The sequence below is a fragment of the Spea bombifrons genome, chromosome 8 (assembly GCF_027358695.1).
Source record: "Spea bombifrons isolate aSpeBom1 chromosome 8, aSpeBom1.2.pri, whole genome shotgun sequence".
Classification (NCBI taxonomy): domain Eukaryota; kingdom Metazoa; phylum Chordata; class Amphibia; order Anura; family Pelobatidae; genus Spea; species Spea bombifrons.
This window is the reverse complement of record NC_071094.1, coordinates 15,168,198-15,240,286: the sequence shown is the minus strand read 5'-3', so window position 1 is coordinate 15,240,286 and position 72,089 is coordinate 15,168,198. Positions and strand designations below refer to the sequence as shown.

At 42.7% G+C, this 72,089-nt stretch overlaps 1 protein-coding gene across 1 annotated transcript; it reads left to right on the top strand.

The window, feature by feature from the left end:
• Positions 1 to 14,607: 14,607 nt before the first annotated feature.
• TLR4 (toll like receptor 4) lies at positions 14,608 to 67,353 on the top strand. The gene is made up of 3 exons (XM_053473897.1): positions 14,608 to 14,747; positions 43,266 to 43,432; positions 65,049 to 67,353. Exons 1-3 carry the CDS (start codon positions 14,640 to 14,642, stop codon positions 67,318 to 67,320), a joined length of 2,547 nt encoding a protein of 848 aa, XP_053329872.1. The 5' UTR covers positions 14,608 to 14,639; the 3' UTR covers positions 67,321 to 67,353.
• Positions 67,354 to 72,089: the final 4,736 nt, after the last annotated feature.

Here is a 72,089-nt window from a genome sequence, read left to right as displayed (position 1 = left end):
TTAAGTTATTGCTGTTTTTTAAGGAATTGATTCTTAATTTAAAAAATCATTTTATTAATGTGTGCTTCGTTTGGTCTGAAATTATACCACGATTAATGTGGTCAGGCAGACCTGAATTTAAAGCTTTAGAAAGGGTCAGACGCAAGCTGAATAGAGCAATGCAGAAGTTTTATGCAGCTAGAGGGTGGTTTTTAGCTTTAGGCACAGTGATTTGGAAGGTTGTTGTAAAGGTATATATATAGGAAGGATGGAATTCATCTGTCAGATATTGGCAATGATATCTTTAATCTGAATTTGCAGTTGATGGTGGAACAGGCCGTGGTTCTTATGGGGTGGGCCGCGAATGTTTGATTGTCCATTCACGGCTGGTGGGTGAATCAGTGGTTTTGACTGTCCTGGCTTTAGGGCGGATGGTCTTTGAGTTTTTAAGTATGGCTGCACTCTGGGGCTTGGGCCAAGAGTTGGTTTATGGTTATAATGTTTCTGTTGATGTTAGTAATTGATTGATGTTACATTGTAAGCTAAATAAAAGACCACGGCCTGTTTATCCAATACAAAGTTGTCAGTGTCTTTATTTATTATGATTTGTAAGAGTTTATGTTAAAGATGGTTTAATTGTTGTTGGTACATATCTCTTACAATCACATGATACCCAAAAACATTCCCACACTAATATACCTAGAAAGAGGCCCACAATCACACACTTGAAAACACGCTCACATACCCATAAAAACAAATGTACACAATAAGATACCCACAAACATACCAAGAAACACATTCAAACACACATCATTCACTTACCCTGCCTAGATTTAACGCATGGCGCTTTGTATAAGTGATGCACAGGGCCAGCCCTAGACCAAGTAGCACTCTGGCAATATTCTCTTGAGCCCAAATTCTGCATATAGTGACATAAACACTAATTTTAACCAGGAATAGGCCTGGAGATTTTTCATGGATGACAGTTTCACAGCTGCTAGATTCAGCTAAGGACATTATCATTTTTAAAACAATAATACTGCCTCTGGGTTAAACGTGTGTTACAGGGAATCATTCTCTTCCCTTTAAGTACCACAGGCCTGCCCTTACACACATATACACAACCCATACACACACATGCACTGCTCTTACTCATGCTTGCCCACAAACACACACACAAACACACAGCACTTGCCTGCACATATACACATATGCACTACCCTTATACATGCCTGTCCACTGTAAGAAAATATATAGGGCCAATACAAACTTCAAATAATTGGATCACATATAAATGTATGTGCGTCAAAAATAGGCAGAGTCACTTAGATGCAAACAAAGGTAAAACATTTAATACGAACAAAAATAGAAGAAGAATATAAAAAGAAGATAACAAAAATAATATGAAACAAGTCTTACAAAACCTTGGAAAGGAATTTAGTTGATGGCATCTGTCCTATGCATTCCTGAGGATGGAGGGAGGGAGTGTTGGGACAAGAAGAGTCTGTGGATGGCAAGTACATCTCTCCTCTACCTCTCCTCCCTTGCCTCTCGTACACCAAGCTTATATATCATTTGAAAATGATGTCAGTCTATTGGTCTTCACCTAATTAGGTGTTCAAACATGTTCACTTAGGTCTTACACGCCCAAACCCTATTTTAGGTGGTCACTGTACGTATATTGTAATGCCCTTTTAGAGTTACAACTATACCATGCATTAGCAAGCTACTATCCTATCTATAGACTGCCTGTTCAGCAAATCCTTCATTCTATATTTAAGGTCAAGGAAACCTTGAAACCTACCATTGAAACATATAAATATATCTTAATTATCATTTATTTATGCCCAATAATTACATATCTTTGACTATTGCCTATACTAATAATTATATATGGTCCATTTCTTAATTGAGGTTAGAAAATGTATTAGAATATTTTACAATTCCCCCTGATGATAGGATAATATCCTTATCATATCTTTTCAAATATACACATTTACTCACCATTCGTATCACATTCGTATCACATTTATACTACAATCACATCACACTTTACCTGGGACCATATGATAATCATTAGCATGAGACACCCTTTTCTCTACATTTGTTATGGAATGAGAAGATTGCGCTCTTTTTATCAATTCCCTTAATATTCCATCTCCCTTATCTACTTCATACTTAACATGTTTATATATCTTACTTATTCTACACATAAGAAAACTTTGATAAATAATACATAATAAAACAAGTATAGCTATAATAACAATTGGATTCAACAATATATTCCCAGCTGCGGATTTTACCGAAGATTGTGACCACATATTTACTGATTTTTTAAAATTTGACCACCAACTAACTCCAGACATATCATTCCATTGATGTTGAATTTGTTCTAATTCACCTTGTTTATGTTGGAAAACAATTTCGGCATCTTTCAATTGTTGTTTTAATATGGCCAATAATCCCTTATCTTTCTTTATTTCCTCAGTCCATGTTTTCCAAGGAAAATGGTCTATCTGTGTGAGATTAAATTGCAGAGGTAGTGTTTTTAAACGCTCTATGCCCATAGTGGAGACATTAAACTTTTTCCCATCTATCTCCAACTTTTTCAATTCTCCTTCTATGCAATATAATCCTCTGTGAAGAGTTTCATTATGCATACAATTTGAAAAGAATGCTCTGACCAATGACTCTTCCTTCATTACCTGAAAACAAACTTTTCCTATCTTTACTTGAGTCATTAATTCATACATAGATGTAACACTTTCAATCCTGGCCTCACATGATGAATGATTGTGAAAACAAGAATGATAGACAACTTTTTCTTGCCCTGGAAGACATATTACTTTGGAAACAAAATGAAGACAAGCCGAAACATCTAATTGTTCCAGATTTTCCCCATCAAATACAAAATCTGTATATCTTAAATTATAATGAATCAATTGTGTGTCACTGACCGGAATTCCTAAAACCGTTACTGGTACCATTACTTGTTCAACTCCTGCCACTGGGATTAAAGATGTCCCAATACAAAAATCCTGATCACATCCCATCCATTTATTAATCCACAAATCAATATGACCCAGACCAAAACTATATTTATCAGGTAAGCTTTTCAACAAACCCAAAGGTGTAATACCACTCTGCAAAGCCTGTGCAATCATCTTTAGATTAGTGGAATATTCTATCTGTATTTCCAGGCATGCCCTTGACACTTGATTCTCCTCTTGACTCTCTATTAAGTCTAAAGTGGCATCCTGTAAGTGAGATACAGACGACCCAATCACAGTAGCAGAACTTAGAACCATTTGTTCCAATAACTGATTTAACCCTTTTTGTACTTTTGCTCCCTGACTTCCTACATAACTTACGGATCCCAAATCGGATTTAAGAGTATTTATATCCATAGTATTCAGTAAGCTTCCTACCGAACCAACACCCCCCAAGATTCCCTCAATAACACCTCGTCTACTTCTTGTCATTCTCAATGGATTTTGTCCAAACCATTGGGCAAGACCTTTTTCCATATTAGTAAGGTGTGACAAACATTGAGGAAACCAAGTGGATATTCTCCAATCAGTCATGTTAAAAGTCCAAACTAGGGTTACAAACGATCCATTCCTCAATAATGGTTTAGATTGAAAATAATTAACCTGAAAAGGATTGGATGGTTTGAGTCTAGTACCAGTACACAAATTATCTTCAGGGGACCAAACACTGACATTTGCTCTGTCGCAGTGTTTGTAATCTCCTTTCAGTAATACACAACATTCATATATCCCAGAGTCTTTACGAGTTGGACTATCTAATCTAAGCATAAAATGCATACCATTCCAATGTACATCCCCCATTTGACCCTTATGAAGTATACGAGTTGGATTATTCGTAAAACTTCCTAAAGATGTTTTCCCTTTTGACCAAACGAGTGATGCTTCCTGAGGTAATGGTAACCTTGTCCCACATTGTAGTTCTATAGGTTCCAATTCCTCTTGGACTTTCACACTACGGGGATTAACTCTAACTTCAGGTGCTATAGAATTAGTTACTGTAAACACAAAAGATACTTTGACCAAAGCTGTCTCTCTTTCCACCTGAAAGTTCCAAACCCTAGTCCAATCATCATCCCCTGCTGATATAGAAAGCAGTGAAGGATCCAAGATTTTCCCATAAGACTGAGTCTTATACCAAATCTCTGTCTTAGATCTTCCCATTTTCCCTGATGTTAACATCTCATTGGTAACATCACCTGTCCATTGTGCATGTTCTTCTCCCTTAATTGTTATAGACCACCACATGGACTCAGTAGGATGACATTCCCAAACACCTGTCTGATTATTATGGGTATAATTCCCCTGTGACTGTGTGAATTTGGCTTTTGGTCCTACTTTCGCATGAACCGTGATTTCTGAGGTGTGCTCAAAAAATATAGTCAAACAAGGTTGATCTCTGGAGCCATAACCGAATCTAATTTGTCCAACAATGTCTCTTGATGTATCAATGTCTGATGTCAGGAGTCGATCCACCTGAACTTCTCTTATTTTATGTGATAACAATGTCTTCTGTGGTAAATCCTTTATCGGATCATCAATTCCAATTGGCTTCTGGTATAGTTCAAACAACACAGCAACCAAAAAACTCAGCACCAACAACCATGGAAGTAATATGTAGCACGCTATCTTGATGTCATGCTTCTTATATTGCTGTTTCTCTGGAGATTCTTTGTCCAATAGTAAACAGTTTTGTTCCTCCATTTTCTTGCAGAACTTTGTTCCTGCAAGAACAGAATTTAGTTAGAAACATACAATTTACACTGGTCAACATGTACCCACAGCTTCTGCTGCCTACGGGTATTTTTCACAGTCTTTTCTGTTCTTTGAACAAGGATCATAACTTGACCCATCGTATCGATTATTTCAAACGGTCCTTCCCAATTACTTTCCCAAGGTCCCGCCTTCCTAAAAGTCTTAATCATTACTGATGCTCCTCTCACAAATTTAGAAGAGTGAGGCGGTACCATACGCTGCATTCTAGACGCTGCGTGAGGAAGAATTGTTTTTAAATTCTCCTGAAGTATCTGTAACCACTTAGTTCTTGCAATGGCATCTTTCTGTGGAGTAGACAAAAACGGTTCATGAGGAAAGATCAATGGCATTTTCCTTCCTGTCATTAATTCAAAAGGTGTATACTGGGTAGTTGAAGAACTTGTTCCCCTAATACTCATCAATACCAGAGGTACTGCATCAACCCAAGTATTTCCTTTATCGAGTAACATTTTTGCAATTCTAGACTTAATCGTTCTGTTCATTCTTTCTACAATACCTGCGGACTGAGGATGGTATGGAACATGGAATTGTTGACGTACCCCCAGGATTGCGCAAACAGCCTGCATGACTTTGCCAGTAAAATGGCTCCCCCTGTCAGATGAAATCATCCTTGGGATTCCCCAAGTACAAAAAACATGATTCACTAATGCTTTTGCCGTAGACAAAGCATCATCTTTCCTGACAGGCAACAGTTCTACCCACTTAGAAAATACATCTACCACAACCAATGCGTACCTGAGACCTTGTTTACCTGAAGGTAGGGGACCTACGTAGTCAATCTGCAATGTAGACCACGGACCGTCTGCAGGTGCAATTCTTAGAAGTGGAGGCTTTTGTCCTTTAGGCCTGGGGTTTACTTGAGCACAAATGAGACATGACTGAACAACATTTTGTACAGAGTCCTCCATTTTGTCCCAATAAAACTTCTCTTTGAGAATTTCCAGCAACTTTTGCTGACCCACATGACCTAAACTTTCATGATTATAGCGGGTGAATTCCGTCTGCAAGTGTTTAGGCACAACTGGAAGTAAATTACCTTGCATTTCATAACAAATCACTCCATTTTCACAAACAAAAGGAGGTGTTATTTTATTCTTACATTCCACAATGAACGGATCTTTCATCTGTTCATCACTAAATGAAGGTAAATTTGCTTCCTTACTCTTTACTGGTAGTACTTCCAACGGTTCTAGTTCCATCACTATCTCTCCTGTCAAAGCTGCTTCCTTGGCTAGAGAATCTGCTTTCTCATTTCCCAAAGCTAAATCACTAGTCCCTCTGCTATGGCCAGGTACTTTGACAATAGCATATCGGTTAGGATTTTTAGAAGCAAGCTCAAAGATAGTCTGCAATGTATCAACATGACTTAAGATTTTGTTAGATGAATCCACAAAACCTCGTTTTTTCCACACAGGTAAGTAGTCTGTTAGTGAACGTACGACATATGAACTATCGCTATAGATTACCAAAGGATCATTATTTTCTTTCTCATTAATTTCCAATACTGTTTTAACAGCTTCAATTTCTGCTCTCTGTGCAGAAAAATGTCCTGGTAGTCTATGCTGAATAGCTCGGCCTTTCTTTGGAAACCAAATGGCATATCCGGTATAATATTGTCCTTTCAAACAAAATCTAGAACCATCTACAAATACTGGTTCATCAGTTTCCTCTACTTCTTTTCTAAAAAGAGATGGAAAATCCCCCTGAAATGTCTCAACACACTCATGTGATTCACCCTCATATTGCATTAGTTGAGGGAGCACATATTTAGCTTTATGATCCACTTCAATCTGTTTTGGAGATAAAGACAACAACCAATGTGCAAATCTTTGATGTGACACTCCTGGGATACTTTTTTCAAGAAGCAATTTCAAAGTGGAGTGAGGGGTCTGCAAAATTAGTTTGTTAAACCCAACAATATGTTCAGTCGCCTTGACTGCAAAGTGTACACCCACCAGATGTCTTGCACACGTTTCAAACCCTTTTTCCACAGGTGAAAGGAGTTTGGAAAAATAGCCAACTATTCTCCATTCCTTTCCCTGTAGCTGCAGTAAAACTGCCGAGACAGCCATCTCCGAGGTATGAACTTGTAAAGCAAAAGGCTTAGATGGATACACAGTTGTCAAAGCTGGTGCTCTCTGTAAATCAAGTTTAAGTTGTTCAAACGCTTTCTGCTGCTCATCTCCCCATGGACCAAACAAATTGTCATCATCAGTACTTTTTAGTAAGTCATATAAGGGTTTAGCTTTTTCAGCAAAGCCCTCTATGAAGTCTCTAGAAAAATTTACAAGTCCCAGGAATTGTCTTAAAGCTTTGAAAGTTGTAGGTACAGGCAAAGCTGCTACTGTTGCTACTCTTTCATGCAAAGGACGTCTCTGGCCTGGACTTATCAAAACTCCCAAGTACTGAACCTCTTGTTTCAGTAATTGGACCTTCCTTGGATTTAATTTCAATCCTGACTCGTACAACAGATTAAACAATTCTGCTAGCAAGGTGAGGTGTTCCTCTCTACTCTCTGTTGCCAACAAGATATCATCAACATACTGTAGAATACAATCTTGCCTTGAGAATTTTGATAACACTTTTGCCAATGCCTGATGAAACAGACTAGGTGACATGTGCGCCCCTTGTGGTAATCTGCAAAATACATATTGCTCATTCAGAAAAGTAAAAGCAAATTTGTATTGACAACTCCTCTCTATCTGAACACTGAAAAAACCATTACTGATATCCAGTACCGAGAAAAACTTTGCCTTAGCATTCAATCGAGACATGATGTCGGGGGTATCTGCTACAATTGGCGCCACATTTGGGGTACATTTATTAAACATACGCAGATCTAGAAGCATTCTATAAGAATTATCTGGTTTCTTAACTGCCCATAACGGATAATTTGTCACCGAATTTGATTTGCGTATGACGCCTTGTTGAAGTAGTTCTTCAATAATTTTGGACAAAGGCTCAATTGAATCTGGAGGCAATCGGTACTGTTTCTGAGCTATGGGATCTGTTCCTTCCACTTTAACAACAACATCTTTCATTGTCCCTACCTCATTCTTAGATTGAGCCCATAACGAGGGATATTTCTGCACAATTTCTACAAGAGTCAAGTCATTACAATCCATTTGTGGCCAAACATGATTTGGGGATACCTCCTCAATTAAATTGATGACGGCCACTACACTGTAGTCACTTGGATCAATTACTACAGGCCCTTTAAGGTTATTACTTCTCCAAATCACTTGATTCCCTAAGTCAATGACCCAACCTCGTTCTCTCATTACATCAGCCCCTAAGATATTTTCTGAGCTAGGACAATGCCAGATATCAATTTCAGTACACAAATAGCCAGGAATCTCAAACAAAACACCAGTAACCAAAGTTGCTGAAGTATTACCTTTTCCACTAAAACCTACAATCGTGCAAACAGGTGAGTTAGATGTTATAGGTAAAGCTTGATTAGTCACACTTAATTGAGCTCCTGTATCAATTAGGAATGTAATCTCTTTTCCCTGTAATTTTCCCTTGACATATGGTCTGCCGCAGTTGTCAGTTGACACTGGAGCTACATAGGTCAACTTACAGAGTGATTGATTCTTATCTAGTCACTGAGAGGGTGTCAGACCCCTCCTGACATTCTTTCCTGTTACATTAGTAGCAGTACTATTTGTTGTGAGCTCTTGCACCTGTCTAATTAGTGGAGTGTATGGGGACGTTGACTTAAATTGTTCACCAGTAGGTGGGGCTGTTGGCATCAGCCCATTTTCTTTCCCAAAATTTTGTGATCTAGGGACAAATTTTCTATTTTGAAGAAATTGTTTACACTGCCACTTCAAATGTCCTCTTTGACCACAATGATAACAACTAACATTTGGTCTGAATATCTTTCGGTTAGTATTATCAAATCGTTCAAAATTAGTAGGATTAGTTTGTGGCTTGTGACAGTCATTCTGAGTTAATTCTCGCCGTTTGTCAATTAGTTCCTGTACTGTAGATACTTTTACCTTTACAGTTGACATTTTCATTGCTCTTCTAATACGATCAATGAATATGGCTGCTTCTTGCAAACTAGGTTTTTCAGAGGCAAGCTGAACAGATACAGGATCTAAATATTTAAATTTCCTTACAAATGCTATAATCATTGCCTGTGGTTCATCTCCATCATCAACTCCCATTACCATTCTATAGGCTTTCTCAAATTTCAACAAAAATGCAAAGGGATCATCTTGAAGATTTACTTTTAGAGATTCGATTAAGTCAAGAGATGGAGATGAGTCACCAGTTGTAAACAGAATTAATTGTTTCAATCTATCCATGTCATTTGCATGCACTAATTGACCTAATGCATCCTCTGTAGGTGTGTCCTGTAACCTTTTGGACATATGTGAAGGTATCCATAGCTTAAAAATGGCGTTTCTTTGTTTATTACTTAATTGGAATTTGTCTGTATTTGTTTCAAATACATCAATATTATGGAATGCATCCATCTTATCGTCATATTTAGGAATATCTTTGGCAATTTTCATTAATTGATCATTAATTTTTAAAGTCAATTTTGTTGCACTGTCTCTGAGCTTTTGTCTCTCAACTCCTCCTACGTCAAGTTCCTCATCAGAATCTATTGTTGAGGTACCAGCTATTTCAGGGACAAAAGATACGCCCTTCTTACCTTCTTGTCTTGTGATAACTGACACTTTCTTATTTTCTAAACATAGTTTAGACAGTAACTGAGCTTGTCTGTCCCTAGCCCTCTCCAAGTTCTCTAATTGCTGAGCTAAAACAAAACAGTCGGGACAGCTGTTAAAGTCGTCAGTACTGTCATCAGGGTTAGATTCTGGTACGACTTTGTTAATCATGCAAATACTTTGTCTAGGTTGTAAATCCTCCACAATCAAGTCATTAAACGTTTTAAACATGCTTAGGACATTTTGCAGTTTCTTCTTAAGTTTATCAATACATAACAATTTCTTATCTATCTTCATGTTCTCTAGCTCACATTGTTTGTACATACTAGCCCATAACTGTGCATTAGTAGGACAATTATCAAATTGAAAAGTTATTTTACTTTTGTTAGCATATGTTTTTATAAAATCCATAACTTACCCTGTTTAGTGAACTCTCCTTGAGTGGCTGTTGTATCACGCTGTATGGCTTTCTTGCGTCTGCCGTCAATAGCGTCTTTTAGCACTTTTGGTTCCAATAAAATCTGAAAGTCTGTATCCTCAAAGGTTCTTTTCTTAATCTCTCCCGACAGTTTGCAAAAAGTGTACAGATATATCTGCCCTTCCCCCTGAGCAAGCTGGAGGGCAAAGGTCAGGAAAAAATACGCAGGGCTGGCACGCCAGATATGTAAGAAAATATATAGGGCCAATACAAACTTCAAATAATTGGATCACATATAAATGTATGTGCGTCAAAAATAGGCAGAGTCACTTAGATGCAAACAAAGGTAAAACATTTAATACGAACAAAAATAGAAGAAGAATATAAAAAGAAGATAACAAAAATAATATGAAACAAGTCTTACAAAACCTTGGAAAGGAATTTAGTTGATGGCATCTGTCCTATGCATTCCTGAGGATGGAGGGAGGGAGTGTTGGGACAAGAAGAGTCTGTGGATGGCAAGTACATCTCTCCTCTACCTCTCCTCCCTTGCCTCTCGTACACCAAGCTTATATATCATTTGAAAATGATGTCAGTCTATTGGTCTTCACCTAATTAGGTGTTCAAACATGTTCACTTAGGTCTTACACGCCCAAACCCTATTTTAGGTGGTCACTGTACGTATATTGTAATGCCCTTTTAGAGTTACAACTATACCATGCATTAGCAAGCTACTATCCTATCTATAGACTGCCTGTTCAGCAAATCCTTCATTCTATATTTAAGGTCAAGGAAACCTTGAAACCTACCATTGAAACATATAAATATATCTTAATTATCATTTATTTATGCCCAATAATTACATATCTTTGACTATTGCCTATACTAATAATTATATATGGTCCATTTCTTAATTGAGGTTAGAAAATGTATTAGAATATTTTACATCCACACATACCCAAACACACACACATGCCTCCCTATAAACATAAATATATACACCTTATACACAGACACACAAACATTGCCCATATATACACACATATACACAATGCTTTTTAATACACCTACCCTACACACACATATGCCTACCCTCAAACACACATAAACATTGCCCATATACATGCCTCACTATATGTATATGCACACATACTGGTTTAAATGTAGGCTTGAAGCACCCCCTTCCTCCTCATAATCTACCACCCTTCTTTCTCCCCATCAGATACCTATACCACACTTTCTCCCCATCTCTTCTTCCTTGTCACGAGTCAGGTAGCGAAGGTGGATCCAACTATGCAGATATGTGGACGTAGCGCAGTCCAGTAAACAGTCCGATCAAAGGGCAACGGCAAACAGCGAGGTCAAAAACGTATCCGAGGTCGAGGCAGGCAGATCAGAAGCATAAACGGTATAAACAGGTCCGAGGTCAAGGCAGGCAGATCAGAAGCATAAACGGTATAAACAGGTCCAGGTCGTAGGCAGGCAGCGCAGAGTCGTAGTCAAAAAACAGGCAAAGGTCGGTACACAAGGTAATAGAGATATATCAAGGAACAGCACACCCAAAAAGCAGTACACTTTGAACAGGTAAAGAAAAGGAAAACAAATGGCGTTTAAATAGAAGGTACTCACAGTTAGTGTCAGGGTCCATCCAGGCTGCGGAGCTGCATATCTCTGTCTTTCCCTGGCTTGCCTCAGTTCCCATGTTTTGCTGTGATCCATTCCTGGATTTCCGTATGCTCTGTTCTGTACCTCTGATTCCTTGATTCCAGTCTGCTCTTTGCGTCAGCTCCTGTTTCTTTTATAAGGTGTGTCCCACCCCTTTGTTCTGTTTGTCTCAGTCTGCAGTCTAAGGTATGTCCTTCTCGGTTCTGTGTTTGGATTCAATGTTTAGTTTATCAGTACTTTGTATGCAGGGCTTAGCGTTAGGACCCACTGTCATTGGAGTACTTTGGCGTAGTGGTGGGCTAAGCATACTATGGCCATAAGATGTGACAGAATCTCCAATTGTTATCTTATAGTCCTAGGCTAGTTCCTGTATTCATGTTTGTCTGTCTCTTATGTACCTTTACTCTCCTTCCCTGAATAATCTGAGGATTCTGGTTCCTCTGTCCTCTCCCCACGTCCCAGTTAAGATGTCCTATCCTTGCTTAAAGGAGAAGCGTCCGAGGATTCCGGCTCCTCACTCCTTCCCCTGTGTTCCTTGCCTTGTTCCCCGTCCTTTGTTGTGCCCTGTATCATGTATGTCTTGTCTGGTTATGTTCCTTGCTCGGTCTCCCTGTTCCTTGCTCTGTCCTTGCTTGCTACGTTTCTGTTGATGCTCTGCTTAGCTTCCATACTCCCTGCCTGCAGCATCCTGCACATGATTCCAGTGCTACGTTTCATGCCTGCTCCAGGGTGCCTGCAGGATATCTCCAAGTTCTTTTCGTTTTGTCAGATCCAAGTTTTGTTCGAATTTCCACATCCAGCCAAGTTTCGTTCTGCTCTGTTCTGGACTACATCCGCTGCTATGTAAGGGTGCTGGTATGTGGCTGCTCATCCCTAGATGCCCACCTGGGAGAGTGCAGTCGCCCTGTACCAGGCCCTGTCCAACTCCACTCCTGCACAATACCTCCTGAACTCCATCTATGGGCGCGCTGGGTCATTACAGTCGTCTGTATTGACCCAGTTCCTGACAGTTAGGCCGCGGCGTGGCGTGACGTCATCGCGGCCACGGCAAAATCCGACCCGCGGTCCCAGCGGTCAAAGGAGGTGATGTGCCTGCACGTCCTCGGCGTGCAGGCACAAGCCCGAGCGAGGGTGTGGAGGCAGGACTACCCTGCCGACGTCGGGTCGCGGCGGAGGTGGACACCGACGCGACCGTACGGCGCCGGCAGCAGTGACGGGCGTGCCGCCGCGATCCCCTGAGATGCGTGCCGCAGCGGCGAGTGTGACGCTCATCCGACGGCGGGTCGCGGCAGGGGGCGGAGCCGCGACCCCGACGTGTCCGCACGGCGTCAGCGGCAGGAAGGAGTGAGCCCCCACAAGCACCCGAGGTACGTGCCGCCGCCGCGGCGCGCGTGACATTCCTTTCTGCTTTCTCCTCCTTCTTTCCTCTTGTCTTGACGTGCAAGTCTCTTGGTGTAGGACTTGAACGCGAGGTCTGGTTTGCCGCTCTCTGTCACTGCAGTGGGCTGGGATATAAACGTCATATCCCGTTGCCCAGCGTCTATTGCCGGCGCCCAGCACAGGCTGAAGAGGAGCAAGCTTTACGTTAGGCTGATTAGCAAGATCCGTGATCTCCCCAAACAGTGTTGGAGGCTGCAGCTGCTGATCGGGTGGCTGCGCCCCCCCCTCTGAACTTCGCCCGAGGCGAGTGCCTCACTCGCCTCACCCTTCCTACGGCCCTGCCTGCCCTTTCTGGCGACGTTACGTCATCACGTCTTCATGACCCGGTGACGATCCAGGTGTTGACACATTCTAAGTTCTTATGTGAACTTTAGACTGCAGACTGAGACACGGCCCCTTTAATTTCATGAACAGGCTCCACCCGCAGCGGGCCCCACCAGACACCAGGGAGTCAGAAGCAGTGGTAAGGGGGGGAGTGTATATAAGGCATTTCTGGAGGCAGAGTGGCATATAGGGGATATACGGCATTTCTGGAGGCAGAGTGGCATATAGGGGGTTAAAAGGCATATCATGGGGCAGAGTGGCATATAGGAGGGTATAAGGCATATCAGGGAGGCAGAGTGGCATATAGGGGTGTATAAGGAATTTTTGGGGGCAGAGTGGCAAGCCTGGGGGCGGATGTGCATAACTGGGGGGCAGGTTGGCAAATAAAAGGAAATAAAAACAAAAATTTCTCAATCATAGCTTTTATTAAATATGAAAAAATAGTTTATTAGGGCCTTTTAACACTTTTGCTTTCTGGTATTCTAATATGAAAAATGTTATAAAAAGGATGTTTTATAGTTATTTGTATGGCAAATAGTGTGACTCGGGTATCTATTAGGGGTGCGTGTGGGTATAAGAGCTCGTCCCCGGCTTAAACTATATGGGGCTGGTCTCCAAATGTTTCCTGGGCTGCTTTTCATTCCCAGTCCGGCCCTGGCGGTAAAAGGGGATAGGCTGGGGGGGGGGGGTGGAGCCAGGTGCGGCAAAATTATGTTTTGCTTAGGGTGGCAAAAATCCTTGCATCAGCCCTGACACTACAATAGAGTGAAGTAGGATATCAGAACTGCATTGTGCTTGTATTTGACTTCTTGCTTCCAGAATGTTTGTTGTTGAGTGTGGTCTGGAGTCTGTGTGTAACCAGGGTTATTTTCAGGTCTCCCTGGGATGAGCAGCATTGAAACCTTCAGTGATGGAAGAATAAATAGGAGTTAGCGTTCACTGTTTTATGTAAATATCACTTCTATTACGACAAGACTTCCTCTTTCTGGTGACGGAAGTCAGAGAAACTTATGTAAACCTTCATCTTCATATTTATTGTATTCTAACTGCAGTTTTTTTAATTTTCCAGCTGCTCAGTTACTTTTCTGCCTTTATCATGCATATAGTCTGTAAACTGAACTTTTTAGATTGTTAGAACAATGCACTTTAAAACATGTTTCCTTGATATATATAAATATATGTTGCACATCCTGTTTTGAGTTTCAGGAAGTGATTGCTGGTTAGTATTTTTCTAGTTCCTTCTCTGAAAGCTCACCATTCTTGTCTGCCAATGTGCACTTGTGCAGGTTTTATTCTGGGTCATAGATGCCCACACAGAGTCTATTCTTGAAGATCATGGAGTACCACCGTCAGTGGATTTTTCTCATAAATAGCTGTTGTCTATTTTACAGTTGTGGGAATGGCTGCAAAGAGGTAAGCATTAAGTGGGAAGAAAAAACATCATCATAAAACAAAATTGTATCTGATATAAAAACAATTGTCTTTGGATTTTGTATGTGAAGTTCTCTGCAAGCCTTAGGTTTGTGGTATTCAGATATTGTGATATTTTCATAAAGGATCATTTTTGACAGTGTTTGTGAAACAATCTAATGCAGCTAATTCGTTGCTGCATTGTATCTTGCAGTACAGAATATTGTTTTTTCTTGAAGTTGTTTTTTTGACTAAACATTCCATTTGGAAGATCTTTTGTGTACTGGAGAAAGAGAACATCAGTGCTAGGCAGTATATAGTATAAGAATCTTGTGTAATGGGATAGGGAGCCACAATTTTGTGCCACTAATCCTTTTTAATAAAATATGCAGATTGAAATAGAATAAATAATAGAAAACCTTTACTTTCCTCTTAATGATTTCTGGGCCTAGAAAGTTTTGTCCTCTGATGTGACTACAAATTCCAGGGAGCGTTTTCTCTCTAGATAACTAAATTATTTAGTTTAATTTATTCCTACAGTAAAGTTAGCTGCCAGGAAACAGATGACCAAATACACACACCAGGACAGGCTCTGCCACACAGACACACAAACACACACACACACACACACTAGGGCAGCTTACACCGACACACAAACACACACCAGGACAGGCTCTGCCACCTCGACACCCAGACACACACACTAGGCTCTGCCACACTGCCCGCATCCGGACGGGCTAAGCTAACAATATATATTTTTTTATTTTCCATACTGCTTATGTCTTTTTTCCCTCAGCCTGCCCTTCCCTTTGGTATTGATTTATGTGATGGCCCCAGCTACACCCCTTGTGTATTGATGCTGCCAGCTCCACATGTATTTGTGCACTCCAGCGAGACCCCCATTGTGTATTTATGCCCCCAGCCAGCCCACATTGTATATTTATCCCACCAGACAGCCTCACATTTTCTTTTTATCCCACCAGACAGCCCCCCTTTAGTATTGATTTATGTGATGCCCCAGCCAGCACCCCATGAGAATGAATGCCCCCACATCCTTGCATATTGCCCCCAGCCAGCCCCACATTGTGTATTTATGCCACCCAGCCACCCCCCTTTAGTATCAACCCTGGCACCCAGATTGCATAAACAGGACCTGCCTAGCACCCAGATTGGAAGCTTCCTTCTGTGTTGCTCACACTCTGTGCGAAAAACTTCTGTTATACCACCCAGGGGAAGCAGACTCGTCTCAGTGTCAATGTGATGTACGTGACATACATGATATGACTCTGCTGGGTTCCTACTACCCTTGGGCGGTACAAGAGACGTGGCCACGGGGGTTGCCCGTCCCCCTAGAGTGACGGCCTCTACAACCGTGGGTGCTGCGGGGTCAAGGGGCAGCTGCCCGTTTTGCCTTGCGTAAAAGACGTCCCTGGCGGCCGCATCGGCCACGCATAGACCCAGTCAGTCCGGCCCTGACTATTTTCAGGTAGGAACCTGCAGCTCCATCAACCCTACGTTGATCCGGCCCTGCCTTTAGTGAGTAATGAAAGGTAAAAAAAACCCCACAAACTACTTTTGTTTCACTTTCCTTTCCAAGAGTGTTCATAACTGCCATCCTGACAAGTTCAACCAAATAATGTTAATACAAACTACATGGCCATGTATGCTCATCAAACATATCACCCCCAAAACCTAGGGACCAATATGGCATTGGAAATCTCCACCCCCACACACCTGCCTTTTCTGATATAACATAGTTACATAGTTATATATAGGCTGAAAAAAGAAATGCGGCCATCAAGTTTAGCCTTTCCTATATCTGTTAATTTGTTGCTGTTGATCCAAAAGAAGGCAAAAAAAAACAGTTAAATTTCATCTGCCATTTGTGTGCCCAGTCCTCCAGTCTATGTAGATCCCTCTACAGCACTGTAATATCCTGCTTGCACTGTATTTCTTTACCTAGTCATCTGCAAACACAGAAACATGACTTTCAACGCCTATTGCCAGGTCATTTATAAATATGTTGAATAAAATCGGCCCCAGAACAGAACCCTGAGGGACACCACTTACCACTTTTGTCCAGCTTGAAAATTTACCATTTATAACAACTCTCTGTACTCTCTCTACGCCAATGTTCTACCCAAGAACAAGAATTTGCATCTAGACCAATTTCCTTCAGTTTGAATACTAACCTATTGTGTGGAACCATGTCAAACGCCTTGACAAAATCCAAGTAGATTACATCCACTGCCACACCACGATATACACTTTGTGGCAAAGTAATGGACTCTGTGTACATAAGTGGCAGATTGGAACGCTCATTATTCCCAGCATGGGGAGGGTTAATTGCTGGAGGTCAGCAAGGTGGAGCCAATTAACCTGAGTTCAGGTTAATTGGCTCCACCTTGCTGACCTCCAGCAATTAACCCTCCCCATGCTGGGAATAATGAGCGTTCCAATCTGCCACTTATGTACACAGAGTCCATTACTTTGCCACAACTTCTATTTACTTCTTCGTAGAATGCAATTAAATTAGTTTGCCAGGACCTATGTGTCATAAAATCATGCTGATTTATACAGTTCTTCCCAATGAATTCCTGAATATTATCCCTTAATAAGCCTTCAAATACTTTCCCAACCACAGAAGTTAAACTCACAGGTCTATAATTTCTGGGCACAGAGTTTGAACCCTTTTTGAATATAGGAACCACATCTGCCTTCCTCCAACCCTCTCGTACAATGCCGGAAAGAAAAGAATCCCGGAATATTAGAAACAGAGGTTTACTTATTTCCTGACTAAGCTCCTTAAGTACTCGTGGGTGAATACCGTCAGTGACGGCCTCTACAACCGTGGGTGCTGCGGGGTCAAGGGGCAGCTGCCCGTTTTGCCATTAACTTTCTTTAGTTGCTGCAGCACCTTGTCCTGAGCCATCCAATCACAGTTTGATTGCAATTCTTTTTTCAGTAGTCATATGTATATCCATTGCCATAGGCTCCTCCTTAATATATACTGAGGAAAAATAGTTATTTAAAGTTTCTGCTTTTTCTTGGTCCTCCTTAACCAACACTCCTATATCTGTTTTTAGTGAACCTACATTTTCATTTTTTGTTTCTTTAGAATTTATGTACATATGTTTAACCCCCTTAAACATTTAGCTGTCATTTTCTCCTCTCCCATTTAGTGTACTCGCACAAGTTATATATTTTTTTCCAGAACAAGAAGGCATTTCTTCAGATACCATGTTTTTTGATCATATCATCTCATTTCTTATATAAAAAAATAAAAATATCATGAAAATTGCAATAAAAAAGTACCTTTTATCACTTTTATTTGAAAAATATTTTACGCATCTACAAAAGCTAATGAAAAAACCTGCTAAATAGATTTTACTATTTATCCTGAGTTTAGAAATACCCAATGTTTTTATGTTTTTGCTTTTTTGCAAGTTATAGGGCAATAAGTACAAATAGCGTTTTGCGATTTCAAAACCATTTTTTCCAAATCTGGTCATTCTGCCCCATGTACTATTTGGGACATAAGCCGGCCAATGCAATTTGACACATCAAACCATATCTTTTTGTAAACTAGACACCCCAAGGTATTTCAAATGCACTTATTCTACTACCACCCTTTGTCAAACTTTGTGGTAGTAATTTCTTGTGTATTTTTTTCTCATACACATTCTACATTAGGTATAAATTTACAGCTCCTGTCATGTGTCACTGTCAAACAACGCTCCAATATGTCTTCAGCAACATCCCTTGAGTACAGTAATACCACCCATGCATGGTTTTTTTTTGGTTGTTTGGGGGCTAGAAGGCCGCATTTGGGAGGTGCGATTTTATTTTTTTTCATTTTATTATCTGCATCTGTGCCAATGCCTATGCCTTATTTGGGAAAGCTTTGAACACGGCCAGTTCAACCCCATTAAACCATAAATTTTTTCCACTAGACACCCCATTGGTATTTGAAATGCTAGTATTTTAACTGTTTCCATGCCAGGATTTTTTGGAATATACAGCGCTTATTTTAGCAGTTGCTCATAAAAAGAAACTTTTTTTCTTATTTTCATTTTTTTATATTTTTGGAGTTTTTTTTACATTTTGTTGAAACTAGAAGATTCCCCTGATGGTGACATCAATGCATAATTGTTTTTAATGTTACCAAACTAATATATACCGCACGCCGCAGGGGACCTGGTTCCTCCTCTCCAGCAGCCGCGGACGTCTGCACGATGGGCTCAGACAACTGCAGCTGCCAGCATTTCCACCGGGGCTTCTATGGTGGAGCACCAGGGTGACGTAACCTTCCGGTGCTCCACCATAGAAGCCCCGGTGGGAGTGCGGGCAGCAGAGGTTGTCTACGCGTATCGCGTAGACGTTCACCGGCTGCGACGGTGCGCCTAGACAACCTCAGCTGCCAGCACTTTGGGCGGTGTTTCTCCGTCATAGAGGAGGTTGTCTGCGTGCATCCCACAGGCGTCCACCGGCCCTGCTAGACACCAGGCAGTCTGGGGATGCATTGGTAAGTCAGGGGACAGAGTGGCACTTCTAGGGTGCATAAAGGATATCTGGGGGGTCAGGGTGGCATATCTGGGGGCAGAGTGGCATGTCTGGGGGGGTCAGAGTGGCATATCAGGGGTTACAAAGCATATCTGGGACACAGAGTGGCATATCAGGGGGCAAAGGGGCATATCTATAAGTAAGGTGCATTATGAATTAAGGGGGGTACCTTAAAGTGGCTACTGGTTTTCTGTTTATATATAACATATGCTGACAAACTGTATAATAGATGGAACCAAAAATTTAAAAAAACATGTTTGCCTGTTCATTAGATAAAATACTGTTTTACCATTTCATTAATGTGTATTTTTTCTTTAAAAATATTTTTTTCTTTTAAATATCACCAAACTTTAAGAGTGCAGCCTATAATTGGGTGCGGCCTATATTCGGGCCAATACGGTATATATAATGTTTTGAACTATCTTTATTTTTTCCATTTTTTTTTTTAAATATTTTACACTGTTATTAGAAAGCTGGGCTCGTTTGACTTTCATGGTTGAATGCAGTACATGTCTGGAGAGACCCTCTTGAAAACTCTCACAGTGGCCCTTGTGACCGCCTTCATGAGAGACCACAGATCGCACAAGGGTTGGTTTTCGGTGTCACTGTATGCCTTACTATCGAGGCATTTCAGCTACACCATTGAAGCTTAAGAGACGGTCGTTGACAGCCCTTACTGGATGTTGGAGCCCAGAGCGCAGAAGTGTAAGAAAGCACACAGCGATAGAAACACACTTCAAAAATGAGACACAAGCGGAATGTTTGGTTATAGGTATATTAAACAAAGCAAAGCAGACATCTCACTATAAGCAGCGGAGTAGGAGGCATATCATTTATACATGCTGCTGGGGAGTATGAAGGTAGAAAAGTCCAGGTAAGTATCCAAAAGGGTCTGGGACAGGTAGCAAGCAAAAAGGGGAAATCCAGTAGGCAGTTCAGGTCAAGCAGGCAACAGGCTGGCAAAAGGGTAAATCCAAAAGGCAGTCCGGGTCAAAAAGGTAACAGGCAGGCAGGTAAATCCAACAGACACATCCAGAGTCTGACATGAACTGTAGCTCCAAAGAACTTAATGAACGCAAAACTCTGTTACTGGGAGGCAGGGATATAAATCCTGTTCATTAGGTCAGGTGTGAATGGTATAGGCTTCAGGTGAGGGTGACAGATACAGCATAGCCAAACACAGCTGAACATTAATACACAGAACATGGATTATATACATAGCCAGACATGCATTCATGGTACAGGATGCCACAAAGGACAGGCAACAAGGCAAGGAACACAGGGGACGGGGTGAGAAGCTGAGATCCTCAGATGTATAAGTTACAGAGGGCAAAGGTACATAAAATACATACAAACAAATAAACAAGACATCAGGCTGTGGAGAGGAGTTCAACTCCAGGCAGACCTCTTAAAGGGGCGGCCACGCCTGGCAGTTTGCAGGGCTGGGGCTGAATCCTGACACCATGTGCTACGTGGGACATACTATGGCTGTATTAACTGCCTCGATCATGGACACAGCTTCTCCAGTGCCCATGGACTGTCAATGGCAGAGAACTTGCTTGGGTCCAGGACTCCTGCTTCTGGCTGAAATTCCACAGGTTTCTCAGTGATTCTTCCCTGTTCTTCATCGGTGGATACAGCAGATATCTGTTTCTTGATGGCTTTACCGCTTCCAGTGCCATAGGTCAGACTCACTATAGACAACAAAGGAATGGCCTGACTCTTGGAGTTAAAGAATTCTTCAGAACCAAATAGTTGTGTGGTGCCAAGAAAGTCACTTGCTGACAACGCACCATAATAATCTGGATAACTCTAACAAGCGTCTCTGGGTATTTGGCAAAGACGTCCTGGAAGGCGTTGGCTGGAAGCCGCAGGATGGTGGTGGCTATGGTGGCTCTGGCCAAAACCGTTTCATAAGGAGCTGGATGTCCAGTTCCATAACATTGAGAACACTGAGCTAACTGTGGATACTGTCTCCAGGAGGAACCTCTTTCACTACCTTCTTGTTCCTGTCATTCCCCTGGGTGCAGAAATCCAACATGGCACCATGCACCACATATGGTTTTCAGCTGTAATGGATGGAAGATGTATTCCTCTTCGTGTAGCTGCACGAATACCGTGTACTTGCCAAGTTCCAGGAAAAGAGGCTTCAAATCATACTTATGGCTATGGCCGTGGCCACCAATGAAGCTGCAGGAGTAAAATATATGTTTTTTTGTTTGCACGTGTATAATTACTCCAACTGCGTGCATGCCAGTCAGTGCCGCGCTGGATATGACATTGGTGTTATCTGGCATACGTGGCCCACAGTAAAAATGAGCTTGCTCGCATAGTGTGTGTTAAATAATTGATGTGTTATTTATAGTTATTATAATATTTACTTATTATTAGGATAATAAAGTTGTTTATTAGGATTAGGAACTAGGTTAGGTTATATCTTATCATGATGTGTTATGTATGACAGTGTGTTTTGTTTGTGTGGGTGGTTCTAGAAAGAATGAATCAGAAAAAGCAGGAAGAAAGGATCATTAGGAATCATAAGGAGAAAAAAATCATAAAGAATAAGATAATAAAAAAGAAGAAAGAAAAATGAATCATAAGGAAAAAAAGAACGAATAGGAAAAATAAAGTTTTGCAAATAAATAGCAAATGAAAAGTAGATGAAAATGGAAGTGAGTGGCCAAATGGCGACCCACTCACCTGTTTCATCCCCAGGGCAAAGCACTCTGTCAGTCCTTGTTGTTTAGGAGCGAAATTTCAGAGCTCAAACACTAGGCTATAGTGTTAGCTGGCTACTCTGGCAGAGGTAGCAGGCATTACCACACCACAAACAGATGCAGCCAGACTACTTTTCCATTGGCAGGGAATTGGCAGCAAAAATATACTGCCTATAAGGAAAAAGATTTTGAAGTGACACCTCCACCACCAGCAGCAGAATAGAAAAGAAAATGGAAAAGGTGAATGAGTGGGCATTTCCCAGGGCAAAGTATTTCTCACTGTGTCAGACCTTGATGTTTGGGAGCGGACTTTTAGAGCTCACACACTAGGCTTTAGCGATAGCTGGCTATCTTGGCGGATTTTGCATGTGTTGCCACACTACAAACAGCCGCAGCCAGGGGAGGAGAAACTACCTTTACCATTGGACTTGACATTTTAGAAAGGAAGGGAATAGGCAGAAAAAATAAACTGCCTATTAAGGAAAACGGTTTTGAAGTGACACCACCAGCATAATAGAAAAGAAAATAGAAAATGGAAGTGAGTGGGCGATTGGCGACCTGCTGACCTGTTCCATCCCCAGGGCAAAACATCCAAACACTGTCAGTCCTTGATGTTTGGGAGCGGATTTACATAGCTCAAGCACTAGGCCCTAGCTTTAGCAGGCTACTCTGGTGGAGACAGCCGGCATTGCCAGACCACAAACAGATGCAGCCAAAGGGGACAACTATTACCTTTGCCCTTTTTGGGGTTTCTTTTGGGAATATTAACTGTCCAAATTGGGCAGATTGAATTTAAGAAAGGCAATCTACTCCATCAGATGAGGTGACATCCGTGAGTATTATTTACAGTTATAGAAAACATGCACTCACTTTGAAGAGTGATTGACGGACATGATAGCAGCTGCTGCGCAACCCATGAGAGTGCAGGCCACATACTCTTCTTTTCATCCTTGTGACCAAGAGGGTCAACATTAGGCAGAGAAGGAAGTTCACTAGGTCACTGCTGCTGACGCTGCTGCTAAGAGTAGCACACAACATCATCTTATCCCCCTGCTGCACTACTCCCTCCTTGGACAGCATTCCCCTTTTCTGCTGCCAATGACGCATCCTTTGGATCAGTTGATCCGGGAAGGTGAAAAGAAGATTACAATTGAGTATTAGCTTTCCCTTAATCCTTGGATCACAAAGGTAGTATACACTAGTATCATTTCGGGACATTTGTCCATTCGTTCACAAAGGCAAACTTCGAGCTGATCCTTCAGCTTCCTGACTATGGATGCTACGTCAGCATATAGAGTGCCACCTTGAACAACCTCATGGTTTGCTGCCTTGATGGGAGAATACTGGGATTATTTGGGCCAGGATCGCAGTGCTCGAGCACTGTCATTAGCTGAGCGATCACTATCCATTCCTTCCTATTTAATGGAGGTGCAATACCAATGTTGTGCTCTGATGCAAGACTATGGATTGCCCTCTGATGCTCAAAAATCCTCTCCAGCATATCGAATGTTGAGTTCCACCTCGTACTCACATCTTGTCATACACAGTGTTTGGGAAGACCTGCCTTCTCTTGCTACTCCCCCAAAAGTTGGCTAGCCTTAACACTGTGGTGGAAGTGCCCAGCAGTCTTTGTGCAGTGTGACAGCTAGGTACATTTCTGTTGTAAAATGCGCACACTGACCAGCAACCTTGGAAAAGCCCACTTTCACTGCTGAAACACAGGACCGATACAGTGAGGGGACAATATTCCTGCTAAAAGTGGAACACGAGGGAAGTTTGTATTGTGGAACCAAAGCTGCCCAACAATTGTGTGAAAGGCTCCCCTTCTGAATGCACCACCAACAGCAATCCACTGCCCAAAATGTCTGTTTTGTTTATAAGCCTCCTGTGTGGACATTGATCTCCTGGAGTTGAATGCTCCAAATTGTTCCAGGGTGGTACCACTGTGAACATGTTGCAGTGCTCCAACCACCCTTGATCTTTGGCTGCCATTACCACTAGCTGTATCTGCTATTGGCTCTGAAACACCGTTCGTGTTTTTTTTACTCTCTGCCTCTAGTGTGACAATGGTACTAGTTGTTGTAGTAGTGCCCTACAACTTTCTTCTGCCTCTTTTTTAGAGATGCATCCCACACCCATATTTAATCAAATATACCACATACAAAGTGGTGCAGTTTATAAAACCTATTTTATATGTTTTCTTTGTAGCATTAGCAAATAATGCTGTCAATAATGCTTTTTTTAGTTTGATTTATACAAGCTTTACAATAGTCCCTAAGTGGACTAGAGCTATTTGTTTATTTTATTTCTTTGATGACAGTAGGTAGAAATTCAGACTTTAGCTTTTTGAGACTTTTTAAAAATAACCATGGGTCCATCTGCTAGGACAGGTCCTAGAATCTCATCGCCCTTCATCGGCGTCGCTGAGGGGGGAGGCAGAGGGGGCAATGGATAAGTACAAATTATTGTGGCCCCCATGTGTCCTCCAAATTGAAACTAGGAGACCACGTGGCCCTGGAATGAAGACTTTGCTTTAGTCCCAGAGTCTCCATTTGGTGCTACTGGACAGGAAATCACAAATCTCCCTCTAACCGGCCCTAAATACAGGGAGTGGCAGGTCCGCTTCCTCCTACTAATACCAAGCCCCATGATATGGTGTACATACTGTGTACCTTCCAGGGTCACATGACGCCATGTGTCCTCACTTATGTGACCCCACTCTATTCTTGCCCCTGGGCAACCAAGTGTCTAAACATGCATGCATATACATATGTATGTGTAAGTGTTCTGTCCCGGCATAAAAATACTGCCTATGCACAGTGCATTACACTGTGCACAGGCAGAATGGCGTTTAAACTGCATATGTCTGAGAGACACACACAACGTAAATGCTGGTAAATGAGCTCCAGATGCCTGGTATGTCTACCAGGTAGCCCGGAGCTCAAGTCTGAAAGGTATCACTCTGTGACCACACACCTTTTAGGCACCTGGTGCAAGTGTGTTTTAGCACAGATGTGTATGTGTGAGCATGCATATGTATGTATAAGTGTGTGTGTGGGCACAGATGTGTATGTGAGCATGGGTGTGTATGTGTAAGTGCATGTTGGCATGAGTGTGTAAGTCTGTGCAAGTGTTAGAATGTGTGTAAAAATGTGTGCCAGGGCAAGTCCTGTGGCGAAATCTTGGTGCTGGCGCAAGTTTTCATACTGTATAGTTAAAATGGGACATCCAAAGCAGATAGGCCTATTTCTTCTCAGAGGTTTTGCAAATATTTATGTCTGTGTATGTATGTTAGAGGCTATGGCAATGGCTGTATTTGTGGGTACTACTTAACCCCCTACAGCTCACCCTCAGGTGCTATGCGTTGAGTCAGGGTCACGCATTTCCCGAGTAGCAGCCTGAAGTTTTGGCGGACGGCCATGTACACTGTCAGCTCTGTTAGCGTTGCTCCGGTATCCTTCATGTTACTTCGCTCAATACCTCTTTCAGCTACCAGGTACACGGACAAACGCCGGTTTGTCCACTCTTTATGTCGGATTGGCTGCTGGTTTAGTGTTAGTATGGCTTTTAACCCTTGATTCTCCAACTTCTGTTACCAATCAAATTTATTGCTTTACGTGGGAAGTATGCTTCACCGCTGGTCCTGAGGGGTTGTGTACTTTGGCACATATATGTGCATAGATATTTTATGTTGTTTTAGGTTCCTGGGGGGGGCTGCTATATTGTACGGTTTCCATCGTCGTCCGTTATAAGCCTTTGTGAGTTGTTCTGCTTGCACGTACATAGCCTACCGTGGCTTCATATTCGTCTACTATCACTCATGCCAGTTCTATACCTACACCTTCCATTTTAGTCAGGGTAGGCGAGCTCAAGGGTTTAATGGTATCATCAGGAAATATTACTTTACGGAAGGGTAGTGGACGCATGGAATAGCCTCCCCCTTCTCTGCTACTGTATTTTCTCATAGTGACCGCAGTTTAACCATTTGTTTTCTCCCAGCCGTCATGTCTCACGTCTCGGACCCTCAAGATTTGCTCCAATTGCCAGTTTTCAGCTGGTGTCCTACAGGAGCTCTGGCAGCTTCTACCAGCTTGGATAGGGGAGGGGCGCAGCTTCAGCCATCCTCTTCAGCGACACCACAGGTAGATAAGTTGGGCAGGCCCATTCATTATTTAGGGAAGGTTCAGATTTGCGATATTTTTAACCTTGCAGTATGCAATTATGCACAGTGTCAGTTGCTTCACGTGTGTTTCATTTGCTATAGGGCACACCCTGAAACGGCCTGTACTATTAAGCAGCAGCACAGCTGACTGAGATGGGTCAATGTGGTCCAGTTAGCTACGTATCTGCAGGCTCACCCATCTCACCAGCTATGGGCTTTTATAAACACAGGTTTCACTTCGGGTTTTCATACGGGTCTTATCGTCCTTCCCCAGTCCTCTCAGCAGAGGCAAACCCCCGGGTCATGTCAGAGTTGCTTCACACGGAATTGGATAAGGGGTTCCTTATAGGGCCTTTCAAGGAGCCTCCCTTTCAGGTTTGGAGGATTAACCCCATTGGCGTTGTTCGAGGGAAATTCTCCAATAAATATTGCTTGATTTATGACTTGTCGGCGCCTCGTTCTTACTATGTCCCCAGTATTAATTCATTGATTCCTTCTGAGGAGTTTTCTTTTAAATACTCATCGGTTGACATGGCCATTCAGAGTATTTTGCACGTAGGTAGGGGTGCTTGGCTGTCTCATGCAGACATTTGCGATGCGTTCAAAATCTTACCCGCACTATGGTAGCACCTAATGATAGGTCTATCATTTCTTTAGATGTAGAAGCACAGGCAGATCTTGTTACGTGGGATGTATTTTTTACGTAACTGGAACGGTGTGCTTTGTTCATCCCTCAGCCGTCTACGTCTACGGTCTACGTCACTGTCGGTCATGTCTTTTTTGCGTGGGCTCGCGTGGTTATCTCTGCATCATCATTTTCATATCCTGGGCGCTCACATACCAGGAGTGTTAAACTCGGCAGCCGATGCCCTCTCCCGAGCTAATTTCCGTATGTTCTTTTTACAGAATCCAGCAGCAGACCCACGCCTGCATCGCACTTCTCCCAGCTCACCATGGATTGAAGTGCATATGGACGTCGTCCTTGCCCTTATCGACAGCTCCCTGTCCCATAATACTAGAAGGCTTATACCACGGCCTGGAATACCTTTGCTAGATTCCAGGATTTATATCCCGGCCAGGACTCTAGTGACACGCGGTATATACTAGCTTTCATATCTTATTGTCACACGGACCTTAACCTGTCCTATAGTACCACTGTATCTGGCGGGGATACCGCATTTTAGGTCTATGGCTGACCCCGACATTTCTTCATTGTTTGCTTCTAGGCCAATCAAAGCAGCGCTCGCTCGGTTGCGCAAACTACACTGCCCATCGCGCAAGAGGTTGCCTATTTTTGGTACCCTGGTTCAAGGTATGGCTTCCTTGCTCAGCAGTTCTCCGTTTGGGGTACTGCAGAGCTTGGTGCTCAGGGCTGCCATATTTTTGGCCTTTTATGGTTTCCTGCGGCCCAGCAAGTTTTCTTACTCAGGCAGTCAGTCCCTTGTGCTGCGGAAACGATTTAACCAGACAGCCGCAGGGTTACCTCTTGCATTTGCGACGTTACAAGACACGTCAGACAGGACCGGGCGTGTTCATTAAGATTTTTGCTACACAGAATCAATGGTGTCCAGTGGCAATTCTGGACCTACTGTTATCTGCTTTAGTGGACTAACCACCAGATAGTCCTCTGCTTTCTTTCCCGATGAGACCCCTTACCACCATACAGTTTATTACGCATGTACGTATCCTATTGGCTAATTTCAGGCTGCGACCCTAAGAGTTTCTCGGCTCACTCCTTCCGTGTAGGCGCAGCATCCAGCTGCTGCTAAGAATGGGGTGCCTGCCCGCGTCATCAAGCATCTTGGTAGATGGAACTCTGGGTGTTATGCTAGGTACATCCCAGATCCGCAGGTGGAAATGGGTATAGCTTTTTCTAAAGTTGTTGACTGATCACCTTGTTGCAGTTTTGGAATATTTGCAATGCTTACCTTTTGGCCTCACACAAATATAAATATATATATACCGTATTGGCTCGGATATAGGCCGCCCCCGTATATAGGCCGCACCCTAAAAGTTTGGTGCTTTTTTAAAGAAAAAGTTTTTTTCTTTAAAAAAGCACCAAAAAAACATGCTGCCACTCTGCCCCCCCCCGAGATATGCTGCCACTGTCCTCCCTCCCCGAGATATGCTACGACTGTCCTCCCTCCCCGAGATATGCTGCCACTGTCCTCCCTCCCCGAGATATGCTACCACTGTCCTCCTCTGCCCCCCCCGAGATATGCTACCACTGTCCTCCTCTGCCCCCCCAGATATGCTACCACTGTCCTCCTCTGCCCCCCCCCCCGACTTACCGGAGCAGACTCCCGGGTGTCTTGCGTGGCCGGCGGGGGACATCTACGCAATACAACTTCCGGTGCCGGCACTGGATGTGCCGGTACCGGAAGTTGTATACGCGTATTGCGTAGATGTCCCCCGCTGGCCCCGCAAGACACCCGGGAGTCTGCTCCGGTAAGTCCCGGGGGGGTGGTAAAGCGCATCGTGCGGACGATGCGCTTAGACAACCTCCCGTGCCGGCACCCCTCCTGTGGGAAGTGCTGGCAGGGGAGGCTGTCTGAGCGTATCGGGGAGTAGGATGCAGGTCCCCTGCACCGCTGCGGGGGATCTGTATCCTAACCCCGCTGCCTGCCCGGCGCCCGGGACTGCATGTCCCGGGCGTCGGGCGCTAGACCCCGAATATAGGCCGCACTAGTCTTTAAAGTAGGGGGAAAAAGTGCGGCCTATATTCGAGCCAATACGGTATATATATATATATATATATATATATATATATATATATACATATACATACATACTTTTGTAAATAATACAAAAACAATAAACATGTCCCATATATGGATGCAACACATATTTTATCAATTCATATATATATATATATACCGTATTTGCTCGATTATAAGACGACCCCCCAAAATCTAAATATTAATTTAGGAAAAAAACAAAAAGCCTGAATATAAGACTACCCTATAGGAAAAAAAAGTTTTACTAGTAAATATTAATTCATGTAAACAATATTTTCATATTTAATAAAAGCTATGATTGAGAAAAATATATATATTTTTTATTTCCTTTTATTTGCCAACCTGCCCCCCCAGTTATGCACATCTGCCCCCAGGGTTGCCACTCTGCCCCCAGAAATGTCTTATACCCTCCTATATGCCACTCTGCCCCATGATATGCCTTTAATCCCCTATATGCCAGAGTGGCATATAGGGGGTTAAAAGGCATATCATGGGGCAGAGTGGCATATAGGGGGTTAAAATGCATTTCTGGAGATATATATATATATATATATATCTGGTAACAGCAATCACACTCCTATCAAGCCAAGGCAGCCAGTACATGCTGGAACCTGAGGATGATAGGGGTGTGAGTACAGCCTCCCTATGCCATGCTACCACCACCACCACCCTTACACATCCATACTAACACACACTCATTCACAAACATTTAAATACTCATTCATTCCATTAATCACACATACTTCACACATTAATCACAAAAACCCTCCCCCACCCCCTTACCTGAACTGCAGATCTCCCACTCGAAGACTTCTGCAGGGGCCCGGCTGTGCATGCAACTTCTCTGGCCCCGCCCCCAGAGGAAGGAGGGGGGAGGCAGAGTTATTTGACACGCTGCTAGCTTATTCTTCTCCTGCTGCTCGCGATCAAAGCCCGGTAAGTAGCACGGCCCCAGCAGACATTTTGAGGTCTGATTAGAAGGCAACCTCGATTATAAGACGAGGGGTATTTTTCAGAGCATTTGCTCTGAAAAAAACCTCGTCTTATAATCGAGCAAATACGGTAGATATATATAGATATATTGTTTTGGATTTATTATTGATTTTTAATGGTTTCTGTTAGTATTTTTGCCTTTTTCCAAAATGGCTGCCAGATTTTGCCTTCCATAAGAGCCTTTATAATGCGTGATGCCCGTATTGGACTAACTGGAAGGGACACTCTAAAGGTTACACCAGGACCCAGGACCTAGCAGAAACCGGAAGTGTCCTACCGGACGTGACACACCGGAAACCGGAAGTCTGTGAAATTGGCGCCAAAACAATTGTTAGGCACATTATAAATATGTAACCAGAGGATAAGGACAATACACTTGAAAAAGACATAAAGTTGAAACGTGTTGTGTTTTTAAATACACTTTTTATATTTGGGGAAATATAGGTTTTTATAGCTAGTTTTCCTTATTTTAATAATAAAAGAATCCAGAAGGAAAAGAACTGTGTGGATCCTTTTACTGCCTGGAGTGGGTTCAGAAGGAAGGCATCCTTTCGTTTACCAAGTGGGCACCCGGAGCTGTTTATATAGAGCCTGTTTACGGCTCTATCTCATGTGAGTCTACTCTATACCCCATTACAATCATTACTGCATTTATGGGTTACACTATGATCTCTCTGTGTCTCAATTTACAGGGCTAAAAGAGAGGTCTAAACCACATTTTATGCAAGTCTATATACATATTTACTCTAAGGTTGTGTATTGGGGCATGTGCCCTTACACCTTTATGTTTATTGTTATTTGTATTATTTTAGTGGAAATTTAAAGTTTTTTTCACGAGGTGTGTTATAAGTTGCACTTTACTTTACACTTATTGTTAATTATTTTTTTTATACATACTTTTGTCCCTGTCCCCACATGAGCCCCCATAAGTATGATTGCTAGAGATGCCACTGTCACTCTTCACTATGTTTCAATGTTTGGAGATGGTTCACTTAATAGCAAGGGCCGCTATATTATACTCTCATATAAAGCAGATCCCAAAATCATTTTTGGAACTATTTTTTACATAACATCTCAGATCTTTCATATTGTCCATTTATTTTTTCTAAAAAAGCTAAATTTTATACCAAACAGTGATTATACTACATTTCTAAACACTATATAACATTATGGATGATCGTTTCTACGAGTTACGATATATGTAGAGGCTGTTTACAGTCTGTATTTGTGGGAGGGGTCTAGGAGGTATTTAAACCCCCTTCAGCATCCTCCTTCAGGGCGTTGCAGTTGCGTTCTTGAGAGTGTTACGTTTGTGGGCATTTGGTTACCGCTGGGCATCTCATTAGACCTTGCAGGGGGTTCAGTCTCTCTCTCACAGGGGCATCTCATTACATTTCCAGGGAGTCCTGTTGCTGCACATGCATATACTTCACTGCTCCTCGCTCAGTCATAGCTGTGCAGCAGTTCTGCTTGTTTCCATGTGCTGGGAGGGAGCTGGAGAGAGTGGGGGGGCTTGTTTCATGGAGCTGTTTCACTGGGCTTCTGGTTTGGTTCACATGCAGGGCGGCAAGGGAGTTTCTTTGGTCAAGCTACTTGTTTGTTTCACGTGAAGAGGGAAAGGGGGGTTTGTTTGGTTGAGCTACTTGTTTACTTCACTTGCGGGGGGGTTAGTTTGATCTGCTCTTTCACTTGCTTCACTTGATAGGTGGGAGAGAGAGAGGAGGGATTGGTTTCCTCACAGCTGCTCACCAGCTCAGCTTGTGTATGTGCTGGGAAAAGGGGGAGTGGGAGTTTAAGGACACTTGGGCAGTTTCTCTCTGATATACTTTGCCCTCTATTAAACCTTTTAGCCCCTGCTTGATTCTACAGTTGTTCTCAGCCTTACCTACAAACCCTACTCCTACACTCAGCTTTGGTTCTTTCTTTGGCCCATTTCCTACCTCCCACTGGCACATGTTTTTCCCTACCACAAATGTAAAAGCTGTTTACAGCCTGTAATTGTAGGAGGAGTCTTTCCTGAAGGGAAGTTGCTTTTTTATTAAGCATACCTCCCAACATTTCAAAATGTGAAAGAGGGAGACTTTTTTTCTTATTTTTTTTTTAAATCGCTCTCGTGGAACTCAATACAAGAAATTGCACTTTACAAGGTCGCGCTTGCATTGCCACTTAAAACACGCTTCATTTTTGTGAACACAGTCATGCATATTAAAAATAACCAACACATTGAATTGAATTCCCATAAGGCTCAGCCAGATATACTACTTCCATGATGGTGGCTGACCATCATGGGAAGTGCAGTCAACAGTAGATAAAGCTGCAGATGTTAGCTGTGAACTACAATTCCCATGATGCTCAGCCAACCAATTCTAGCATCAAAAGAGTTAAAATACCAGAATTTAAATCACCCTGGAGTTTTCAAAAATATATGGTTTGATGGGGAAAATGAAATTGGCTGGTTTTAAAGATGTCACAAATAGGGCATAGGCGCAAACTGACCAGATGTGAAAATTAAAAAAACAATTGTGCACCTTTTAGCCTCCAAACAACCAGGCAAACCTATGCACAGGTGGTATTACTGTACATAGCAGATGTTGCTGAACACATATTAGGGGGTTGTTTGGCAGTTATATATATACCAGGAACTATAAATTCATAATTTCAGAAAAGGCAAACACACCACGAGTGAATATATAAAAAAACATATACTCTCCTAGAGCAACAGCACCAAACACCTGCTCCTCCAGCCATTGTCACGAAGGGGTCAACCCAATGAAATGCTATGTGATCATTGGATAATGAGTGACTGATCATTAATCTGTCTTGTTGATTAATAGTGACTTAATCTGATCAACCCTATCACTAACGCTATACACCAACTATAAACTAACCTTAATATTTAACCGTACCTAACACTTTCACTATCCACTAACAGGACCTCAACGCTACCCGTTACCCTAATTCCTAATTCCTAACCTAACTTCTAGATATATTCACTAGACTTGTACAAATGGACCAGAAACAATTCAATCACATTTTGGAGAACTTTTAATTTGTAAAGAAAATTGTTGTAACTCACCTTTACAAACTCTTTCACACACTGTGTCATGCTCAGTCATGCTCTCTCACACTTTCACTCAATAGGGAGCTAGCTTATCCATGTCCCCTCAGATTGGCTTCTTGTTCTTCACTTGTTCTCTTCTTTTTCTTCCCGTCCTCCACGTCCTTTGTGTTTTCCTGTCCTCCTGGACCACTTCTGCAACAGAGCAAAGCCTTGGCTCCCACCACTGGGACAACATATGTCCCCCTGATTAGAGGTTGTCCCTATGGCACATGCTGAGGCTCCTCCTTAATGTGGTGCTCCAGGAGGCTAGAATAATGCTGACGGAGCCACAGAGAAGAGCCGAAACTATTTTTTTTCTTCACAGATCCATCTGCATAATTCTGGCCTCCTGGAGCATTTCAGTGTCAGGGTGGAGTTTTGGCATGGACCATGGGGACAAAGTCTCTCCCATTCCTCGAATGAAGTGCTCCAGGAGGCCAGGGTAACACAGAGGACATCCAGGAGACACAGTTCACTGGATAAAAAGGAAGAATAAAGACACAGAGAACAAGAAGAAGGAGTGTCAGGACTTGATTAGGAGCTTTCAGGCGAAAGGTGTAAATCCTCAAAAACAGGCAGTCCAAGACAAATGTCAATAATCATTCCAATATGTCAAAGGCAGCACAGGATCATAAAGGGTTAACAAGCCGAGGTCACGGACAAGATAATCAGGATAACCATGTCATAAGCTAAAGGTCAAAATCTGGGAGGTCAAGAGAAGTTAAGCAGGTTCAAGTAGGGTAAGGAGCTGTAGCAAGAACAAAGGGTTGGTTACTATAACTAGACAGGTACCACAGCTTAGCAATACACAAGCAAAATAGGGAGGGTATGCAGGGTTTAAATAAGGCTTCAGGGACTTGGCTCCTCCTAGTAACTAGAGTTGATTGACTCCTGCAGGCTTGGTATGTCCATCTTAAACTATCCACCAACGGTAATGCTCTCTGGGCCAATTGGACACACCCACTACAGCTGCAGCCCATTTACTCCATGCAGAGTAAAGGAAGGTAATTGAAGAATTGCAGCCTCCATGTCACTTGACAAGGTGCACCACCAACTTGTGGCCTACGCTGCAACTGCCTGGATGGAGCCGCAAAAGGTAGAGGACCCCAGGGACCTGACAAGAAGTGGAGAACAATGAGTGGAGCTGTGGAAAAGTAGATGGAGAACGTAGGGAGGCATTGACAGGGAGTGCGTGACAGATAGTAATTGCGGAAAATCTAATTCAAAGAAAATTGAAAGCTTTTAGCTTTGTTTTTGTTTGTTTTTAAGCTGTTAGTTATTTTTTTAATATAACTTTCACATAGGGTTAGCATAGAGGAAATATAGATAAATCAAGGTAAGAGAAAGACTGACATATTATACAGAGGGTACAATCATAATACTTAGATTTAATTAACTTTTAAGAAGATGCAAGGTCAAATGCATTAAATTCCTTACAAAGAAGGAATAGACTTCATAATGATATACTCACACAGAAGCTTGATTATTCTGTTCACAACTAAATATAGGACATAGAGAGATACTCTGACTCACATATATTTTGGTTTTTATTTTCCTTCTTCAAGTGTATGATAGTATTGTCTAAAGACAAATGGGAATTACATAAATGAGAATAATGTGGTGAAGGGTATGTATGCAGGCATGGGATAAACATAAAGCAATCCTCACTATAGGACTTATAGACTGATCAGGAAAAATGGCAGACCTAGTGTCACGGACCGGGTGAACAGGTCTTATAGGAGCCCAGGTGCAGGGGATACAAGGGGCTCCGTCTGTACTCCACGATGCATGATGGCTTGGAGTTGTTTCGGACAGGCGCAGGAAATAAACCACTGACAGAATATGAAGTTAATATTTGTGGAAACACAACATATATATATGGAAAGTCTCTTGGCTGGAAGCCCGCGGGGCGCACGGATAGTAGCCCTCTAGATGGGGCACACACGGCAGGAAGCCCTCTGGGTGGGGCACACACGGCAGGAAGCCCTCTGGGTGGGGCACACACGACAGGAAGCCCTCTGGATGGGGCACACACAGCAGGAAGCCCTCTGGGTGGGGCACACACGGCAGGAAGCCCTCTGGGTGGGGCACACACGACAGGAAGCCCTCTGGATGGGGCACACGGCAGGAAGCCCTCTTCTGGATGGGGCACACACGGCAGGTAAGCCCACTTGCAGGGCACTCAGCTTTGGAGTCCACTTGTGGGGCGCTGGCCGTAACTCAGGAACAGATCAGGAACCAAAACAGACAGTCCTATAACGTTAATGTCAAGGCCCAGACTAAAGGGCTGGGCAGCTTTATAAAGGCTGGCTTCATCAGGTAATAAGGGGCAGCTGGACATGATAATCACTCTGAGTGGTTCAGAGTGACAAGGGTGGACACTAGTGGTTGGAAACGGAAAATGAGCAGCACAAAATGAAGATAATTCCAGACTGCAAAGGGTGGATGTTATATACCCCCACTGCAAGGAGCAGCCTCCGGATACTCACAGAACCGTGGAGTGGTGGTCTCACCGTCTGCGGCGAGACTTCTTCTTTCTAGCACGTAGTGCTTTCTCAAACCCATCCAGACCTTCACGACATATCACATTTCCGTTGGAAGTCGCTACAAGATCTGGTGACAGTGCTTCTGTTGTGCTGAGTTGGGCTGCATAGACCCCTGATACTAGATGAACAGGTGCGTGAGTACCAGCAAGTGCTTTTCTTCTCCTACTCCTACTCCTGTGAGTGGTAGGAGTGGTGCTTCTGACCGCACAAACAGTCGGGGGATTGATCTCCATGGATGTGTCCGTTATATCTGCGTCAGATGACGCACTGTCCATATAGGACCACACGGGGGTGTCAGACAAGGTCTGGAGGTCCTCTGACGATGAAGGGCGTAGGATTCTCAGGTGCTGAGGACTGGTTAACCCCTGCATTACCGGTCTGTGGATGCGATTGGGTATGCTCCTGCTTTGTGACGTTGCTGACATCATGTGCAAATACCTGGGCATGGGGTTTCTCAATGTGGGTTGCGGGCGGTTTGACTGGTTTGTGTGGACAATATGTGATCCTATGGCCAGTCCCTCCACAATAAAAGCACAGGTCGTCCGCTTGCCTTCTTTGTCTTTCCTTTTTGGTGAGCGGCTCTCACTTAAAGCTCTTTTGAGTCTTGGTGTCCACACAATCAGCTTCCAACACAGTCTTTACTGACTTGCATAACTGGAGTACACATTCCGCCAATAGTTCCAACACTGCAGGTATCCCCGCGGACTCCTTGTAATGGCCTTGACATTCTGTCACTAACCGGATGAACAGGTCTGCAGGGGATACAAGGGGCACCGTCTGTACCCCACAATGCATGATGGCTTGGGGTTGTTTCAGACAGGCGCAGGAAATAAACCACTGACAGAATATGCAGTTAATATTTGTATTGCAGATGATGGAAACACAACATATATATATATGGAAAGTCTCTTGGCTGGAAGTCCGCTGGCGGGGCGCACGGATAGTAGCCCTCTAGATGGGGCACACACGGCAGGAAGCCCTCTGGATGGGGCACATACACGACAGGTAAGCACACTTGCAGGGCACACGGCAGATAGCCCACTTGCAGGGCACTCAACTTTGGAGTCCACTTGTGGGGCGCTGGCCGTAACTCAGGAACAGACAGTCCTATAACGTTAATGTCAAGGCCCAGACTGAAGGGCTGGGCAGGTTTATAAAGGCTGGCTTGATAAGGTAATAAGGAGCAGCTGGACATGATAATCACTCTGAGTGGTTCAGAGTAGAGGACTGCATTGGGAGGCGGGTCCCGCCAAAAAACTTGCGGGCGCGGGAGGTCTTGCTGGGGCTGCGGGCAGGAGCGGGCGGTCAGGCACTGTACCTGCGGGTCCCAGTAATCCCACGCAGTCCCACAAGGCTGCCTTCTCGCTGCTCCCTTACAGTGTCTCCTATCTTGCTCTGCCCAGGAACAAAACGGAGTCACGTGATGTGACGTCACTTCCTGTGACTCTGCCTTGTTCCTGGGCAGAGCAAGAGAAGAGGCGCTGTGAGGGAACAACTCGAGGGCAGCCTTGCGGGACTGTGCGGGAAATCAGGTAAGGAGGCCCCCTGTTGGTGTCTGAAGACACTTTTTATTTACAGGTGTGCGGGATGCCCATGGGCACTAGGTTTGCACCGAGTTACGCCAACATTTTTGTGGCGGATTGGGAAGCGAATTCCATCTGGCAAAACAACCCATTCAGTGCAAACCTGGTGCTCTGGTGCCGCTACATTGATGATGTGTTAATTATATGGAATGGCACACAAGATAAGTTAGAACAATTCATCACTTTTATCAACCAGAACCAATATGGTTTACACTTCACTTCTCACATTCACTCTACACAGATTGATTTTTTAGATCTCACTTTATTTATAGAAAATGGTAATATAAATTCACGCACTTTTTTCAAGCCCACAGATGGCAATAGTTTTATCAAGTTTTCCAGTGGTTACCATCCCACGTGGCTCCACAACATCCCCAAGGGCCAATTTATGCGTATGCGTCGTAACAGTACTGGGGATAAAGATTTCTGTAAACAAAGTGAGGCCCTCACAGACAAATTTCTGGAACGTAACTATCCGCAAGACCTATTAAAAGAGAGTTTTGAACAAGTCCGTACAATGAAAAGGGATGACCTTTTGTCAAGCCAAAGAGGGATTTTAATTTCTCATTTCTGACTAAATATAACAACAAAGCACCCCAGATTAAATGTGCACTAGAGAAATGCTGGCCTATACTCAAAAGAGATGAGGTTTTGGGTAAATATATACAGGCTCGTCCCCAATTAATTTATAAAAAATCAGATAATCTAAAACAAATATTGGCTCCCAGTGTACTTCCTAAAATTGATAATGCAACACCGACATTAAACTTCCTCAGCAATAGAGGTACAGGTTATTACAAGTGTGGTAAATGTAAACTCTGCAAATCTTGTAAATTTTAGCCGAAAAAAACTGTAAACTTTACATGTGTAAAAACCGGCATTACATATAATATTAGAAAATTCATACATTGCAGTTCCACAAATGTAATATATCTGTTACAATGCAAGTGCGGGGCCCAATATATTGGGAGGACAATACGGGCACTTTGGGTAAGAGCATTGGAACATATAGGTGGTATCAGAAATAACAGCAAAAAATATAGTGTTCCAAAGCACTGCAATGGTTGCCAACATTTTTCTTACGAGTCATTTATGGTAATTGGGATTGACGTTGTCACACCACATTGGAGGGGCGGTGACAATGTTCAATCCCTATCCCGAAAAGAGACTGAATGGAATTTTAAGTTCAAATCACATGAAAATGGAGGGCTCAACACCGACCTGGATATTTTAGCATTTATGTGATAATAAAATAAGCCATATAGCTATTGTTTGTTGGTGATGGAATGAATATACATCTTTTAAAATACATTTTAAAATGTCTCATATTGACAATTGTTTTTTATCTTTTTTTGAGGATCAACCTGTAGAATGAAGATATTAGTAGTTTTCAATTCTAAATAATTTTAAATCATTTTATTATCTACTTTTTATCTGTACTATTTTTATATTCTAGATAATCTTTTATTGTATTTGGCTCTTTTATTTTTTATTCAAATCGTTCACCTATATCTTCTTAATGTCGTTCCACTTTGATGACAGTCCGGTGGTTGTGCTCAGAGCACACCGTACATACGGCAATACCACCCAAAAGGTGCCTGATCTCATTTGATCTCAGAAGCTAAGCAGGTTTGGGTTGGGTTAGTACCATGACGGGAGACCGTCTGGGAATACAAGGAGGTGTAGGGCGCTGAGACACTTCTGGATTAGTCGACGTGTTTTATTTATTTTTTGTATAGGTATGAATTGTTTCTTATTGTCATGGGATTTTACTGAAAGATGGAGATTCCATCTTATTGGTGTATTTTGGTCAGGTGACCACATATGGACACTTCAAAACTCAACCACTCTGGATTTGTTGAGTCATAAGGAAGGTGGTCTATGTTAGATCTTCGCGCAAGCTGCAAAAGAAAATCCTCATTCATCTCCTGTGGAAGCCGGTTGTCCGGTGAAACGCTTTTAGAGAGAGGGATGTATTGGGAAGTTCCTGCTGCTGGACGGTGGACTTTCCTGTGCCTGGTTTGAAAGCTGATTACCATGTACACGCTTTTGTACATTTTGTCTGTTGTAAGTGCAATATTTTACCTTATCCACATGACCAAGTGATACTGTGCCATTGCTGCTGTGTTTTTATATTTTTTAGCTACAAAGAATTAAAGAATATTTTATGATGAGCGCATTTATGTCCTTGGAAATGTGAGTGCACTACTTACTTGCAATACTGCTAAGCCTCATTTGCATACAGAGTCACACTATTTTTTTCAAATATCTTTTTTCCCCTATGTGGATGTGCGCCCCATTTGGAAGAATTGTATAGATTATTAAGTGTTGGAGGAGTGCTTATTTGGGTGCTGCTGCCTAATTAGGGAAAGTATTATTTATTAATTTACACTAGTGGTGTGTGTTTTCTTTTCTTGTGTTTTTTGTTGTAGGTAACTACCAGAGGGATCCTGGTTGTGTTTTCCTTTTCTTTGTACTGTAGAAGCCTTTCTCATGGTGTTCTTAGGGCAGATTTCATTTTTTTAGATGGTTTTCTTCCCTGTAGCCCTTCCTCTGAAAGTGCCAGTGCACTCGGGTATCTGTCTTAGTCCTTGGTGTCGGAGGAGATGTGGTGGTATGTGATAGGTTGGCTGTAGATATTTTGTGTGATTGGGATGAAAGCTTGAATTGTGGAATTAACTGTACCTGTCTATGGGTTTTCCCTACACAGAACAGTGCCATAGGTGACAGTTATGGCACAGCCCAGGAAGCTCACACTGTTTTGAGAAATTAATTTTGAGTTTTATTGATTGGTGGAATTAATTGAAAGATTCATGTACGTTTGAAAGAGATGTATAAATAGTCTAAAATATGTGGGGGTAAACTAAATGAGTTGTTACACAAACTGCTCTGGTCCTGTCAGTCTTAAGAGGTTCTTAAGGAGTTAAAAAAGATACATTCAAACTAGTACAAATACAAAGCTAAAGCCAAAGAGCATTTGTGAAGTCAGGCACCATATTGAACAAGAAGGCATGGCTTGCAGTTCCAGTTCATTCTAGAGTTCATTGGGGTTGGAAGTATACAGTTGTTAAAAATGTCTCTGTATGCTGCCCTTAGTCACAATGAGAAGGCTGAGGTTCTTATCTCACAGATGTTTAATGCACAAATCAGGTTCCAACCAAGACATTTACATCAACACCGTAGAACACTTTTGCCTGCTTATGAGCTAAGAGTTTAGGGGTTTGTATCTTGAAGTTTCTTAATCAGATGGCTTATGATTCTCAGAGAAAACTTTATGACTTACAATGACAAGACTATTCAATCTTTTCTTTTGTGGAAGTGACTTGTAACAATGCATTATGGGAATAAAATAAATGAGCAATTAAGCTCACAAGCACCATCTAGTGGACACGGGAAAACTGTGAATGCAAACACACTTTGTATTCTGTACCCTTCACTGGAATTAAGAGGCCCAGCCCAAACAAATAAGTCCTACAATTAGCACTTTATTTTCTCACATGGAAATAGTTAAAATACTGGCATGTTAAGTGATGAATGAATTGATGGGGTAAATCGAATTGGCCGGGTTCAACAATGTCCCAATTAACATACGGGGAAGGATGACCACATGTCTAATTTCCAATTTGAAAAATGCACACGCATCCCAAATGTGGCTTTTCAGACCCCAAACAACCCGACAAACCCATGCATGCGGGGTATCACTGTACTCAGATAAAAACAAATTGGGGTGTTGTGTGACATATACCAGGAGCGGTAAATTCATACCTAAAGTATAACGTGTGTGGGTAAAAATACACACATAAATACTACTGTAAACTTTGACAAAGGCTGATGGTAAAATGTGTGCATGCAAAGAGTTAAAATACCAGCATTTGAAATACCCTGGGTTGTCTAGTTTTCAAAAATATATGGTTTTATAGGGCACACTGAATTGGCCATGCTCAAAGATGTACCAAATAGGGCATGGGCAGTGGATCACCAAACGCCAAAGTTCAACATTGAAAAATGCACATGCCCCAAATGCGGCCCTTATGCCCCAAAACAGCCAGGCTAACCCATGCATTGGTGGTAGTCATCAATCATTGTACTCAGGAGATGTTGCTGAACACATATTGGGGTGTTGTATGACAGTGGCAAATACCAGGACCTGTAAATTCATACCTAAAATACAACATGTGTGGGGAAAAATACACACAAAAAATACTACTGCAAATTTTGACAAACGCTGGTGGTAGAATGTGCATGTGAAAAGTTAAAATACCAGCATTTGAAATACCCTGGGTTGTCTAGTTTTCAAAAATATATGGCTTGATGGGGTAAATTGCATTGGCTGGCTTCAAAGATACCGGTTCTTATTGCCCCATAATGTGCAGAAAAAAAAGCATTTTTTTTTTTTTTTAGTAAATGATATATTATCAAAATAATGACATCTAAAGAAAGCCCTTCTTGTCCTTTTTGTCACAAAGGGGTTAATTTAATAGAAAACAACTAAATGCATTTAGATAAAGTTGGTGGTCTCTTGTATATCTACATTTCCCATTGATTAACCCTTTGACAACAATTGAAGTGACAGGCATGAGCAAGTCCTAAAAGTATCGCTGCACAAATGATTAGGGCTGCAACAACTAATCGATAAAATCGATAATGAAAATCGTTGCCAACGAATTTCATTATCGATTAGTTGAATCTATTTTTTTATCGATTATAAAATGAGGGTTTTTTCAGAGCAAACGCTCTGAAAAATACCCCTCATTATATAATCCGTTTAGTCTGACTCACAGCAGCAGCTCCTACTTACCAGTCCCTCCCTGTAATCACTGACAACTGTCCCCGCCGCTTCCTTCTCCCAGAAGGCCAGAACCACATGGCTGTGACACTCATCTAACTGTAAGTATAAAATTAATATTTGGGCTGCTGAAAGTTAGGGGAGGTGGGGGTTAATTTAGGAGCAGTTATGGTTAATGGGGTATTTAAGGGCAGCTATGGTTAATGGGGTGTTTAGGGTTAATTTAGGGGCAGCTATGGTTAATGGAGTGTTTAGGGTTAATATAGGAGCAGCTGTGGTTAATGGGGTGTTTGGGGTTAATTTGAGGCAGTTGTGGTTAATGGGGTGTTTAGGGTTAATTTAGGGGATGCTGTGGTTAATGGTGTGTTTAGGGTTAATTTATGGTAGTTGTGTTTAATGGGGTATTTAGAGTTAATTTAGGGGTAGTTATGGTTAATGGGGTGTTTAGGGTTAATTTAATGATGAGGACTGAGGGTTAATTTAATAAAGTTAACTTAAGGTGCAGTTAGAGGTAAAGGGGGGCAGACTAAGGGGAATCTAAATCCTGGGGGCAGTGAAGATTAACCCAGTACTTATTTATAAAAGTATGGTGTCAGTGTGCTGTGAACAGGTCTGTAACTCTATGAGGGGACTATGAGGTATCTGGGGGTATAAGGCATATCTGGGGAGGATGGAGTGACATATCTGGGGGTATAAGGCATATACGGTATATAAGGCATATGTGGGGAGGGCAGCGCGGCATGTCTGGGAGGCAGTGTGGCATGTCTGGGGAGGATGGAGTGGTGTATCTGAGGGTATAAGGCATATCAGGCACAGTGGCATATGTGGGGGTAGAGTGGAGTGGCATATGTGGGAGGCAGCGTGGAGTGGCATATGTGGGAGGCAGCATGGCATGTCTGGGAGGCAGTGTGGCAAGCCTGGGCTCAAATCTGCATAAATTGGGGGGGCTGGTTGGGAAATAAAGACAAGAAATGCATTTTATCATTTTTTTTTCTGCTGTTTGTATTTAACATAATTAGTTTTTTCATTTATTTAAAATAATTTAATAATGTACATTCATTTTTTTTATCCGATTAATCGAAAAAATAATCGGCCAACTAATCGATTATGAAAATAATCGTTAGTTGCAGCCCTACAAATGATACACAAATGTTTCACCACAAAAGTGCTGTTAATAAATGTGTTGACATCAGTGCACCTTTAACCACATTTAGTACAATTTGCTATATTTTATTGATAAAAGGAACACTAACAGTAAGATAATATTATATTTAAGATGAAGTGAAAAATATTTTTATTTACTTACCTAACTTTCTACGCTTTGTCTCTACAGGCGATTCCTCAATTATATTTCATCTGCATTGATGGTAATTTCACAAATCTACCGTTAAATTTACCGGAAAGTACACAGAAATTAGACCTCAGTTTCAATCCACTGAAATATATAAATTCTAATTACTTCTCATACCTCTTCAACCTCCAGTATCTTGATCTTACCAGGTAAATGGCAATGTTATCTATGCTACAACAGTGGCCTTTATCACATTTGAACAGGTATAATTGCATTTGAAATTTTTATACTGCCCAAACGTATAAATGTTGGTTTGACAATAGCAAACAATTTGCATACCAATGTTGACGTTACCTTCACATCGCACAGGTTTAACAAAAATCTGTGTAGTATTTTCCAAACTACCAAACTGCTGAAAAATGTATTTTGCCGATTTTGTTTTTCCATCCGCTTACCCTAGTTACTTGAAATAAATAGTTAAATAACCAAGCATTGGCATAGAGAAAGACCTTAGAGTCCTGTGAACACTTAATTTTTTATTTTTTTTAGCTACTAAATTAGACTTAAAGTATTGGGACACCTGACTATTACACCAACTGGGTTTTGTTTTTTTTAAATGTTTATTTAAGAAACAGGAGTCCCAAGCAGGCCACTTGAGCACTGCCACGGAGCTAGGGCTGCAGAGGACTGTTAACCCCATCTTCAGTTAGGTTTACTTGTTTTGGTTGTTTCCAGGAGTATAATCACACCCTTGTGTCACCCGGACCCATTGGATCCTTATTTCCCTTGCCCTGTACCTGACCAGGTCTTAGCCGCAATTCTCTGGAACTGTTTGTTGGCTAGGATCCGCAGAAGTGTCCGCTGGATGTCTCGGATGCCCCTAGCCCCACCAGCACACTATTTTGCACAATTATACAACACGTGGTGGGGCTCAGGCGAGGGGTGGTTGCGAGCGGGAGCCCCTTGGCAACCCCAGTTTTAAACACCTTTTGTTGACCAGGATTCAGCAGTCGTGGCTATGGAGCCTCTGCCCAGTTGCTTTGCGGACTGTCCCGGGGAACCTTCAAACTGCTACTGCTCGGGGTCTGGTCTATGTATGTCACTTTTTGGACCTAATCGTCTAGGGACCCTGTGGTATCCATGAATACCCGGGGATTGCTGCCGCTCCCTTGGAATCACCCCAAAAACAACTATTTAGGGTTACACGGCATTGCTGTGCTTGGTGGCCTGACTGTGGTACCAGGCAGTCTGGGCAGGGAATTCTTTGTGGTGATGGGATTATCTCCTTATCTAATACTGTTTTTGTATATAAGGCTGTATGTTTTCACAATAAAATGTTCCTTGTTTTTACCTCAACATTGGTTTTGTCTGATGATTGGGGTGGTCTGTGTGATGTGACATCCTCTACCCCGACTAGGTACTCCCACCAAACGTTGCTTCCTCCTGCTGGGACACCATCATTATGAAAAAATTACTGCAGTTTTTGGACATGAGAAAACTGTATTATTGCACTTTTACTGCAGTATTACTGCACATTTACTGCATTATTACTGCACATTTACTGCACTTTTTTTTTATATTGCAAACCTACAGTTTTACCTCAATGTACTGCAGCTTTATTGCATTTGTACTTCTGTACAAAAATAACTGCAGTAAAACTGCAGTACGGTGAAGTACAAATGCAGTAATACTGCAGTAAAAGTGCAGTATTGCAGTTTTTTCATGTCCAAAAAAACTGCAGTATTACTTCAGAAAAACTGCAGTAATTGTTTCCTAAGGTACTCCTTCAGCGTCAGACAAAACCAGCTTTGTAGAGAGAAGGGGGGCGCTGTTGCACTGGAGTTGTGTTGGCACTGTGGCAAGCCGAAGCTGAGCTACACAGTGTTACTATTGTCCTAAAAAGGACAATTACTGTATTTGCTCGATTATAAGACGACCCTGATTATAAGACGACCCCCCCAAATCTTAATATTAATTTAGGAAAAAAAGAAAAAGCCTGAATATAAGACGACCCTATAGGAAAAAAGTTTTACCAGTAAATGTTAATTCATTTAAACACTTTTTTTAATAAAAGGTATGCTTGAGAAAAATATTTTGGTTTTATTTCCTTCTATTTTCCAACCTGCCCCCCAGTTATGCACATCTGCCCCAGAAGTGCCTTATACCCCCTATATGCCACTGTGCCCCATTATATGCCTTTTAACCCTCTAAATGCCACAGTGCCCCATGATATGCCTTTTAACCCTATATGCCACTGTGCCCCATGATATGCCTTTTAACCCTATATGCCACTCTGGCACTTAGAGGGTTAAAAGGCATATTATGGGGAAGAGTGGCATATAGGGAGGTTTAAGGCATTTCAGGAGGCAGAGTGGCATTAAAGGGGTTAAAAGGCATTTCACAGAGCACTCTGCCTCCAGAAATGCCTTACACCCCCCATTTAACACTCCCCCTCCCTCCTCCAAACTTACCGGTGCTTCTGAGTTGGGGGGGGCGCATAAGACAGGAGGGTCCAGGTCCCCTGCATCTGAGCCCCAGGTGCTTAGTCCGGGCAGCATGTAGAGCTCCACGCGAATCGCGTAGAGCTCTACACGCTGTCCGGACTAAGCACCGGGGACTCAGAAGCACCGGTAAGCTGGAGGGGGGGGCATAACACAGGAGGATGCAGGGGACCTGGATCCTCCTGTGTTATGCCCCCTCCAACTTACCGGTGCTTCTGAGTCCCCGGTGCTTAGTCCGGGCAGCGTGTAGAGCTCTACGCGATTGTATCGTGTAGAGCTCTACGCGATTGTATCGCGTAGAGCTCTACGCGCAGCCCGGACTAAGCACCGGGGACTCAGATGCACCGGTAAGTTGGGTCGGGGGTTAACACAGGAGGATCCAGGTCCCCTGCATCTGGGTCCCCAGTGCTTAGTCCGAGAAGCGTGTAGAGCTCTACACGATTGTATCGCGTAGAGCTCTACACGCAGCCCGGACTAAGCACCGGGGACTCAGAAGCACCGGTAAGTTGGGGGGGGGGTTAACACAGGAGGATCCAGGTCCTCTGCATCGCTGCGGGGGATCTGGATCTCAGTCTCATAATCAGACCTATTTGAGGTCTGATTATAAGACGACCCTGATTATAAGACGAGGGGTATTTTTCAGAGCATTTGCTCTGGAAAAAACCTCGTCTTATAATCGTGCAAATACGGTAAGTATCATAGCAGTCCACCCCAAGCATCAGACAGCACTCATGTTGAGGTGAAAAGAGGACTTATCAGCCCAGTAGGGGGTTGCTATTGCAGTCTGTGAGGAGGATGGTAAACACGGGTGGTTCCCTGGCTCATGATTTGACCCTGCTTCTGAGTTCGGGCTGCCTCCTGACATCTGCTCAGGTTGTATCCTTTTTATTTTGTGTGGTCAGTCCTTTTACCTTCTATTACGCTAGTTGTTTTGGTGAGGTGTTCCAGGTGGGTGCAGCCAAGTCCTGCTGGTCGTGGGGCTTAAACCTAGAGGAAAGGGGACTGTCTTCTGTGAAAACTCCCATCTGGGCACTGACCCAGCTGCATGGAGGGTCCAACAGGACTTGACATAACACATGCAGATCCACTGGAGCAATATGGCGCAATGTCGGGCAACAGCATGGGGCAATCTTTACCTCAGGGCATACCTGACCCTTTTCTCTCCTATTTTTTTTCAGTGACCTGCAAGACTATTGCTTGCAATGTTGCAATTAGAGGCTCAGAATCTGAAAGATGTTAGTTAAAACTTGTTACTTGCTGATTGTTCTTTATTGGGGTCTTCTTCGTATTCCGCGAATTTTCACCCGGTCCTGTCTTCTCTTCGGGTGAATATTCGTGGACATTCTTCATGCTCGTTTTATCTTCGTTTTCTCTCGGTTGCCTAGCAGGGGTTAATACGTGGTTAAACACATCAGCAGCAGCAGATGCTTTGGCGCCATGAAGGTACGTGTGTGTGAGATTCTATTGGTCGCCGGCAGGGGGCTCGTCTGGCATCAACAAATGAATTGCAGAACTGCAGAATGCACTTAATTCGTTGATGGCAGACGAGCCCCCTGCCAAAACGACCAATACAGTCGCACACACGTACCTTCATGATGCAATCCGAGGTGTACCATACATATACATACACAATACACGTTGCCCTAAGCTAAGGGCCAAGTTGCTCCGAGCAGTTGTCTTGTCTGAGACTTGGACAAATGCTCTGAGGATATTGTCCTGGGAGAAACGGGGCTTATTTATCATACACACACATCCATAGATGTTTAATAAGTATAGGGATTTTACATTTTTAATTCGATTTTAGACCACTTTGAAATACACGCCTAACATTTGCTACCTATTTACAATGGCATAGTTTCCAACAACCCAACTTTTACGGGACAAGACTAGAAAAAAAGCAGCACTGTCCGAAAAATAGTTTAGGATTAATGTACGGTTATGTTTAAGCAGTGCAATGGTTTGGTTAAAGATGTATTATGTCTAAATAATGTAAATTTTAATGGGTGTTAGAAAAATTAGGGGGTTTATTATATTTTTAAAGTTATATTATTTACTTATTCATTTAATGTTTATAGTGCTAGCTAACTATCTACCTGCATTTGCACACCTAGTTTAGCTAAATTTGATGGGACAGGACTGGAAAAAAGCAGGACTGTCCCTGAAAAAGTTGGGTCTGTTGGCAGGTATGTGGATGTAAAAATGTTATAGGGTGAAGTGTGAGTTATAGCATTAATTGTAGGCTAGTGACTGTAGAAGTGAAGGCCAGGTTAAATAACGGGTCCTTGTGATTTGTGAATTGTATATGTGTGTGTTATGGTTGGTTGTGTATCAGACGGAAAAAAATGAAAGATTTGCTGAGAAAAAGTAGATGGGAATAGATAAATGAGTGGACAATTGACGACCCACTCACCTCTTTCACCCCAAGGCAAAGCATCCAAACACTGTCAGTCGTAGATGTTTGGCAGCAGACTTCCAGAGCTCAGACACTAGGCCAGGGGCGTCCAACATGCGGCCCGCGGGCCAAATGCGGCCCGCGAGACCTCGAGGTGCGGCCCGCGTAAGATCGGCAGCCAGGGCAACCGATCTTACGCGAGCCGCACCTCAAGCCCTGCTACTTACTTGTGGGAGGGTCTTCTGGACTGCACACAGAGGAAGCGGAGTTCACGTGACATCCTACTTCCTCTGTGCTTTAGCAGAGAAGGCAGAGGGAGGCCGCGCCCCCTGCTGAAGTCTGTAAGCGGCATCGAGGAGCTGCAGTCCAGGTAAGGGGGTGGGGAGGGTGTTTGAATGAGTATGCGTGATTGATGGAATGAATCTGTGAATGAATGATTATATGAATAAATGTGTGTGTGTGTGTGTGTGTGATAGCATGGATGTGTAAGTGCTGGAACCTAGGCATGATGGGACTGTGATTGCTGTTAGCACTCCTATCATGCCAAGTCAGCCAGTACATGCTGAAACCTGGCCAGCTGCCCCCCTTGTGTATTGATGCTGCCAGCAGTATGGGGTCTGCACTTACAGCCACCCTGTACCAGCATGTACTGCCTGACTTGGCATGAAAGGAGTGTGATTGCTAACAGCAATCACAGTCCCATAATGCCTAGGTTCCAGTATTTACTGGATGGATGTGTAAGTGCTGGAACCTAGGCATGATGGGACTGTGATTGCTGTTAGCAATCACACTCCTATCATGCCAAGTCAGCCAGTACATGCTGAAACATAGCTAGCTGCCCCCCTTGTGTAGTGATGCTGCCAGCAGTATGGGGTCTGCACATCACTTACAGCCACCCTGTACCAGTGTGTATTGGCTGACTTGGCATGATAGGAGTGTGATTGCTAACAGCAATCACAGTCCCATGATGCCTAGGTTCCAGTATTTACTGGATGGATGTGTAAGTGCTGGAACCTAGGCATGATGGGACTGTGATTGCTGTTAGCAATCACACTCCTATCATGCCAAGTCAGCCAGTACATGCTGAAACATAGCTAGCTGCCCCCCTTGTGTAGTGATGCTGCCAGCAGTATGGGGTCTGCACATCACTTACAGCCACCCTGTACCAGCATGTACTGGCTGATTTGGCATGATAGGAGTGTGATTGCTAACAGACTTTATTTTAATCTGCATATTTTATTAAAGGCCATATTTTTTGTCACAGTGAAAAATGAGTGCGGCCCGCGCACGTATACAATTCTGATGAAGTGGCCCACTGCAGAAAAAACTTGGACACCCCTGCACTAGGCCCTAGCGTAAGCTGGCTATTCCGGCGGAGGTAGCGGGCGTTGCCACACCGCAAACAGACGCAGCCAGGGGGGAGAAACTACCCTTACCATTAGGGACATTTGAGGCATGGCTGTAGCCAGGAAGCGACCTGGCAGAGAAGAGACGCTGGCACCACCACCAGCAGCAGCGTTGGAAAAGGCGAATGAGTGGGCAATTAACGACCCGCTCACCTGTTTCACCCCAGAGCAAAGCATCCAAACACTGTGTGTCCTAGACGTTTGGGAGCGGACTTTCAGAACTCTGATACAAGGCCCTAGCGTAAATTGGCTACACCGGCGGAAGAAGCAGACGTTGCCACACCGCAAACCAAGCGCAACCAGGGGGAGAAACTACCATGAACATTAGGACATTTGAGGCATTATTTCAGCCAGGAAGCGAACTGGCAAAAGATGCTGGCACCAGCAGCATTGGAAACGGAAAAAGGTGAATGAGTGGGCAATTGACGACCCGCTCACCTGTTTCACCCCAGGGCAAACAAGTGCAACCAGGGGGAGAAACTACCTTGACCATTAGGGAAAATTAACTTTCCAAGCTAAGAGCTGGGTACCCCAACTTGGGCAGATTGAATTTAAGAAAGGAAATCTGCTCCATCAGATAAGGTGCCATGTGTGAGCGCTGTGGACTCGTATGTTTCCAGTCATAGAAAACACGCGCTCACTTTGAACAGTGGTTGGCGGACATGATAGTAGCTGCTGCGCAACCCATGAGAGTGCAGGCCACACACTCTTCTTTTCATCCCAGTAGCTCAGAGGATCAAAATTAGGCACAGAAGGAACTTCACGGAGGTAAAGTTTGACCATTTCAGCAGCACTACTCTCCTTTCTGCTGCTAGCTCTGTCAGATGGTCCAACTATACTCCCAAGTGCCTCTTCCCAAAACGCAGCTGCTCCACTCAGCTGGATTGTGCTGCTTGTGGCACTGATGCTAAGGCTAGGAGTAGCAGACATCATCTCTTCCTCCTCCTGCACCTCTCCCTCCTCGCACAGCATTCCCATTTTACGCTGCCAGTCACGCACCTTTTGAACCAATTGCTCCCGGTAGCTACTGACAACATTGGATTTCATTGCTAGCTTTCCCTTAATCCTTGGATCGCAAAGGCACGCTAGCATCATTTTGGGACTTTCTTCCATGCATTTGCGAAGGTGTACTTTTTAGCAGATCCTTCAGCTTCCTTACTATTGCAGCTATGTCAGGATGTAGAGTGCCACCTTGAACAGCCTCACGGTTTTCAAGAAACACATCCATCTTGCTGCCTAGATGGGAGAACACTGGGATTACCTGGGCCAGACTGGCAGTGTTTGACCTTTTATTTTTCTGTGGCATCCCTGAATGGTTTAAGGACTGCCACTAGCTGGGCAATCCCAATATTATGCTCTGAGGCAAGATTATGGATTGCCCTCTGCTGCTCCAAAATCCTCTCCAGCATCTCTAAAGTGGAGTTACACCGCGTACTGACATCCTGTCGGAGGCAGTGTACGGGAAGACCTGCCCTCTCTTGCTGTTCCCTCAAAAGTTGGCTAGCCTTTTCACTATGGTGAAAGTGCCCAGCGATCTTTCTTTCTGCAGCGGGACAGAACTACTGCTGCCACATTAGTTCCTTCTGACATTGCTGCCTTCACTACAAGATGGATGATGTGGCCTGCACAGCGCACACCAACAATATGACCATCTCGCAGCGCTTTCACCATATTGGCACCTCCGTCAGTTACCACAAAACCAACTTCAACATTAGTGTCCGCCTCTGCTCCCACCCAAAGGCTAAACATTTTCCTCATTGCATGCAGAATATTTTCGGAAGTGTGCTTTTCATCCATCACTTCTGCATGGAGAAGGAATGACCGGTAGCCTGCTGCAGCAGCTTCCTTAGACACAGCGGGCTGCCACCAGTGTGCTGTCAAAGAAAGAAAGGCATGCTGCCCGCTAGGTGCACTCCACAAATCTGTTGTGAAATGAACACACTGACCAGCAGCCTTGGAAAGCTCCGCTTTCACTGCTGAAACACAGGACCGATACAGTGAGGGGACAATGTTCCTACTGAAAGTGGAACATGACGGAACTGTGTATTGTGGAGCCACAACCGCCATCAATTGTTTGAAAGGCTCCCCTTTAATCATGGAGAAGGATGCCCCTCCAACAGCAATAAACTGACCAATAAGTCAGGTTACTTTATTGGCCTGCTGTTTGGACATTGACCTCTCAGAGTGGAATGCCCCAAATTCTTCCAGGGTGGGCTGGACATGCAGTGCTCCGACCTGCCTTGGCCTCTGGCTTCCAGCACTAGCTTTTTTTAATTTGTTTTTTAATAGTACTACAGCTAGTACCTTGAAGCTTTTTCTTAGTACGGTTGTTGTCACGCAGTCAATCTTGAAAAGAAATTAGAAAATAAAATGCCACAGCAAAACAGTTAGCGTCACTGCTTGCTGAACAAAAACACACAGCACTTAGTGGCTGCAGTCACTAGCTCAACAAGTTCACTTCACTGATGGACTGAGGTGAGCAAAACACTAAGGGTACTAAAATAAAATAAAATGTAAAATGAGAAAATATTAATCTTTAGCAAAACAGTTACATCACTGCTTGCTGAACAAAAAAGAACACAGCACTTATGCAGCTGCACTCACTAGCCCAACAAGTTCACTTCACTGACGGACTGAGGTGAGCAAAACAAATGAAATTAAATATTACTTAAGAAAAATTGACTTGGTCTCTTGCTGTTGCTGTCACGACCACGAACACCAAGGCACTCACCACAGAAGTTCTTCTACCCAGAAGCCCACCACCAAGGGAGACCCCTAGTGACAGGGAGCTGGGGCTAGGATGATTCCAACAGTGAGGAGGCCTGGTGCCAGCGGATAGATAAAGGGCCGAGTCGAAATGCAAGGTGCAGGAATCACAACACCAGGAACCAGGAACAAACACAGCAGCGCAGAGGTTAAATAAAACGGATCGCCTGGATAGCAGGGTCGGTACACAAGCAGGTAGTCGGACAAGCCAGGCCGGTAACGGGGCGGGTAGTCGGGCGAGCCGAAACTGGAAACCAGGAGATACAGGCAAAAGTACAAAATCGCTAGGCAAAGAGTAATCAGGCAGGCAAAGGGTCAAAAACTTGGTAACGAACTTCAGAGAAACACTTCAGGCAATGAAGACCACAACAAGGTTCTGAATAGAGCATTTCTGGGGGTTTTAAAGCCGGTGCTCATTACAAGCTCCGCCCCCTGGACCGCATCACAGCAGTTCTGGGCAGTCTCCCAGGATCCCGCCTCCGGACCAGTCCAACTGCGCTCCCTTCATCACAGACAGGAGGAACACCGCTGGACTGGGAAAGTACAGAATACTTGGAATCAATGCCCCGTCGGGCATTATGATGCTGGACGGCAGCAAGGTCCCCAGATACTGTTTTCTGACCTCGACGCCGGCATCCAAGGGGTATCGGTCTCCTCCGGTAACTGCGGCACCCGATACCGAGTGAGTGACAGTAGCTAAAACAAAGCACAAACTAAAGAGCTGCAGCACCAGTACTAATAAGATTATCTTAACTATAAAATTATTAACTAAGTAAGTAATAATTAGGGTTTAGGGAGTTATTATATTAATTAATAATAAAATGAATGATCAAATTCTAGATTGAGTTTAAGGGTTGTAGTGGACTGGTTAATCTTTATGTGGGATAAATTATTAACCCTTCTACCTGACAGACTGTCTCAAGCAAAATAAGCTAATATATTAATATAGCTAATTAAGATAGCTAAAATGAATTATAATATTACTAAATATTAATGATTTTAGATTAGACACTAGTAGTTGTCTACACTAGTATACTATATATGACAATATATATAACAATATTAATGTATTAAATTATTATATATTATATTAAATTATTTATAAATTCTATTTTTTTAATAATTCTAACAATTCAGCAACTAAGTGAAGACAGGGCAGGCAGTAGGCACTGCCAGGGCAAGGGTACCCCAGTGCCACTGAGGCACTGTGTGCACTGTCAACTCAACAGCACTATACAGTTGATGACAGACAGAAGCACTGGAGAAAAAAAATGTAATTAAAAAATTACTAAATTATTAATTCAGTAGAAGTGAAGAAGAATACACTGTGAGAAAGAGGCAGGCTGAGGCTTACCAGTCTCACACAGAACAATCTCTCTCTGTAACGCTCGGATGCAGCACAGCAGTGTTGCCAAAGCAGTCACAGCAAAAATGAATAGATCTCTCAGGCAAGCTCTGGTCTTATAAAGGCGGTTTCGGAATTAAAAAAAACAGCAGCACAGGCATTGGTCGAGAACCTTAGCCTGACGTCACAAGAGCGAGCTGATTGGACAAACGAGGATCAGCTCACTCTTGTTTGAAAATTTGGCGGTTGCGTCTACATTTTACCGGCACTATATTCTGTTCTACGGTTCTTCAGATGTTCGCCCGAAGACGAATGCACAAGAGATTTATTATTCCAGAATCTGAAATGTTTTTTGTTTGAGCTATTGTTTTATTTATATTTAACTTAGAAACTATGTTGTAACTTTCTATTTCCTTTATTAATTGAGGCAAGGAAATTGAAGGCTGTGTAAGTAAGGCTGAGTCAATAAAATGTTATCTGCATATAATATTTTTAGATCTTTATTTACTGGTTATAGTTCAGGGGCGTCCAAAAATTCCCGGTGGGCCGGGTGATCCGTGTGCCGGCAGACCACATTCAAAGCAGCCGCCTCTTTTACTTCATTAAGTGGCCAGCGGAGGCGGTCTTACAGCCGCACGACGGCTGCTTTGAACTTCGCAGCCGCTTTAAACACGTGACGTTCGAGGGGGCGGGATCACAGAAGGTGTTCCTCGTGGCAAGGAGAGGGTCATCACATCGGAGGAGAGAGGAAATAAGAAAAAAAAATTTAAATATTACCAAAAAAAATTGTTAGGGGACCCATATTCAAGGGAGGGGGTGGCTGGGTTATGGCATTACAGAATAAATATAAACAGGGGTGTGTGTGGCTGGGAGTAATACACATGGCAGTGGGGGCATCAATAGACAAGAGGGTGGTTGGGCATCACATTAACCCCTTCAATCCCAGGGGTTTTTGGTACCTCAAAGCCCGGAGCAATTTTGCCATTTTTGCGCTATGTCGGTTCAGCGATTATTCACTTTTCCTGTGAATAGTGTACCCACGTAATCTATATATTGTTTTTTCAAGGAAAGATAGAGCTTTTTTTTGATACCATAGTTGGAGGATTAGCTGAAAATTTAGAATGAGAAATTTAGTAAAAAATCGAAAAAATCACCTAATTTTTGTTTTTAATTTTCCCTCTAAATCCTCACAAAATTAGGTAAAGTGACAGAAAAATTCCATCCAAATTTATCAATTCAGATGTCCTGATTTCAGAAATACCTAATTTATATAGAATTTTCATACTTTTCCAGCACATAAAGCCAACATACTATAAAGTGTACATTAGGGCTGCAACTAACGATTATTTTCATAATCAATTAGTTGGCCGATTATTTTGTCGATTAATCGGATAAAAAAAAATGAATGTAAATTTTTCATTTATTTAAAATAATTTAATAAACAATTGATGTTAAATACAAACAGCAGAATAAAAAAAACCTTGATAAAATGCATTTCTTGTCTTTATTTCCCAACCAGCACATTTTAGCCCAGGCTTGCCACGCTGCCTCCCAGACATGCCACGCTGCCTCCCAGACATGCCACGCTGCCTCCCAGACATGCCACGCTGCCTCCCACATTCCACTCCACGCTGCCTCCCACATATACCACTCCACGCTGCCTCCCACATATTCCACTCCACGCTGCCTCCCACATATGCCACTCCACGCTGCCTCCCACATATGCCACTCCACGCTGCCTCCCACATATGCCACTCCACGCTGCCTCCCACATATGCCACTCCATGCTGCCTCCCACATATGCCATTCCAAGCTGCCTCCCACATATGCCACTCCACGCTGCCTCCCACATATGCCACTCCACGCTGCCTCCCACATATGCCACTCCATGCTGCCTCCCACATATGCCACTCCACGCTGCCTCCCACATATGCCACTCCACGCTGCCTCCCACATATGCCACTCCACGCTGCCTCCCACATATGCCACTCCATGCTGCCTCCCACATATGCCACTCCACGCTGCCTCCCACATATGCCACTCCACCCCCACATATGCCACTGTGCCTGATACGCCTTATACCCCCTGATACACCACTCCATCCTCCCCAGACATGCCACACTGCCTCACTGCCCTCCCCACATATGCCACTCCACTCTACCCCCAGATATGCCTTATACACCCTGATACAGCACTCCGTCCTCCCCAGACATGCCACACTGCCCTCCCCACATATGCCTTATATACTGTATATGCCTTATACCCCCAGATATGTCACTCCATCCTCCCCAGATATCTCATAGTCCCCTCACAGAGTCAGAGACCTGTTCACAACACACACCATACTTTTATAAATAAGTACTGGGTTAATCTTCACTGCCCCCAGGATTTAGATTCCCCTTAGTTTGCCCCCCTTTACCTCTAACTGCGCCTTAAGTTAACTTTATTAAATTAATCAAATTAACCCTCAGTCCTCATCATTAAATTAACACTAAACACCCCATTAACCATAACTACCCCTAAATTAACGCTAAATACCCCATCAAAACTACCCTAAATTAACCCTAAACACCCCATTAACCATAACTGCCCCTAAATTAACCCTAAACACCCCATTAACCACAACTGCCTCAAATTAACCCCAAACACCCCATTAACCATAGCTGCCCCTAAATTAACCCTAAACACCCTATTAACCATAGCTGCCCCTAAACACCCCATTAACCATAACTGCCCCTAAATTAACCCCCACCTCCCCTAACTTTCAGCAGCCCAAATATTAATTTTATACTTACAGTTAGATGAGTGTCACAGCCATGTGGTTCTGGCCTTCTGGGAGAAGGAAGGGGGCGGGGCCAGTTGTCACAGTGATTACAGGGAGGGACTGGTAAGTAGGAGCTGCTGCTGTGAGTCAGACTAAACGGATTATATAATGAGGGGTATTTTTCAGAGCGTTTGCTCTGAAAAAACCCTCATTTTATAATCGATAATAATCGATTCAACTAATCGATAATGAAATTCGTTGGCAACGAATTTCATTATCGATTATTAGCGATTTTATCGATTAGTTGTTGCAGCCCTAGTGTACATTACTTTATACAAAGCCGTTCAATTTTGACATTAGGTATGATGGGACTGCAACTCTAATGTTAAACAAATAAAACAAAAACACCCACAAAGGTATATATTTCTGTAAAGCAGACAATCCAGGCTATCCTATCAGGGGTATTTGGGCACTCTACATGCAGGCATTTGGCCACCAATCACTGTCAAAGGTGGCCACAGAAATTAGTTCCTGCACTTTTTTCAACAACGCGTCTTAGTATTTTGTAGTATTCTTAGGATTTTTTGTACGGGGTATGTGTTACGGCAGATAAATCTATCCTAAATTTTTTGTGGTTTTCTGGACATTACAGGGCATAAACGGGGCCATGCGCGTTATAGATTCCAAACGTGAAATTTTCACATTTTGCTTTAGTAGACCTATGTTTCATTTGGGGCTCTTTAGCACCCCCTAATTATAGATACCCAGAGTATCTCATCAAGAGCATTTGGACAATTTTCATGCAACCATGTGGCCGCCAATCACTGCCAAAGTCAGCTGTAGCAATAATTTCATGCGCTTTTTTCGCCAACACATCTGTGTTGCTGATGATATTTTGCACATGGTATAAGTTACGGCAGAGAAATCCAGCCTAAAGTGTTCAGCTGCCTCTCCTGACTACGGAAATACCCCACATGCCTAGTTTTTTTGTGGTTTTCTGGACATTACAGGGCATAAGTTGTAACGTGCTGGTATACTGGATCACGGTGTGTGCTAAGCCATTGCTATCTATGAAGCAGCTTAGCAGTCCCTCAGGAGAACATGTTCCCATAAAAGTATACATTTTTGGAAAGCAGTCTACCAGAGTATTTCACCAAGAGCATTTGGACATTTTCCTTGCAGCCATTTGGCCATCAATCACTGCCAAAGTCAGCCGTAGCAATAATTTCATGCGCTTTTTTTCGCCAACACATCTGTGTTGCTGAGGATATTTTGCACATGGTATATGTTATGGCAGAGAAATTCAGCCTAAAGTGTTCAGCCGCCTCTCCTGATTACGGAAATACCCCACATGCCTAGTTTTTTTTGGTGGTTTTCTGGACATTACAGGGCATAAGTTGTAATGTGCTGGCATACTGGATCACTGATTACGGAAATACCCCACACGCATAGGTTTTTTATGCATATGGTTATTTATGTTTTTTTTTTTTTTTTTTAATTTGCAGGGCAAAAACTTATGGAATTGTGCCAATTGAAAATAACCCCCTGTGGCTCACCCTAACACAAAAAAATAAAAAAATAAAAAGTATAGCGGAAATTTAATAATCTACCTTGGTGTGGTAGATCATGAAGCACTCATTGATGCAGAGTCCTGGCAAAGAGGGACAGGAAGGGCAGTGGTACCTGGAGTCCTTACTAATACCCTTTTTGTAACAGACTCTGCATCTTTTCTGAGGCTTCTGTTTGGCACCAGTGGTGGGGATTGTAGAAGGAAAATGCCTGCCGGTAAGACGCAGGACATTCTCATCCTGCACGTTAGGGTTTGCCTGCTCAAAGAGGATATCCCTCAGGATTTTGAGCTGGAACTCTAGGAAGGTGTAGATCTTCCCAGTGGCACATTTCTTGTACGACACATATGTGTTGTACATGGCAACCTGGGTGAGGTAAATGGCCACCTTTTTGTACCAGGTCTTGGTCTTACGCAGCACCAGGTACGGCTGCAGACACTGGTCAGAAAGATCTACACCCCCCATGTTCTTGTTGTAATCGGTGATACACTGAGGCTTGAGCCCCTGAGTATCACCTTCCCCACATACACTGACAGTTACCACCTTCTCGTTGTGTATAGTGGAGAGGATATACACATCCTTCCTGTCAGTGTACCTGAGGGCCAACAGCTCCTGACTGCGCAGAGCACTGGTAGTGCCGCGCTTCTGTTTTGGGTACGTCAGAATTTTAGGATAACCCTTGCGGGTTGGCCTAACAGTGCCACATGCTGGGGTCTGCTGTGAAAATAAAAAATGGAACAAATCTGTGCTGGTATAAAAGTTATCCACCCAGACGTGGTAGCCCTTATTCACATAGGGGGACAGCAGGTCCCACACTATCTTCCCACTAGTACCCACAGATTATGGGCAGCCAGGGGGATCAAGGTGACTGTCCTTCCCTTCGTAGATTCTGAAGGAAACCGTATATCCCGTCCCACTCTCGCAAAGTTTATATAACTTTACACCGTACCTCGAGCGCTTGGACGGGATATACTGTTTGAAGTTCAGTCTACCCTTGAATAGGACTAGGGACTCGTCTATAGCCACATTTTGATCGGGGGTTTACATTTCAGGGAATTTACTTGAAAAATAATTAATAATGGGCCTCAATTTATATAAACGGTCAAATTGGGGGTGCATTGGGAATTGTCACTAAAATGTAAACATTTTAGGAGCTCAAAGTACCTGTTCCGGGACATTATTTGGGAAAAAGCAGGGGGCTTTTTGACAATGCCCATCACAAGGGTCAGGGCCCAAAATTTTCTGATTTCATGGGGGTCTGTGGGGTACCAGGTCTGGCTTCTGTCTCCTTGGTCAGCTGCCTGACACTGGGCTGCATAGATGTTTGTTTGAGCTGCTAGCAGCTCAAAAAACTCGGGGGCAAACATTAAATTGAAAAATTAGTTTGGCTCACTAGCATCAATGTCACATCTGAAGCCAGGAGTCTCAGTAAAAGCAAGGATTACTGGGTCAATCATATTTGGGGGCACCCAATTATATTTAGAGTCAGGCTCTCCACGCCTGGCTTTAGCAGATGGACCCTGGCCAACATCTTCTTCCTCTGACTCAGATGTAGATTCATCAGATACTGGATCAATATCTGATGCAGTCAGAGTGGCTTCGTCATCAGACTGAGTGAGGAAGTCATAAGCCTCCTCAGCTCTGAATACACGTTGCGCCATTGTACACGACACCTACCTACCCAATTTCTAAGACACTACACTATCCCCAATTCCCTCTAACCACCCACCAAACTAAACCCACTTTTTTTTTTATTTATTTTTTATTTTATTTTTTTTAACAGAAGCGACGCTGGCTTCTGCTGCACGAAGGGCTGTACGTACCGGGACGTCTTTGTGGGCGTGGAGTTTCTTTGTGGGCGTTTTTTGGACGTCCCGGTACGTCTATAGGGGATTGAAGGGGTTAACCAATACAAAAGGGCTGGGGGCATCAATACACAAGGGAGGGGGTTGGCTGGGGCATCACATAAATCAATACACAAGGGTGTGGGGGCATAAATGCACAAAGGGGGGCAATACACAAGGTTGTGGGGGACACACATTAATCAGTAGTAAAGGGAGCCTGGCTGGGGCATCAATACACAAGGGGGCAAAAATACAAAAGAGGCAGTTAATCACAAAGCAGTGTAGAAAATAAATGTTTTATGCTTAAGTGTGGCAGAGCCTGTCCTGGTGTGTGTCTGGGTGTCGATGTGGCAGAGCCTGTTTGGGTTTCGGTGTGGCAGACCCCATCCTGGTGTGTACAAAAAACAAAAACTGTCTGCGCAGACAGTTTTTGTTTTTTGTATACATTGTACAGCCAATACACTGTTTCTTGCTGCATGCTTACACCTGTTTGGTAGGCCTCGTATTACACATTTGTATTATTTGAGCCTGTGACTAGCTTAGCGCACCGACATTTTTTCTTTTCCCATCCTGGTGTGTGTCTGGGTGTCTGTGTGGCAGAGCCTGTGTGTGTGTGTTTGGGTGTAGAAAATAAATGTTTTATGCTTCAGTGAACCTGTCCAGGTGTGTGTCGGTGTGACAGACCCCGTCCTGGTGTGTATCTGGGAGTCGGGGTGGCAGAGCCTGTGTGTGTATAAAATAAATGTTTTATGCTTCAGTGTGGCAGAGCCTGTCCTGGTGTGTCGATGTGGCAGAGCCTTTCCTGTTATGTGTGTTTGGGTGTCTGTGTGGCAGAGCCTGTCCTGGAGTGTGTGTGTGTTTGGGTGTAGGTGTGGCAAGCCTGTCCTGGTGTGTGTGTTTGGGTGTCGGTGTGACAGACCCTGTCCTGGTGTGTGTTTGGGGGCCGGCGTGGCAGAGCCTGTCCTGGTGTCTATTTAGTCATCTGTTTCCTGGCACTTTACTTACTGTAGGAATAAATAGAACTATAATTTTTATTTATCCAGACATAAAACGCCCTCCTGAATTTGTAGTCACAAAACTTTCTTGGCCCAGATTCTGTCTTTTATTTATTTCCATAAAATGGCCACCAAAATCCTCAGCACCAGGTTTTAATCTGGCCCTGCCTCCAGTGTGCATCAGCCATCTTAAATCCTGTTTGTACCCACAGTGTGCTCCAGCATTGTGCAGTTTTATTTGGCTAAACCTTGTTTTAAATGGTTTGTGGACTGACTTTGTTTTACTGTTTAAGTAACTTAGTATTGATAGAATGACATATAAAAGTTGATCAAAAAAACTTTTCCACTGCTTTTTTCATTGTCACCAAATTAACCCTGTATTAATATGCTTTATAAAGCTAAAAGACCATATTTTCTCTCCGTGAAAAATGAGTGCGGCCCACGCGCTCATACATTTCTGATGAAGTGGCCCACTGCAGAAAAAACTTGGACACTCCTGTTATAGTTATTTCTTATAATAATTGCTAAAGGTTTAACAGATAAAATAGCAAGGAGTGGAGAGAGGGGGCATCCTTGCCTGGTTCCGTTAGTTAATCTATACCACCCTGAACATATATTTAGGCTGACAGTTCTAGTGGAAGAAGTATATAAAATCATAATGGCATTGTGTATCCATACCTCAAGTCCGAATGAACCGACCTTGTTGAAAGCTTTTGCGGGATCTAACGACAGGGTCAGAAGGGACTATTTTTTTTTTTTATCTCTGCTAAAATTGAAGCATAAAGTTTGATATCTACATTTATCAGAGAGATTGGTCTGTAGTTCCTCACGTCAGTAGGCTCTTTGTTGGGTTTTAGAATTGGCAAGACATTACCATTCTGATACGTTACGGGACGTAGCAATCTCATTAAGTACTGAGAGGAGGCATGGTGATATACATTCACTAAAACATTTGTAAAAAGAATTAGTAAACCCACCTGGTCCGGGAGTTTTATAATTATCATTTATTTTTTTATAGCTAATTTTATTTCTCCCAGTGTGAAGGGTCTATTTAATTCTTCTTTAAATTTTTCAGTCATTTTTGGAATAGGCGTCCGCTGTAAATATTCGTCGATCTGATTTGGCTCTGCAACTCCTTCTTAATTGTATAATTTATAATAATACTGATTAAAGATGTTTCCAATGTCGTTAACTAAAAGGTAAATTTTAATGTCTTGGACACCAGGGAGTTTGGGGATGAATTGGTAAGTCGGGGGGCAGAGTGGCATACCTGCGGGGCATAAAGCATACCTGGGGGGGCATAACGCATATCAGGGGAGCAGAATGGCATATCAGGTGGGCATAAAGTAAATTAGGAGAGCAGAGTGGCATATCAAGGGGCAGAATGTCTTATCTGGGGGGCATAAAGCATATCAGGGAAGCAGAGTGGCATATCTGGGGGGCATAAAGCATATTAGGGGAGCAGAGTGGCATATCTGGGGAGCAGAGTGGCATATCTATAAGTAAGGTGCATTATAAATTAAGGGGCGGACCTTAAAATGGCTTATGGCTATTGGTTTTCCAAATTTCTGTTTGTATATAACCTATGCTGGCTAACTGCATAATAGATACCATTCATTAGATAAAATACTGTTTTACCATTCCACTAATGTGTGTTTTTTTTTTTTCTTTTCTTTAAAGTAGCACCAAACTTTAAGGGTGCAGCCTATAATCGAGCCAATACGGTATAATAATACAGTATATTAATTATAATAATATAACACCATATTCAACTCCATTATGAGTCAGTTGTAACTTGTCTTTGACATTTAGCTTGCATAGTTAAACTATCTATCTAAACCTCTATAGGCTTTAAGAACTTTGTCACGTCGGTGCTCCATCATAAAAGCCCCCAGAGGAAGTGCCAGCGGCAGCAGAGGCTGCCCGAGAGGAGGATCCAGGTCCCCTGCAGCACTGCGGTGGATCTGGATCTTAGTATTGTAGTCAGACTTCTATTTGAGGTCTAATTATAAGATGACCTCGAATATAAGACGAGGCGTTTTTTCCAGAGCTCGTCTTATAATCGAGCAAATACAGTATAAGTGAATAGGAAGTGAAAAAAGTGAATAGGAACACTGTTTATTGTATCCATTTCTGATGTTTCTCTGATGTTCTTCCACTATAGTATGAGGGCTCTGGCTGTGTGTCACACATACTGTATTGTAGCCCACAGGGACAACTCAGTAAGTATATCACATTATTAGAGTGACAAGTCATTTGTTTTCTTTTATATATGAGCCTTTTGGATACTTTGCATGGGAACTCTCGCTGGAAGGGTATCTTTGTACATATTATTTTTGTGTTGTACATATAATTTATTCACTTATTATTTGGGTGTGCAGACACTTGTGTGGTTTTGATTGTATTTAATTTGGGGAATTTGTTCCTGTGTCTTTGCAGCACCACCTCACCAGAAGGTGTAATATTTATATTTAATTAGAACTTTGCACTTTTTTGTATTTTGAGTATTTTCAAAAATAACCAGCAACTTAGTGGGGTGGTGCCATCTGTATCTGATGCCTTGGGCCTTCAGCGTTTGTATCGCAGTTGTAAAGCTTCTTCTCTTAGTTCAAGTTTTCAGCTTTAAGTGTAGATCAGGGATATAGTACAAAAAAAGTATTTATTGACGGTGAAACTTCCTTTCTCCTTTTTGCTCTTTCTCTTATGACTCATTTTTCTACTCCCCTTTTCTCACCTCTTCTTCTCTTTTATTTAAAAAATGAAATGGTCTTACCGAGTGTTGAATAAATGAAAGCAGGCGTCGCTCATTTTAGAATTTCTCGAGGCTTGGCGTCTACAGTAAGGGTTAACTTAGGGGCAGTTATGGTTATTGGGGTGTTTAGGGTTAATTTAGGGGCAGTTATGGTTAATGGGATCTTCAGGGTTAATTTAAGGGCAGTTATGGTTGATGGGGTCTTTAGGGTTAATTTCATGCTGAGGACTGAGGGTTAATTTAATAAAGTTAACTTAAGGTGCAGTTAGAGGTAAAGGGGGGGCAAACTAAGGGGAATCTAAATCCTGGGGGCAGTGAAGATTATTAAGTAGGCAGGCAGGCAGGAGGGTTTATTGATGCTAACGAAATGGGCGGGGCCAATCAGTGTGACTGCAGGGAGGGACTGGGAAATAGTAACTCCTGTTAGTCACACTGAGTGACCCGAAGAATGGGATCATTTCAATGAACGACTCGAAATGATCCGATTCACTCTACTGATCCGAACTTCCTATCACTACCCGATGCCTGCCGGCCAGTCAGTCAGCCCGCCTCTGAGCGTTAATGACAAGCATGCGTACGTGCATGCAGCTACGTTATGATCCTGCCCCGCAGACAGCTCTCGACAATGGCACAGTATCTAAAACAGGATAATTGTGCTAAAATCCAGTGCACTTGCAGCAAGTTGGGCACATCATCCCGAATGTGCAAATAGGCAAAGGAATAAGGAGTCCCCTGGTGAGCTGGGTCTTTAGCTCTGGAGATTTTCTTAAGGTGCTGTGATGCCTTTAAAGTGCTGTATATCTTTAAGGTGTTTTTTCAGGAAGGTGCATAATGTTAAAAGTGGAATGGGCAAAGGGGCACAATCATATGGAGAATTCTGTACAATTCCCCCCACATCTGAACTGGGCTGCCACATTAATTAAAAAGACGTCTTAGCTATCATATCCATTAAAGTGCATATGATGGCTGGATTGTTTTTTTAAGTATATATGAGGTTACATAAGATTGTAGACAAGCTTGCTGAAAATTATATTGGGGGTGACACATGCTCAGGTCAGTTTAAGTGAAATTAAACGGGTAGAAAAACCAGCCAGACTACACACATTAGAAAATGTCAAGTTATAGCATTTTAAATGGTATAGTTGCTTTATGACATTTACATGTATTTATGTAGAAAAAAAAACAATAGTACACATGTGTCAAGACTGAAATACATGCAACCAGCGGAAGACTCAAAAACGGAAGGAACACAAAAGTGAGGTTAGTAGATACATGGTATCACCAATGATCCCGTTGATAAGGTCATTTCAGATGCAGTTAATGATGCGATATCATACATTCTGTCAACAAATAGTTAAGTCCAGAGAATGTTTGAATGAGAACTTAATTCTGGCTTAGGTGTATAATTTGATTGCTATTTAATTCATCAGCGTGTTTTTTTGATATTCCTGTATGTGCTACTATTTGAAACCTTGATTGTGTCTCCTTGCAGGTGCAGTATCACAGTTATTGAAGACTTGGCTTTCTCAGGTCTTGACAACTTGCATTCTCTGATTCTCACTGGTAACCCACTGAAATATTGTGCTCATCTATCCTTCTTTGGACTTAGGTCTTTACATAGACTTGTTGTAGTGGAAACATCTCTTATTTCTATTTTGGATCTTCCAATAGCACATCTGACATCTCTCCGAGAATTAAATGCTGGTAGCAATCTGATTAGCACACTGCATTTCCCAGAACATCTGCTCTTTCTCCATGTTCTTGACCTCCATGATAACCATATTACTGAAATTCACTTTAGAGACATTGTTAACCTAAGGGGTGCAAACACATTTAACCTCTCTCTTATAGTGTCTCGTAATCCGATTACATTAATTTCCCCTGGAGCGTTCAGCTTTGTTACCTTGCGGTTATTGCAAATACAAGGCTGTTTTCCTAATGCAGAGGCTCTAACCAAAGGCTTAAAAGCAATGTCTGGTCTTCAAGTTACAAACTTAGAAATTGGACACTATAGGAATTCTGCATTTAAAATCATCTTCCAGAATGAGCTTCTGAAGGGGCTCTGTGAGATGAAACTCAATGAACTAACAATTAATGGCATGTACTTCCAAACAACAAATACATTGCTTGACTGCTTACAGAATATTACATCTCTACGTTTGGTAAACTCCGATCTAAAGATATTTACCACTCAATCTGTGCTTTCTCCTAAACTTCAATATTTTGAACTCAAAAAGTGTATGCTCTCCAACTTTTCTTTGGAAATTGTTTCAATGTTCCCATCCCTCCGGGAGATCAGAATAACAGATAATCCAAAACTCTCTACGTTTACAGAACATTTAAATGATTTAAATATGCTTGAATTATTGGATTTGAGTAGAAATCAATTGATGATAAAGTCTTGCTGCAATCAGATAATCTCTGGCATACAGGTCCTATACCATCTCAACCTAAGTTACAATGTGCGTATTGGCTTTAGAAGTGAATTTCTAATTATGCCTCAGCTGTTGTCCTTAGATTTAAGTCACTCAGAGCTAGAAAATGTGGGAAAATTTCCAATTTTCATGCTTTTGGGCAAGCTAACTGTCCTTGATCTTTCATACACGTATTGTGAGTTCCTTATACATTGTTCATTTTGTGGGATGTATAATTTGAAATGGCTCAGTGTGTCGCACACTACCTTTGTTGATGGCATACTGGGTACTATATTCCGAAATATGACTCAACTCCGTTTTCTGGACCTATCTGCTTGTAACCTGGAGAACATTCCTATAGATACATTCAAAGGACTTGGATTATTGCAGGAGTTAGACCTGAGTAAGAACAGGTTGCTGGAGCTCAAATCAGCAGTGCTCAACTCACTTCCAGCACTTATTAATTTAGACCTCAGTGCTAACCACATCACAGGAATGGCTGACGACATAGCCAGGGTATTATCTGTAAGGATGACAAAAGTGGATATCTCTCAGAATCCATTCGACTGTTCTTGCAGTCAAGCTAATTTTTTGCTGTGGGTTCAGGAGCAAAAGAACAGGATCCTGCTTCACACGAACTATATGCTTTGCAAGAGTCCAGAAAACTGGAAAGGTTTGGGGTTGAGCAGTGTGACTTATGATTGTAGTATGGGCCTGTTTGTGGTTGTAGGTGCACTGGCCATTATACTTTGTAGCTCATTGGCAATTTTAGTATATTGCTGTTACTACCACAAATATTTGTACCTTATGTGCCACTGGTGTTATCAACACCTACATTCAGAACAGATGCAAGGAGAAGAGTATGATGCCTTTGTTATATTTTCAACTGCAGATGAAGAATGGGTAAGAGGAGACCTGGTTCCCAAGCTAGAAGAGGGTGTGCCACAATTTCGTCTTTGCCTACACTACCGAGATTTCATACCTGGTATCCCTATTACCTCCAACATAGTCAATGTACTCCTGAGAAGTCGCAATTCTCTGGTCATAATTTCTAAAAGCTTTATGCGGAGTCAGTGGTGCAGTTTTGAGTTTGAACTAGCGAAGTCCAGGCAGTTCATAGACAGTAAAGCAGCCATAATTATCATTCAGTTGGAGGCAGTAACAGATGCCCAGCTAAAGCAGATGCTTGGGCTCCACAAATACTTACGTAAGAACACTTACTTAAAGTGGGGGGATGGACCTATAGAGAGGAGAATATTTTGGGTACGTCTACGGGAAGCTTTAAAGCAGGGATATAATCAATTGAATCGTACTCCACAGTTAGAAGTCAGTAAAGGACCAGATGCATGAAACAAATTATACCTCAATAAGTGCAGTTCACAAATTAAAAAACAAAGTTGACTGTGTTATTGAATAGATAATACATAAATAAAACAAACTATGTTCTTGAATCCATCATACCCATTACAATCAATACAGTGTTACGAGTTTGCAGATTGTTTGGCTATAGGGGCACATTTCAGTCTCATTGATGGACTCATCTTATTTTTTTTTGAAGACAATATTGTCTTTATTCAAAATCAAGTTAGCCTTATTTGCCATTCCTCGCTTATTTGCTGTAATTAAATGTGTTTCTTCCTTATGTCATATTGGTACCCTGGACAATACTGGTCAATTTCAGACGATAACTTTTACTTATTTCATTTCTTACAATCTGAAGGTGTGTGGGACAGGACAATCTCTCCCTTCTCTTAAACTCTCCAGGAGCTCTAAGAGAAATAAGCATTAGTATAAAAGTCTGTTTAATTTAGTGAATGATTTAATGTTTGAATCTAGGGCTTCAACTAATGATTATTTTCATAATTAGTTGGTCAATTATTTTTTCTATTAATCGGACACAAAAACACAATGTAAATTTTTTATTTACTTAAAATTTAATGAACAAACTGGGTGTTAAAAACAAATTATGGATACAGCATGGGGCACATATACATGTAATGGTGCAATATTGTATAAACAAAGAACCCAAAAATTATAGATTAATAACACTCACGAACACGAAATATAAAGAGAACTCATCAAGAGCTCTGTTGGTGCCGGCTGCTAAAGAGGAAGCTAGGCTCTTTTGAATTCTTTGGTTCTTTGTTTATACAATATTGCACCATTATATATATATATATATTTTTCCCCATGTATATCTGGGGTGCATATACATGGAGAGAAAAATATATATAATGGTGATTTAATGGATATTTAAAATTACAATTTTAAACACCAGAGGAGTGTTTTCCTGGGTTGGTGCAGTACTTTTGGGACTGTATCATTATTACCGTATTTGCTCGATTATAAGACGAGGTTTTTTCCAGAGCAAATGCTCTGAAAAATACCCCTCGTCTTATAATCAGGGTCGTCTTATAATCAGACCTCAAATAGGTCTGATTATGAGACTAAGATCCAGATCCCCCGCAGCGATGCAGAGGACCTGGATCCTCCTGTGTTAACCCCCCCCCCCCAATTTACCGGTGCTTCTGAGTCCCCGGTGCTTAGTCCGGGCAGCGTGTAGAGCTCTACGCGATTCGCGTGGAGCTCTACATGCTGCCGGGACTAAGCACCTGGGGCTCAGATGCAGGGGACCTGGACCCTCCTGTGTTATGCGCCCCCCCCAACTCAGAAGCACCGGTAAGTTTGGAGGAGGGGGGGGGTGTTAAATGGGGGGTGTAAGGCATTTCTGGAGGCAGAGTGCTCTGTGAAATGCCTTTTAACCCCTTTAATGCCACTCTGCCTCCTGAAATGCCTTAAACCTCCCTATATGCCACTCTTCCCCATAATATGCCTTTTAACCCTCTAAGTGCCAGAGTGACATATAGGGTTAAAAGGCATATCATGGGGCACAGTGGCATATAGGGTTAAAAGGCATATTATGGGGCACTGTGGCATTTAGAGGGTTAAAAGGCATATCATGGGGCACAGTGGCATATAGGGGGTATAAGGCACTTCTGGGGCAGATGTGCATAACTGGGGGGCAGGTTGGAAAATAGAAGGAAATAAAACCAAAATATTTTTCTCAAGCATAGCTTTTATTAAAAAAGTGTTTAAATGAATTAACATTTACTGGTAAAACTTTTTTCCTATAGGGTCGTCTTATATTCAGGCTTTTTCTTTTTTTCCTAAATTAATATTAAGATTTGGGGGGTCGTCTTATAATCAGGGTCGTCTTATAATCGAGCAAATACGGTATTTATTTTTTTTATCAGTTTTTTTTTATTAAAAACTTATAATGCACATCAACATGTGTCATTGTACTCTGTGAATACAACACTTATCTGTTTATCACAATAGTATTTCTCTAATCGCCTTCTTTGACCAAGACATAATAATAAAAGGTATATTTTACAGTTTTACTAGTAAATATTCACATGTAAACTATTTTTTTCATATTTAATAAACTATGAGAAAAATGAATTTCTTGTTTTTATTTACCAACCTGCCCTCCAGTTATGCACATCTGTCCCCAGTCTTGCGACTCTGCCCCCCAGATATGCCTTATATGTCACGATGCCCCTGATATTCTTTATACCCCCTACTCTGACTGCCAGAAATGCCACTATGCACCCCCCAGACTTACCAATGCATCCCCAGACTTACCCCCATGCTCCAGACTCCCTGGTGTCTGGTGAGGGCAGACAACCTCTGTTGCTGCCCGGCACTTATGCCGGGGCATCTGTGACAGAGCACCGGAAGGTCATGTCAGGCCGGCCTGATGGCAGAAAGGGTGGTGGTGTAGGCATGCTTCTCTCACCTCACTGCACCTTCCAGCATATACCAAGCCCTCCCTCCCTCTCATTCTGTTCCTTTGAAGTTCACACAATCCGTCTTTTCTCTCCACTCTCAAATTGCAGTAATATATCGCCCTCCAGGTCCTACCTCACAGTTCTTTGACCATCTTTCTACCTGGCTCCCTTTCTTCCTCTCTCCTAATATCCCCTGTCTTATTTTGGGTGACTTTAACATTCTTTTAGATATATCTAACAATTCTGCTAGCTCCAAACTCCTCTCCCTGACATCCTCTTCTGGTCTCTCTCAATGGACTAATTGAGGGACACTCACTTGATCTGGTTTTCTCCAGATCATGCTCCCTTTCAGATTTCTCCATCTCCCCCTTCCCTCTGTCTGACCACCACCTTATATCCTTTTCTCCAGTGCTAACTCCTAACAAAACAAACTTACAGCGCTCACCTCATATTTGTAGGCCATTACCAGAAAATACCATTACCCTACTGTCAGCCTCACTTGTCCCTCTCTTACCTTCCATTTTAGCCCTTTCCTGCCCAGACACAGCAGCCTCTTTTTATAACAATACACTTGCTTCATCCCTCGACACCATAGCTCCAATTACTACATATTACCCCCGACAATTTAAACGTCAACCATGGCATACCAGAACCACACGGTTTCTTCAGAAGTGCTGCCACACTTACCTACAACTCTGCCCTCTCACTCGCCAAACAGATCTACTTCTCCACTCTCATACCCTCCCTTTCTTCCAACCCTTTTTTCTACTTTCAACTCCCTTCTCTGTCCCTCCACACCCACACCACAAAACTCTCTCACTGCCCAAGATCTTGCTACCCACTTCAAAGAGAAGATCGAGACTATTAGACAAAACCTCTCTTCTTTACAACCACCACCCATCTCCACTCCTCCCATACTAACTGCCTTTTCCCCTACAACCGAAGAAGAGAGAGCCACTCTTCTTTCTTCCTCTTACCCAACAAACTGTCCCCTTGACCCCATCCCATCACACCTCACAAAGTCTCTATGTCCATCCCTTGGTCAATCACTTACCCACCTATTTAATCTTTCTCTATCATCTGGAACTGTACCATCAGCCTTCAAGCATGCGCTAATCACACCCATTCTAAAAAATCCTTCCTCAGATCCCGTCTGTTTGACTACCGTCCTATCTCTCTGCTTCCTTTTACCTCTAAGCTGCTTGAACGGATTGTGTACAATTGCCTTGCTAACTTCCTCTCCTCTAATTCCCTCCTTGACCCTCTACAGTCTGTATTCTGGAACCCCAGGGTCAGATGCCTGGATATGAATGTCAAATCCCAGGAAATGAATAAGGTCAGATAGCTTAACTCGTCCCCTATGAAAGCACACAAAGTCTTCTGTATTTTCTTAGATTTATTAGGAAAGTCACAGAAATAAAGGCACTTGTTGGTTGTAAAGTGTTGGAGCTTCTCTACAAGAAGGTGCTTTGTTATGGGTGGAAGTGCTTCTGCAAGGGGAAGGTAAAAACGGATTGCCTTGCAAGGGAGAAGATAATCAGAACCTGTACTCACAGAGGCTGCTGAGATAGAATGTCCAGGGGAGAGATACAGGGGAACAGGAAAAACACCCAGGACAAACCAACTACAGAAAAGTTGCAGGGGAGGAGGAATAGCCCAATCTCAGCTATGAGAATTGGAAAGTTGCCAAGGCAACCAGCCACTTAATGGAAGAAGGGGAAATAACAAAATAAACTTGTTCCATGACACTCCCCGTCTGGTATCTGGAGATACCACTATATATACCCTTATGTGGAACATATGTAAATACACAACAACAATAAACAAAAGTCCACATTCTCACTGTGATGTAATGCCACTGGCTCCAGGGTTCCTTCGGCAAGGGATATCCGGTGGGTGCACAGTTCAGACTACCTGTGCGCTTCACAATCCGTCGGATAGGTGGTCAGTTTTTCTTTTTTTTTTTCTTTTCTTACCTGGGCCTGATTGGACACTAGAAGGATAGTCTCTGTAATAGGCCTTATGAAGGTTTTCACGGTCCCTTGTTTGGCAACTCTTACTTCAACCTTGCGGATCCTTCCATCTGTGCTTGGGATGGTTTTAACGATAAGACCCATAGGCCACTCGTTTCGTGCCACCTGTTTGTCTTTTAACAGGACAACGTCTCCTTCTTGGATGTCTTGTTTGATAGCTTGCCATTTGTGGCGTTCTTGAAGCGTCACAAGATACTCATGCCTCCAACGGTCCCAAAATGTGTTAGCGAGGCACTGCACCTGCCTCCACTGACGTTTATACATGTCTTTTGAGTTAAAGTCTCTGACTGGAGTA

Excerpts from the sequence above, each read along its gene's own strand:
- TLR4 (XM_053473897.1), top strand. The coding sequence starts at position 14,640 with ATGCCCACACAGAGTCTATTCTTGAAGATCATGGAGTACCACCGTCAG. Across the intron at positions 14,748-43,265 it reads GTGGGAATGGCTGCAAAGAG|GCGATTCCTCAATTATATTT; the intron begins GTAAGCATTAAG and ends TTGTCTCTACAG. Across the intron at positions 43,433-65,048 it reads CAGTATCTTGATCTTACCAG|GTGCAGTATCACAGTTATTG; the intron begins GTAAATGGCAAT and ends GTCTCCTTGCAG.